This window comes from Melospiza georgiana, chromosome 3, assembly GCF_028018845.1.
Source record: "Melospiza georgiana isolate bMelGeo1 chromosome 3, bMelGeo1.pri, whole genome shotgun sequence".
NCBI lineage: Eukaryota > Metazoa > Chordata > Aves > Passeriformes > Passerellidae > Melospiza > Melospiza georgiana.
Genome location: NC_080432.1, coordinates 23,390,194 through 23,451,141, shown reverse-complemented (window position 1 = coordinate 23,451,141; position 60,948 = coordinate 23,390,194). Strand labels below are relative to the sequence as shown.

The window sequence follows — 60,948 nt, the reverse complement described above, 5'->3', positions numbered from 1 at the left end:
GTTCCAGATGAGGTGGCTGAGCCCACGATGCCCCAGGAGCCTCTTGGGGGTAGCAGTGTCACAGCCTTGTGTGACGAGGAATAAATGCACGAGGAATGCAAAGCAACTCTGGTTTTCTGCTGCATTTGCTGCAGAGCACCTCTAAGCTTCTCCCTTTCCCCATGCTTTTCACCCTGCTGTATTTTTCCCCCTCATGCTAAATCACCAGACTTTTTTGGGTAACCTGCAATAAACTGTATCTGTATTTGCTCTCTTTTTTTTTTCCACGGAAGGATGAAACACAATACATTTGAAGGCTGCATATCTGCAGCCCCACTTCAAAGCTGAACTACACCACTCTGGATCCTTAGAGTTGAAAGTTTGGATTTGATCTTAGACCTCATTTTGCCTATGCAAAATGTAGGGCAACTGCATTTTCTTTTTGAGGGTTTAAAGAGATAATTTAATTAAAGGGTGGATGTTACTCATTTAGCAGATAAAGAGAGAAAGAAAAAAGGTATATGTGTTTATTGGTAGCTGCATTCAGACTGTGGCCATGTAAACTGAAGTAGTTTCCTTTCCTCAGTGCCATTGCTACACAATGCATTTATAATGCATAACAAACCACTTACTGTGTATGTGCTAACATGAATAGCCTTTGTGTCAAAACTCAGTGGAATTGTCCATACTTTCCTTTATTCCTTTATTTTCCACAATGTAGTGCTTCTCTTTTCCTAGCATTCATGAAAGCATAATTTGAGCTCAAATATGGACATATTCACAACAACAACAACAAAAAAAAAAAAGATCAAAAATTGCATACTGGTTGTACAATGTGCAATGCACCCTTCATTATTTATTCTGTGTGAGTCAAGTAGTAATTTTTCCTAATTGAATTTATTATGTAACACAGCACTTATTGTATTATTTAAATGTAACACTGCAGACGTGTGTTGGTTTGCAAAGGCACATTAGTAATCCAATTAGAGCAGCAGCCATACCCACAGATTTGCTAGGCTAGCAATCAGCAAAGTATGATTTTGTTGAAATTAGCTCTGAACATTCACTGCAATGATTTGCCACTGAATATTTTTCAAGTTAAAGGCTAGAAAAATACTAAAATGTGAGAATGGTCTCATTGCTACAGCTAATTTCCATATAGTCATAAATTCATCCCACACTCTCAATTAGGTTTATACTGAGCCCACATGCCTGGCTATATGACCTCCAGTGCTGCTAAAGTCTTTCAGCAGCAAGGCATGACTGAAATATGGGTAAATGGTCACAGTATACTCAAATTTTCACCCACAGAAAGCTGGGGAGGAGAAAAGACTGAGGGCCAGGGCTGAAGCCGTGCTGAGACAGCAGCACTACACCAACAGGGGCATTTCTGGGTAACAGAGCATGGCACAGGGCACTCCCAGAGAGCTCAAGTGGGATTCCTCTCTTCCACCAGTAATTCTGGCTGCAATCAGAGCTGAACTGCCTAAAGAGCCTTTGGATGCATTGCTGTGCACTGCTGCTTCTGCAGGGAGGCAAAGCACAGCCCTGTCCTCAGACACTGCCCTCTGTGGCTGGGATTTCTCTGAACATCTACATGCTCTGGAGGACATCCTCTGCACTGCAAGGAAATAAAGAGCCACTTGAATTTTTTCAAAATGAGAACAGTGTTTGCAGATGGGAAGAAACCAGTGAGAACCAGATGACATCTTGGTGTGACTCCAAACTTTGTCCAAGACACACACAGGGAAGACAGACCGTGAGAGGTCAATGGAGTGACTTGCTAAATGCTACAGGTTTCACAAGAAATTATTCCTTGTGGCTGCTCTGTGCTGACCTCTGGGGTTAAGAGAAGATGTCACTTGAATTTGGTCATTGTTGCCCATCAATTGGCACCTAAGTTTTAATTTCATCTGCAAGGTGTTAGTGCAGGTGCCAGGTGAACATGGGATCTCCTTTGTCCAAGCAGCTCACACCATTGCTGCTCTCACTAGGGCCAGCCCACAGAGAAGTCCTAATTCCTGCAGCCTTCTGCTGCTCCTGAGTGCTCTTCCCTGGGCTCAGGTAGCAGAAGACCAATCTGGGGACAGGATCTGAGCTCAGGCTTGTGCTGCCTGTGGGCTCAGCAGGCAGCTGGGATGTCTTGGTCTGTGTCAGTGAAGAGTTACTACTGCAGTTCTACAGCGTGGTGCAGAGGGGGATGTACCAGGAAAGATGAACTTTTAAAATCTAATTCAACTGTATTCTTTTGAGTTTACCTATAATTAAATTTGAAGAAAAAAAACCCCAACCCATTTCAAGAATGTAATACAGCTCCCAAGTTACCTGAAAAGAAAGTGCAATCTAGTGCAGTGTGCTTTCACTTTCCCACTCTGTTTTCTTGTTTCCTTCTGATTTCTTGTGCTTCAGTCTGTGTCCGGGTATTGCTGGTATCTGCTTTGTCTGTGAAAATGAAACACCAGGAGGAATTGCACTTGGTGCAACTGGTGCAGGTTTAGGGGGTAATTCACCAATGCAGCAGGCTGCCCTGGGGAATCCACAATGAAAGAGGAGTTAGGTGCCCAAGCCTGGAAAGTTCAAAGAGGAGTTGTCATTAAAAAAAAAAAAAGGCTAAAGGAAGAGCACAATTGACTAGGAAAGACTGATCTCAAACCTCCTGTGGCCTCTTGGCTCATGTCCTCATGCACAGGGGTGATGGGTGCCCAGGTAGGGCTGGCAGGCTGAAGAGCAGAGATTTGGAGCTTGGTTTCCATGCATCCTTGGAAAATATTTCTCCTACTGAATATGAGGGAACTGTAAGGCCACCCTTCAGCAGATGCTTCCCAGTGAGACCCAGGTCAATAACTGTGCTCTGACCCTCCTATAAACTGAGCTTTGCTGAGCCAGATGGGTTTGGGGATTCTTATAGGACTTGGATACAACCTGGTGGTCCCTGTGGTTGACTTATGTCAGCATCTAGGGATTTGAGACCTGCAAGCAACAGGGCCACTGTAAATAACTGGGCATGCACTTCCTCTGAGGCTAGAGAGAAGCAGAATGGAGATTATCAAGGACCTTGGGTGTAAGTAAACATTAGATCTAAGTGAACAGAGCAGCAATCTGATGCCCAAATTCCTTGAGATGCCCAGCTCTAGGAGCTGGTCCAGCTTCCTCTGGAGTTAATAGGAACTGCAAAGGGTCCTGCAAAGGCACCCTTGTGACTGATGGCACCAGAAAGACTTGGAAACATTCGATCATGTTACAGCAGACTGTGTGTCTGCCTTTGCCTGGACTCAGAAAAAGTACAGAGGCAGTATGTACAATTTCGTATTACTTCACTGTATTTGCCAGCCTGGAAAAAGTAGTTTGAAAACAATTCACAAATTTACACTTTAAAAAGGATTTTAATCATGGATATAATATTTATCCTTTGAAACAACTCACTGAAAAAAACCCCTAATTTGCAAATTTGTTACCATAAAAATAAGAGTTCTTGAGCTTACAGAATGTTGATAGATTTGAGCATGCTTTTATGAGCAAAATAATAAACAAGTAATTCTGCTGTGGCTTGGGGCCCTATCAGTTCAAATTCCTAAATCCTTTGGGACAGAGCCTGTCTGCCCTGATTTATGTAATAGTTCTAATGAGCAATAGTGCCCATGATGAAAAATGCACCAAGATACGACCCTAAGAGAGGTTGGGCTGCAAAAAAAGAGAAGGGTCCCATTCACATTTTTAACAAACAAACACATAAATAATCACAGTAAGAGATTTACCCGTGGGGGTAATCCCAAGGGGAAATAACAAATTTTCATTCTTTTGGTTCCCTGCCTGTGCTTTTCCCTTGCATCTCTGGAAGGCATCAGCCTGAACTGGGTCTTCCAGCAGTCAGAGCTGTTTCCAGACTGTGACCTGTCCCTGTGCATCCTGCCTAAATTTATCCTTCAGTGGCCTTCAAAAGGAGCACCAAGCACTTCTTCCTGCTTCCTCAAAGAGGAGGAGTGCACAGACAGGAAGGCACTCAGACAGATGGACCTTGAGGAGTCTCTCTGCCACCAAGAAAGCTCCTGCCTCTTGAGTGCAGCCCCTACCATACCACAGAACCTTAAGTGTGAGTCTGCGCCAGCTGGAAACACATTAAAATCATCACTGCTTGTTTCTGGCCAAACACATCTTGATAAAAGCTGTGACATTTACAGTGTGATACAGACCCATGTGTGATGGTTTATCTGCAGCTCTGATTTCTTTTCATCAGGAGAAAAGATACATTCACCGCCATAATTCAGCTGGCAGGCTCAGGTGCGCATAAACCACAAATTTAAAGTTCGTTTTCCAAGGGTAAATTCCAAAACATTTTTCACTGCTAAAAATTTAAAAGAAAGCAAAAATTATGGCTACTCCAAACTCCAAACAAAAGTAAATAGAGTAAAATATCTATATAAAACTTCATGGAAATATTTTCAAACATTTCTAATACTCCTAGTTTTTGTTCATCAGCTTGTTCAATTTATTCAGTGACCAGCCTACTAGTCATGGTCTTGCCTACAATTTTCCATTAAGTTTCCAAGAGAAGGCTTCTCAGAATATAAGCTTAAGTTTTATTTCTTGCTTGGAATCAGCAGAAGCCTTTTTATTATCTTCACAGTGTAGTAGAGAGAATTTGGAGAAATGATCCAGAGCTGTGCATGCATTTTTGAAAGAGGTTTGCAGCAAATTCTCTGCACCCACTTGTCATGCTAAACTACACACTCTAGACGAGGTTTGCTTTTGGCTCTTCAGAGATTTGGGCTAGCACAGGTTTAATATGGTTTAAGATGGCAGCAGCAACAGCCAAAGGCCAATTTATGACTTGGTATCAACATTTTGGGGGAAGCCAGCTTCAGGGGGAACTCCAAAGCAATGCCCTTCTTCTGTACAACCTGCACAGTCAGATTTCTGGGAAACGAGTACAGGGTTGGGGCCCTCAGAGAACTGCAAGGAGATGATTTGCATGAATCTCTGCAACAACACTGCAGAAGATGCAAATTTAGGACAGCAATGAGCCTACATTCATTTTAGTGACTTATTTAAATGAGAAAGTAAGGAAGTAAGCATTTTTGAGGTGATGCAAATGTTTGACACCAGAGGTGCATACTGGCTTCTCTGGCATTAAACAAAGTCAGTTCTGAAGATGACAACTGCCTGTTTTCTGTTATTCAGCAGGTAGGAACAGTTCTGCACACTTTAACATGGTCCTTGATAATCCCCTGGCTTTAAAGAGTTAGGTGGCAGGTGGTCTTTCAGACAAGCCTGGCTAAACCCCATCATTTGTAGGAGGGGAGCTCAGCCCATTCCATCCTCTGCCACTGAAGTCAGTGAGATTATTGAGGTGAAGCACAGCCACCCTAAAGCTGGTGTGACAACAGCCACCTATGTGTATGTGTATGTGTATGTCATACAGAGGCCTGCTATGAGGAATTGCTGAAGAGCACTGAGTACAAGGCTCAGGACCAGATCCAGACTTCAGCAAACTCGGAGATACTGGTTAGCCAAAACTTACCAACCCCATGTTTGAATCTGGAGTGCAACTTGCCCGCTTTATGCCTTTTAACACAGAGTTTGGGTTCAGGTGCTGTTCTGAAGAAGAACATGTTGGTTTTGACACCATCCTAGCCATGCACACCATCCTTCTGTAATTGCACCAGATTCTGCATCAAAGACATCCAAGTCTCATTAAAAACCCCCTCAGGGGAAAACTGTAACATAATGGTAAAGATCTCACTGCATATTAGAGAAAACTTATAAAACCCCCAAAAGTAAAATGCTGAATGCCCAATGAATACCAAGGCTGTCTCTGAAATGTAAATCCTTCCAGTAGCTTGCAGTGGCAACTCCACCCTAACCACCATTTCATTTTCATTTAAGAAACAAACAGAATTCCAAAAGCTCTACCTAGAATCACTGGTTTCTGCCAAGCGGTTGTTCATGATGGCCAGAGCCCCCACCCCCGCCGAGAACCCGTTCTGTCTCGTGTTGATGCACACATTCCTCGGGTACCCGTTGGCCGTCTCGGACAGCTGCTTCTGCAGGATGGCCAGGGAGACCTTGCTGGAGGCCGTGAGCTCCCTCATGGAGATCATCTCCCCAGAGAGCCTCCTGCCCTCGGTGTCACTGTCGTACTGCCCGTCAGCGTCCCTGGCCACGTTGTGCCGGCGCAGGCGGGCCCCCGGCGTGATGGCGTTGCGGCGGCTGAGGCGGGTACTGGATTTATGGCACTTTGGGCAACATCTGCATTCGAATTTTTTCAACACCCAGTTCAAAATCTGTTTGATTACGATGGAGATGACATTAAAAAGGGAGTATATGCAACATACTCCCATTAATATAAACATGAAGTTCCCGAATCTGTATAATCCCTGATGCTGGTACACAGCGTTTTGGTTGCTTACCAAATCTCCAAAGCCGATGGTGCTGAAGGTGACAAAGCAGTAATACAAGGAGTCAACGTAGTTCCACCCTTCCACTGCCGTGTACATGGCCGAGGCGCAGCAGGAAAGGGCGATAGCAAAGATTCCCAGGATCAGCATGACGTGGTAAACGGACGGCTTCCAGCCCACGAGGCTGCCCACCCCGGACACGGCCGGCCCCTTTCGGAAGTTGGGAGGTAGGAGACCGCTCCTTCGCAGCTGCCTCTCGTAGCACGCCTTCATGATGAACGCCAGCAGCGAGATGATGCGCTCCAGGAAGAGGTTGAAGAAGAGGATGGTCCCGGCACAGCCAAAAAGGCCATAAACGATGAGGAACACTTTTCCAGCCACGGTTGCTGGTGTGGTCATTCCAAAACCTACAGTGTGGAGGTAAACAGGCAACATTAATAACTCATGTTTTTGTGATAAGCTCGCGATATATGTACCTTAACAAGGCTCCCATCTCACTGGACAAAAGGAGTGCCAGCTCTAAGTCAGCTTAGGCCAACACAAAACCGAGTTTGGTGAAGAAGGAAGAAGGCACCAAAAGTTCAACGAGATGACTAAAATTCAAAAGCGAGAAAAAAAATCCTTGCAAGGTGAAAGGATTATTATCTGTATTAACAGAGCAACACCACTTGAAATGCAGGTGGAAGGCTCACTGAGCCCAAACCTTTTCAAGGTGGGATGAGGTGAAGAGGCCATTTCCCTGCTCCCACATGTGTCAGCCATCACAACCTGATGGAAAATTTAAGTTCTCTGTTCACAAGCTGCAACCCAGTGTAACATTTTTGTTACAGGGGTCTGATTATACCATTCCCACTGAGAAGATGGAAGTTTTCAGGTTGTATAACAGGAAAAAAAAAAAACCAAACCACCTCCCAAATACTGAATTCTGTTTAAAAAATAACAGCACTTTTAAGTCTTTTCCAAATCCCAGCTGTGACTCTAGCCCACCTGGTATCATCACAGGGGGAAGGAAAAGCCATCACGCCACAGAGCTGCCTGGGGGCACTGGGAACTTGCAGATGGATAATTACAGCAGGGAAAAACACTGCTGCACAGTTGAACAGAAAAATCAGAGTATACAAACTCTGGGAAGATCCAGCAACAATATTAATGCAACTCCTCTTCGTATTAATTACTTATTGTAATATTACTTATTATAACATTACTCATACACAAAGTTTTATAAGTAAGCAGTAATGCCTTGTAGCTAACAGATGGTTAAATAACAGCAAAAGTGAACTTTAATTTGCATGCAAATAAATACAGTAAGTTTACTTCATGTCATTTGCTGATACCAGTTATCTTATGAAAAAAAAAAATCTACATTTCACATCCTATCTCAAGAAGTCTTCTGAAACTCAGTTCTGCAGGTATTGGCTTTTTTTCTGCCATTCTGCCCTGTAAAAACACTTGGTGACTCAGACAAAAAACATTGACAGGACTGAGGTGACTGCTTATGTCCCATGAACAAATAACCACATGTAATCTAAATTAAAGTTTTGTAAAAAATCTACATTCCCAGATTTCATTGCTGTATTGTTCAACCAAAACACCCAGCAAGTAACATATTCAAGGAGGTAAATATCAACACCAGACTATATAAACAAAAGTTTGTGAAGGAAAAGCATAGAATATAATGAAATTATTACAGAGCATAGTGAAATAATTAAATCCAGTTTATTACCAGAACACACCTTTATAAACAGCAACAGGATAATATTGCCTATATACAATGAGTTGAGATCGCTGCTTGAAATCTCTTGATCTATTTTTGCAATGGCTGAATTTTTCTGGCTAGTTTATCTGTGTTCCCTTCCTGTTGTGTTGATAGAGAATTTCCCACTGGTTGACAGAAGACTGTAAAAGCTCATGACAAGTAAACTCAGGTGTATCTTTCCAGTGACGTGAAGATGAATGAGAAAAGACGTGGTCCTACTCTCACAACAGATTTGGCAGGCTCAGAAACAGCTGTGTGCCAGCAAGTCAGCCCATACCTCACAATCTGAGTAACCTGGTCTAGTGAAAGGTGTCCCTGCCCACGTGAACAGATAACCTTTCAGGTCCCTTCCAACCCAAACCATCCTCTGACTTTATGATCAAAAGCATCACTGTCAAAAGAGTATTTTGTGTAAAAGTCAGTGAAAAACTCGCCCAGTATTACTAGAAAATGTTACCAAAGAGGTCATTACGTTTTGCTTTCTGGACCCACTGTCTTCTCTCTTCTCTCCATTTTGCAGTGTTAGCAACACCACCTTTAAACAGACCTCACAAAGCCTGCCATGGGCTCTGGAAAATTCTCAGTTCCTTCTTCTCTGTGGGATGGAGCTGTTCTCTGGATTGGGCTGGCTGCTAACAGGAGTCCTCTCATTTGATGATGCATATCCAAAAGTGCCTGGTCCTCAGAAGGAGCTGGGGAGCCTGTTGTGGTTGCCAGCTAGGGATACACAGCCAACTTGTGTTGGAGAAGGCATCTGTTTGCCTGTGCCTTGTCAGCAAAGCTCTTAAACATGTGCTTCACAGCAAGCATGTGAACATCACCATCAAAATAAATGGGTTTATTGTCACACATATGGCTAGACACATTTATTAATTAGGAAAAAAAAAAAAGAGATAGCAACAGTTTGGATCAAGCTGTAAATGTGCTGAAGCCTCTTACTATTTCCTGGTGATCGTTCAAGAGAGGTGATGAAGTTTTATATTTTTGATGCTGTTTGTTTCATCAAGATTTTCTGAAGCAAAATGCTTCCAAAATTCAGTATGTAGCTAGGCAAGGAGGTGAAAGGGCCCATCACAGCAATGAGAATGCTAAAAAATACATAAAACAGGCCAAAACCAGGCCAAAAATGAGGCTAGGCCAACAGTGAATCATTTAGGTTGGAAAAGACCTGTAAGACTATAGAGTCCAACTGCTACCCCAGCACTGCCAAGCCACCACTAAAACACATCCCTTAGGTCAGCAGCTGGCTGAGGGAAGCAGTCATGGGCTCTCTCTCCATGCAGGACCTTCCTCCGCCAGCTGTGTTTGTCCCTTGGTGTCACCCCCAGCACGAGGAGTTGGTCCTGGTATGTTCTGAACCTCATCCCTGAGCTCAGACCCTGCCCAAGGCTAAGAACTGATGCCTGGATGAAGCAAACTCATCCAGAACTGCCTATGCTTCCAACACAGTACAGGGAAAAAGCACAACAGGGCCTTGTGCTTTCCATGGCACCTCACAGGTGCCTTGGGGTTGACTTTGTGTGGCTCAATATCTGAACCTCCCCCGTGCCAATTCTGCCCCACCAGCTCAGACACAAGCTCTGAGGCAGCATTAATTTCAGCTGGTTGGTATTTCTCCTCCCCAAAGAGAATTAGCAAAGATGAGCTGATAAAAACTCTCTTCAGCAGCCTCTCATGGTTGAGTGCTGGCATTTAATGAGACCCTCATACTGACTTGCATAACAGGTTTGTGGTTACAATCCTGCTCATCTGGAGCTTTAAATTACTTAAGCTGGGGATGGATTCAAGAGGTAGAACAGATGGACAAACTTGTGACATATGCTTCCTGTTGCTCTTGCTTTCTTTTCTTTTACCCACTTTCTTATGAGTAAGAGGTGTTTGATGCCAGAAGACAGAGAGGAATAGCAGCTTTAGTACTTGTGAGCTCTTCTCTCAGTCAAATTACTTTGGCAATTACCTTGTCTTACTACATTTTGAGATTATAGGGGATGACAGTTTTGCAGTAAAAGACGTTTTTACTCAGAGATGCGATAAAGTTTTGGTCACTTCAAAAACTGAACACAAGGAAGTCACAGAAAACAGCACAAGAAAGGGCATAATGTGTCCCTGCCTCTTTCAGCCATCCCTGGTTCTTATAAGCCACAGGATTTCATCACACAGCAGGTCAGCACACTGGAGCAGTCATTTGAAATCCCAGAGTGAAAGAGCACTTAGATCATCAGAGCACATCACCTTTATACCACCCTATAACCATCATGTAGTTATATTCAAGGAAATCAAAAGAAACTAAAATTGTTGAAAGTAACTTTTTAAACTTTTTAAATGGCTCCTCAAACAACAACAGAACAACTATAACCATAATGCTGCTTCCAGAGGGAAAGAAGTTCTTACAACATAAAGGCTAAGAGATGGGAGTTACAGAACACAGAGGAACAAAGAGCTACCAATTCTCATCTTTTCCTGCTTCCTGTCTTTTTCACACTTGTGTTACTTCATAGCTCTCCAATAGTCCTGGCTGGTCTTGACAGACAAATAAACCACACTATACATGTATATAGGAACCAAACATCCTACTCTGAATCCCATGTTTGGGTTCTGGTGCTTCTCTCCACCCTTTCCCACCTGTTAGCATTTCATCATTATTTCCCCTGGGAATCACACCTGTATGTTCCACAACTGCCTCTCGTTTATTCTCTAGCTCCTTACCACCTAACATCCAGAAACAGTTGCCTTGGATACAGGGTCACAGCTCAGAGCTGACAAAACTGCTGCATCCAGAGCTTTTACCCAAGGAGTGGGAATACAACGAGTCAGTTCTTCCAACTTCTGCATTTCCTGACTACAAATTAAAGATTTACTTTCCCTTCAACACCTTTCTCAACCTGCTTTACTAAAATACCCCACTCTGGGCTCAAACAGTAAATTATTTTACAGCTTTTCTATTGCAAAGCCTTTAATATAGAAGTTGCTGCAAAATCCGACTTGATATTATTTAGATTACTATCTGCAAACACCTCCTGAACAGCAGCAGTCTGCCCAGCACTGGGTGAATTAAGATCCCTTAAGCTGGACCTGTGCTATTTCTGAATAAGTGAGATACAACTGCAGTTTTTAGGGCTGGCCTAATCTGTATCACACACAAGCTTGTAGTCCTTGGTAACCCATGTACTGGGGCAGATATTCCATGGAGAAAATACCAAGTGACCATGCAAATAAGGGCTGACTTCAATAATCATTCTCCCTATCCATTCATCCAAGAAAGAGCACCATGATGAGCCCAATGAATGTAGTTAAAAACCACCCATGTCTCTGCTGGTGCTCCTTGCTTCATTTCCACCTGTGAAACATCATCCAGGTGTTTGAGACAACTGCTGCTCAAAGGGGGTCACGCTGGCAGAACAGAGCCAGGAGATGATTAATTGAACTTTAAGGAGTTTCAAAGACCTGCAGGTGACTCTTAGAGGCTTTCTACAGTACCAATTTTATTCTATTTACACACAACGGTGATCAAGTTATTGGTTATCCAAAGTGCTGTGATGCCTTAGTGAACACCAGAATCAATCACCCTTGTCACTTCTCTGCTAGCCATGCTTTAAACCACAGGCTAGAAGGTCCTGGCCACATATTCACTCCTCTTTGTTGTATGTTAGCTTTAAAAAGAGATAACAAAATTGTAAGGAGGGTGAAGAGAGGAGCCCAAAACCTAAGGAGAGGCTGGCATGAGTGAAACAGCCAGAACAATGTATTTAGGGTGAAAGTGAGAGGTGTAAGGGTGAGGTTTCACCTCAGGAACCTCAACTGTGGCCACCTTGATGGGGTCTAAGGCACTGGGGGTGATCCCAAAGAAACCTCAGGGAAGGAGAGAGGAATAACCTCCTCAAAACCTGGCTGCTCAGGAAGGTTTAACTTCTCCTCCTGGCAGCAGGTTTCCCAAGGGTGTTTTCCTAAGCTGACACCTTCTAGCTGAGCTTTCCAAGAAAGATCTTCAGTCTCTAGTGGGTACTCAGCAGGCACATTAATCAGCTCAAGTGGCCTAACTTTTGTATGTTTGAGTGATACATGGCCCTTAAAAAGATAAACACTGGGGCTTCAGCTTCAGCACCAGCATTCCTGCTCTTTCCGCTCAGCAGAAGTAGGAAAGCTTTTTACCTCAGCTGTCCTGCAGGTTGCCCTTCCTGTGCACAGCCTGCAAAGGAAGTGCACATCAAGGGCCAGCCAAACAAGTCCACCCTTGCTCACTATAGATGCCATTGTCCTGAAGACAAAACCCAACAGATACAGAAGGAGCTGAAGCTGCTTTGGCACAGAACCAAGCCAAGGAAGAAGCAGAAGTGTCCCTAAAGCAGTTTTATGGTTCCCTGGCTGGGGCCAGCTGCTCTTTATACACCTTGTACAAGCAAATGGGGACTGACTTGTGCCAAGCCATCAGCGCTGCCAGCTGAGCAGCAGCTCTGGCCCAAGGTCTTGCTAAGCAGGCCCCCCTGAAGAGGGAATACATGGGGAGAGTCACAGGCTTGAGGCTCAAAATCTTTGGCAAGCTTATGTTCAGTTTTCTGCCTAATCCTACTGCGACAGAAGATGGGTTTGAATGAGGGGCAGGGAGCCTCTCCTAAAAGGAGATGCTGGAGAATAAAGCTCAGAGAAAGATGAAAATCAGGAGCAGGAATTCAAATTACACAGAGGAAAATAAAGTCAAGACCTACAAACCAGCACTATTCTTGCTGAATTGACTTTAGAGGGATGGATGTGTCCTGTGGTGTGACAATTTCCCTTCTCTATTAACATGCTGTTCATAAACTTTCTTTCAATACTTAAGGTTTTATTGTTCTTATAAATAATATAATCCTCTTGTCTGCTAAACTCTTGGGGCCAGTCTATGGTTTACAATCAAAAAAATCAAAACTGAAATTATTTTTTTCATTTTATGCTGCCTTTCTTGGACAAGCCTTCAGCAAGATACCACTAAATATCCTCCTGTTTGTCAGTTATCCTGCCCCCCTGGCACAGCCAAAGCACCCTAATGGCTTGTTAAAACAGAAAGAATATGGGCTGGTATTGCCTAAATTAGTCCTAAACCACCTCACAAAGGAGGACTTCCAGAACAAGGGGATGAGAGCAGGATGTTCTCTCCTTTGGTGGCAGCCTGTCTCCTTGTACATTGATCTAAACCAGCCCAGAGCTGCTTCTGTGGCTGCCTCCACACTGGTGATTGCAGGGTCCTGTCTCTGGCTTGTTTTCTTTTCCTATCCTAACAGCTGGGGAAAAACATTTTGCTATAACCTTCTCTGAAATAGTGGTGGTGCTAATAACAGAAAAATATATCCCACACGCTCCATAGTTGTTTGACAAAGTTGTATTACTGTGAGAAAACCCTCTCCTTTGCACTACAGGCTCAGGGTCTTCACAGTGTCACATTAGCAGCTGTCAGGGAGGGTATCAAACCCCTGCTCATGATCCAGGCGGTGTGAAGAAGCATCTGCCCTGGCTCACTGCACTGCCCAGAATCACCTAAAGCACAGGGGTGTCACTGTCGTGTTTTCTGGAAAAATCCCTTTGCCAGGATTTCTTCTCCTGGGAAGCTGAGAAGCCTCAGAGAAAAATGAAAACAATAATTATCCGATTTGCTTCTCCCTGTTGTGCTGCTGTGGAATGTGGTTGGACATTGTTTACCAACAGGTGGTTGTTTCATTGGGTTCATGTGAATTGTTTTTACTTAATGACCATTCACAGTCAGGCTGTGTCGGACTCTGGAAGGAGTCACGAGTTTTCATTATCATTCTTTGTAACATTCTGTCTGTATCCTCTCTCTATTCTTTAGTATAGTTTTAGTTCAATATCATATCATATCATATCATATCATATCATATCATATCATATCATATCATATCATAATAAATTAGCCTTCTAAGAACATGGAGTCAGAATCATCAATTACTCCTTTGTCCTGGGGACCCTGAGAATACCGCGCAGGGGTTTCTGCACCACCACCAGACATAGGAAACACCCCTGCATTTAGAGTAACTGCTTTAAAAACACACAGAAAACAAAAGCATGGCAACCAGGAAATAGATGAAGTGTGGCTCAGTAACCATGGATATACACAACAGTGGAGCTCAGGGACCCCAAGAATCACCAATTCCTTCTTGCTCTTCAGATGTGTCCCATCTGTGAAGCCATACTCTGCCACCTCCTCTGACCTTTCTACAGTCTTCATGCAGCTGATGATTCTAGGTGAATATTGTTCCAAAAGTAGATTTCTGTTGCAATCATAATTTCTCATCCTTTAAAGCTGCTTCCATTCTAATTTCCCTATGTGTTTTTGAGAATGTTTTTTTGTGTGGATGATTGTGTCTCTAAGCAACACCCTAAAAGAAAAAAGCCTATGCCCTGTCATTTCAAACATTAGCATTCACACTTTTGCTTTTGCTGTTTATTGAAACTTGCAGTTGCATTTCAGATGTTTATGTACCCCCAAGGTTGAGCCTTTTTTTTTTTTTTTCTGAACTCCAAGTGGAAAAGAATAATGGCATCCAGATTTTGTTATATTCTTGAGGTATTATTGGCTTCTAAAGAATACTTGCACATGTACTGTCACTCCAGTGCCAGTACATCTCACAATACTTCTCCTTTCAGGCTAAGAAGCGGCATTATCTAGATTTCACAATGATCTTGGGTCTGTGTCATATTTCCCAGCATGAGAAGTCTGACAGAAGAAGATGTCACTCGTGGGCTTCCTGAGTCTTGCAGATGGGAAAGGTTCTGTTCCATGGTTATACTGTTGGCTTATTTTTTGACTGGATTAAACAACAGACTTGTGGCGTATTTTTTCTTCTGCCACTGGTGTTTGTGTAGGTAGGTGTTCAGAGAACATCTGTTTCTTCATGGTTGTCTCAGCTATTCTGCTTTACAAAGAGTTTGGCTTTAAAGATGTACCCAGGGATAAAAAGGCCCTAAACATGAAAACATCCTTTCCACTGTTAGGTCTGGTTTTTTGCTTGTTTATTTTTTTCAAATCTCTGTACAAACTTCCACAGTTACAATTTAACGAAAAAAAAACCAAAACTCTGATAAACCTACCTGGGCCTCTTAATGATTTAAATACACCTTCATGGGTCCCTTATTTTAAAAAGCTTCAGCTAAAAGCAAAGAGTAAATTCTCAAGCATCATTTTGCTCAGGCAGCTCTTCCAATCCATTCATGAAGGCACAAAGACCTGATTCTAAGTTACTGTAACAGAAATAGAGGGTGACAGGACTGCTGACTAACCAGTTATTTCCCATTTTCTACTTCTTCATTTAACTCTTCCTTCCTTAGTATGCATTTCCCTTGACTATTTTTAAATTTAATGGTACTGAACAAATCCACTACACTACCAAGACAATTTTGAGCTCATATTTTATCTGGGATTTTCCTGGTCCTCACAGCTCTGCCAGTAGCAGCTTTTATAAACTAACAAATCATCATATCAAACACCTTGTTTCTGCCTCTCTTGTGAAAATCACAACTTGGGTTTAAGACCTTTACACTGCTGTCACTCCCTCCTATTTCCATCAAGCTTAAAGCAGACCTGACTCCATGCACATTGAGCATGAATGTGTTTTTTGTTTGACCTCAGGAGAGAAATATATTGCTTCCATAATTCTCAGGCTGAGCAACAAGATGACAGAATATATAATGATGAATAACCAAAGGCATTTTATCTGGCTTTAACTGAAATAGCTCCTCACTCGGCTCTTGCATGGGCAAATTTCTTCTAGCTGCAGATTAAATTTGCCTGTGTAAGACTTGAGAATTATTGGGAAACATTTGGCCAATAATTTCTAAAGGGGAAGAAGCTGCAGTGGAACAAGCTCAGAAAGGTTAAAATCCAGTGAGGACTTCCTGTGGGGCTACAACTCTTTTCAAGGTATTACTGCCTCTTTCATGCACTTATCATGGAATTTTAAACAGGAGCAATAGCAGTGCTCACCCACAATAAGTAATCCCGTATGTTAACATCAAACCATTCAATTTCTTATCTTATTCCACTCCAAAGCTTTAATTACTTGTAAAGGCTGCTAATGCTTTGCCTTGTCTAATGCAATTAGATTTAATTTTCATTCTACTTCTCATTTGATTCAAGAAAGATTGTACTGAAACCTTCCCATGTCTAGGTGTACCAGCCAGTGCCATCAGCAGACTCACTGAGCTCAGGGGGATGTATTTGACATGGTAATAACAAGTGCATTTGTTTTATAAACCTGGTGTGCCAATAAAGCACCTAAGGTAGGATATCCTAAAGCTCTGCAGACTGGTCTGCTATTGACTTCAGCAGAAACAGGCTATTGAGGAGGTATTTTATTTGTCTGGATTGCTATGCAATTGCCCCTTGGATTATAGTTCTGCTTGTTACTAGAGTGTTTTTATTCACAAAAGGTTTTTATTGTCACTTCAAACATTTATTGTGCTCAGGAGGACTTTTCACATTTCAAATGTTCACCAGCATGAACCCTAATTTTTGATCTTAAACATCTTTTCCCAAAATGCCCTGAGATAAGCACTTGGTGCTGACACATTACAAAAACTGTCTCTTTTGATACAGGTAAGCAAGGCTTATTCAGATCATGGCCAAAGGCTATGTTTTCAATAATACCAAGCTGCTTCAGTCAGAAAATTGCATATGAAATGTTCTGAGCTGCTTTTCTGTTGCTCTAACCCTGATGCCACTATGGCAAGAGGCCAAATTCTCTTTGACTTAACAGCTTTAAAGATAAGGTAATCCTGTGTTCATTAAAATGAAGAAATGACATTGTATTTTCCAGCACACTGCCAGCAGCAGGTAATGTTACACACAGTTAATTGTCAACAGAACTACCCTGTAATTGTTTTCCTCTTCTCTCCACGATGAAGAGCAATTAAAGCTTGTATAAAAACAAGACACTGTGCTGGCAAAGATGACCCTGTGGTACAAGTGAGAAAAAATTGCGACGTGCGTATGATCTGTGTCAAACTGAAGACAATGAGAGAAGGAGGAAACAAACCAAGAAAGAAATGAGGGTCAATAGCAGGATTAACACTAGGGAAAGGAGTGAGGGTGATGAGGAACAGGGAGAAGCTGTAAAGCTTTACTTCTTTGGTAGTCCTTAACGTGAAAGACTGTAAAGTCAGCAAACAAATATCTGAAAGTTAATCAAGCAAACACATCACCAGTAGGGAAGGGCATCCTAACTGCAGGAGGGCAGGAGAAGCTGGAGAAGCTCAGGCTGGGAAAGGCAGGTGAGCAGCAGCAGTGGATAAGCACTATGAGAAGGAAAGGGGGAATATCCCCAGGAGAACAAAGTGGGGGAAGGCTCCAGGGGTGGCAGGGCTCCATGGGAACACAGGACACAGAGCTTCAAGCAGGATTTGGCTTTATGAGCCTGCAGCAAACAGGGCAGCTGATAAGCCTGTAATTATGATCCCTCACAGGCTCACAGGGCTCACAGGGAGGTTGCTTGGTCATGGAGACGGACTGGCTGGAGCCACAGGGGATGGAGAGCTGTCAGAGGGTGCCTGGGCACACCAGGGTCTGCTCTGCAACCACATCCACAAGCTCTGGTAAATGCACAGGGAACTAAAATATAGGTGTCTGCAGGACTATCACCAAACACCAAATGGAATGTTGTGCTGAGCAGGAGGTACCTGCTCACCAAGCAGGCATTGCTCCTTCAGTGACACAAGCCAGAGGGACCCTGAAGGCTGCAGAAAGGGAGAATACAAGGTACCTGCTCACTAAGCAGACATTGCTCCTTCAATGACACAAGCCAGATGCAAAAAGGGAGAATCCATGCCTACAAACTCCAGCTGGTCTTTGTTTTGAACCTGAACCAGCACCTGGTAAGGCACTATGAAATCTCCCCAAGCTTCTGAGATGCTGGACCATATCTCATGTAACGCTGGGCAAAATTTGGTTTTTGGATGACTGCTCTACAAAGCTGTGGTGCTTGACATTTGATTTTGAGACCACACATTTCAGTGCTCCAGCTGAGCACCTCACACTCCACAACAGAAATACAATTTGTTTGTCCTTGACTTCTCCATCTGTTACTGATGTTAATGTTTTGAAACATTTAGCTAGGGGTTAATATTAAAGAAACATCTGAAATGTTTAGATTAACTAATCTGAACTGAAATGCTCTGTAGAGATCATTCAGTTTAGATGGCCAAAGCACAGTGAAAGCTTAATTTTCTGTGGCTGGCATAACCCTACAGGGGCAGGCAAACCCTAAAAAGCACTGAAATTAAAGTAATATTTTTCACAATTTTTATTTTTTAAATTTTAGGAAGGGTTTTATTTCAAGTATTTGGGTTTCTCCCTCCTGCCTTCTAGAATAAAATCCCAACAAATTTAGGATCAAAATGATTTAATCATGACCCTTCAGTGGGGACTCCTCAAGTCACCTGTGTAATTACATGGATGTATTCCAAGTAAAGATTTATGTTGCTGCTCTCAACTACAAGAAAGCAAGCTGTGATTTAGATTACTTTTCTGCTCCGAGCACCCAACCTATGCCCACACACTTGGGAAATTCCTATCAGTGGCACCCAAAGAAGTTAATACTCCCATGCAGCTATGGCAAGCAGAAAACATTGCTATGGTGACAGTACTTCATCTGAGCAAAATCAGTGTAGGATCAGAACTCTCCACAGAAATGTGCTGACCATTGACCTGCTGCCCTCTGAGCCTCTTGCTCTCTGTTCTTTATCAAGATTGCCCGAGTGAGAAAATAACTCAGAAATCCAGGGGCACATTGATCAAAGCATGAAGGAATCAGATCTGCCTCAAACACCCTCCCATTCTGCCTGCAGATTGTGTATAGGATGGCAAAGACAAATAACCTGACACTGCAGCTTAATAACACTGCTGCCTCTTCCAGCTGCTTTCTCATTCAGCTTTGTTTGATTATTTCTTAACTTTAAGAAGGTCAGATCTGGAGGTACTCCCCCCTAATCTGAAACCTCTGCAAAAGCTGCCTGTACAAGCCCCAGAGAGCTGCAGAGCCCTGAGGAGCTAGCAGTGCTGCTGACCATCTGAACCAGATCCCTGAAAGGGCAGCCAGCCCTCACCCGAAGCTGGGGGGATGTCACATTCCTCCATAATGGCTTTAATAATTGCCCTTCCATGAAATAAAATTAAAAGGAAAAGAAATTAAAAAGATAAAGCCGACTCTGGTTTAACTCATAGGTTTGAATTTGCACGCCCTGGTTGGGCTGTCACCTTTTGGTTGGGCTGACCCCACAGACAGCAGGGAGCCAGAACCTCCTGTGGCTGCAGCTCTGTGACGGTGTTCACAGGGGTTCTTGGATGAGGGAAGAGACGAGGATCTGACTTCATGTTTCAGAAGGCTTGATTTATTATTTTATGATATATATTACATTAAAACTATACTAAAAGAATAGTAGAAAGGATTTCATCAGAAGGCTAGCCAAGAATAGAATAGGAAGGAATGATAACAAGGGTTTGTGGCTCAGCTCTCTGTCCGAGCCAGCTGGGCTGTGATTGGCCATTAATTACAAACATCCAACATGGGCCAATCACAGATGCACCTGTTGCATTCCACAGCAGCAGATAATCAATGTTTGCATTTTGTTCCTGAGGCCTCCAGCTTCTCAGGAGGAAAAATCCTAAGGAAAGGATTTTCCATAAAAGATGTCTGCGACACAGCTCTAATTCACATCCTGGAATACAAGATGAAGATGGGACGAATATACTTCCCTCTTAAACCTTCAGACCATCTTGGTTACTTGTGGGATTTCTCACCAAATTATCCTCTGTAGTGTCTGCTCTCCAGGATTGCTCTCAACCCCTGGCTCCTGGCAGCGCAGTCCAACATCTCACCTGTGCTTGCTGAACTGTCCAAGTGTGCCTTGCACATCACTTCCATTAAATTATCACCTCCAGAACATCTGGATCGACAGATACTATCACAAGACTATGATACAGAGCCAGAGGGTATTTTAGGAGTGAGTTATGGTGCTTAGGCTGTGGAGCACAAGCAGAAATGCTGGGCTGGGTGTGCTGGTCCTTACACAGGAGCCAGAGAGAAGAAGGTCCAACCCAGCTGAGATCCCAAGCAAGGAGAAAACCTCTGCCAGAGCCAGTGAGATGGCAGAAAACACAGAATACTGTGTCTCTTCCTTAAGAGCAAAGGATGCCTCCATCTCTTTGGGTGGAGCTGTCAGTCCACAGGAATATTGAGTAATTTAACAGGATACCTCAGGGATTAGGCAAGTATGAATTGTCCTGCTCACTCCTACACACAGTGTCCCCAACACCTGTATCCCCTGCACAGCTGTACAGAGAGAAGGTCCCTGCTTCTTTCCTTCCCAGGGGCATTTCTCAAGCACGCATAACCCAGACTTGTTCCATCCCAAAATCATCTGCCCACAGTAAAGGTGCTATAAAAATATTTTATTGAAAAAATCCCTTTTATATATCAGAGTGCTTCACTTGACCTCATTTTTTAATGACTGGTATGGATTTCTATAAATCAATTCTATCACTTGATTTTTGAAACACGTACTTACACATAAGAAGCTTAGAATCCAATTTAAATGGGTCTATGTTTCAAAACGTTTTACTATACGGGCACCTAAGATTTATTCTAACCCTTAAGAGAGGAAAAAAATCTGGGTACAAAGTCTAGACTCATGGACTGAGTCAGAAATCCAGATCTTCAGGCATTCCAGAGTTGCTTGGTGTGCTGGCAGAATAAATCTCTGCTACCAGAATACAGGGAAAGCCTGGACTGATTACATCTGCATCTGTAACATTTTTACCAGAGAGAAATCTGGTCTGAGTTACACTTTTGCTTTTAGTCTTTAACAAAGTGCTATAGGTGGTTTGCATTTGGGGAGGGAAGGAAAAAACTCAACTGAAAACCAAAGTCTACAGTCAGTTAGACCAAAGAATCAAGAATAAATTCCACCTAGCTGCTTCTTAAAGAAATCAGAATAATAATAATTGCCTAGAAAGCAACCCAATACCTTTTGGAGTGCAAAACAATGACTGAGTAGATGGTGTAGTCCAACAGCCAGCAATCAGAAGTTAGACTGAAGGATTTTCTTACATAGCTCTGAAAATCCAGATGTGTCTAATGAAAACAGACTCAACATTTCATTATTCAAGCACAAACAATACAGTAATAAAAACTGAATGCCCAGAGTGCTATCAAGAGGGTGTTTTATGGACTGCAAGCCACACACTTTGCGGGCTATTCAGGAAAATGCTCTATAAAACGACAATTTCAACTCTCATTTCTTAAAGACCCCATTAACACGTTTCTCATCCAGACTGTTTGATTGTGTCCCTGAGGATTTAGGGAAGTGCAGAACTGCAGCCAAGGAGGCACCTAAGAGAGGGGAGCTGCTTGGCTCTGCAGAGGAGCTGCTCAAAGAGGGTGGATGGGACAGTTCTCTCCCAGCCTGGCTACTCCAAACCCTTGTGTTCACAGAAGGGTGAAGAACTGGGAAGGAAAGATGAGTCTTTCCCAGCTCAGCTCACACAAACTCCAGCAAGATTTGCAGCCCTGTGCCTGGATTTCAGTGTATTTCAATGCCTATATGAGAAAGATTTAGTAGATTTATTAAACCTATTTAGAACAGCGTGAGGGTTTGAAAAGATAGCAAGATTCCTGTGAGTTGGAATCCTCTACAGAGGACAAGCTGAGTAACCTGTGTGTGATTTACTCCTGAGAGACACTGAGTATACTTGCTGTTTGTTAAGCAGTGAGTAAGGAAGCTTTCCTCCACCTCGCTAGGATGGTGCAGTGTTTAGCTGGAGTAATAAAGTTGCTTTGACACACGTAACTGATGAAGCTGTGGAGGAAGGAAAGCTGTTTTGACTCTGCATGTCTGGTAGTTCTTGGCAAGGCTGGGTAAAAACAGCATTCTTGTCAATTAAGCACGACAGGAAAGCAAATCAAACTGCTCGGGATAACGTGGCGTGTGAGCTGACAGGGGAATCAAAGGGTGGGAAGGTACATAAATGAACTGGCTGGGAGGGAAAAATGGACCTTAAAAGAATGGCTTTGGAACTGCTCACCCAGGGGACATCTCAGTGCCCTGCCACTTGGTTTCTCTCATGCTTGGGACCATGAGCCAGAGAGCTTTGTGCACATTTGACTAACAGCACAGTGTCATGTTTCAGCGGAACAACTAGTTAGTTAATTCATGAGGTTTTCTCACTTTTGCTGGGCAGAACTGCCAAAAATAACCAAATACAACTGTGTGGTGGAAGAAACCCTGCTGCAGCTGAGCTCTTCATGGGCTCTGCCTCTGTGAGCTGCAGCAGCTTGAACAGGCACACGAAGAGAAGCAGCACTGAGGTGGGGGCAGCAGTTTCCTCTTCATCTGCAGGGGTTGTATACGTGAAATGTACAGGGTGAAAGCCATGCTGGGATGGAGCACAGCAGCCTCGGGATGCTGGGATCTGGCAGACACTGCTCCTGCCAGGCTGTGCAGCTTGCCATCCCCAGAACAGCAGCTCTGCCACAGCCTTTGCAGTGCCCACAGGCACAGCTCAGCCAGCATCTCCTCACTCAGAGCTCTCTGAACTCACACCAAGTACTCTAAGCAATCCAGGAGAAAGCACTGCCAGGTAGCATTGCAAGGGAAGGAATGACTTGGGGAGCACTTGTCAGAACCCAGCCTTTGTTGCACATCACAAAAAACCTCCAGTTTTCAGCCCCCACCTCGCATGTGAGATGTGACATTACTGCCTCTTGGTTGGTGCCACAGGAACATGAGAAACACAACTCCTGGCTCTGCCATTTACACCTCTCACCTGGCAAAACCCCTGCTGAGCTCCTCAGTCCCCCTGCCCAGGTACAAATAACTGCAGGTGGGCAATGAAGTGGAGATGGAAACAGAAACATTTTACATTTCAATGACCTCAGAGAGCAGAAGCCAGAGTTGGCAGGAAAGCAGTGTGTTTACACACCACCTGAAGATTTCTGTGTACTGAAAGAATGGGTTTGTTAAAACACTGGCTTTTTTGTTCACTCATTCTGATCAGTCAAAACAATCTCTTTTAAACATACGTTCCTGTGATGAAGAAAGCTTAGTGCTTAATTAAAACGGTGCTTTAATGACCGGGCTACCAAATGTAATTGCAAAGCAAAAGGTAACTGGATTTTTCAACGCAAAAAGTAACAATACCTGACAACACTGCTGTACTCACCATCACGACTCCATTATACAGATTAGTCATTATTGATAAAACATTTTCCATACCTAATGAGTGCAAATGCAATAATGAGCTGTGAGTTTCTTCCTCTACAATAGATGGAAAACAACATTTAAGCTCAGAAGACACCTGGCTTCTTACAGAACTTACAAACTGGCAGAGTTAAGACTGCTAAGATCTTGTACTCAGGGACAGGGTTTCTCAAGTAATAGTCCAAGAGCAGTAGACAGCCACAGAGTCTAAAAAATAATAAAAATACTCCCACCATAACTTATAATTTGCTTTACAAAGTGCTGCTCTTCCTAAACACCTATGGGATAGGAAAAACTGCAGCCAGCTGCAGCGATACACGAGAACCGTATTGTGCTACAGCTGGAGGACAGCGACTTCGCGTCTTTAAACACACACACACACATCCTAACTTTGCCAGCAGTTAAAGCCGGTACCAAGCTGAGCGGCGGAAGCCTTTCTCTCCTTCAGCATCTGCATCAGCCCGCTGCTGCCGGCCCCCGTGCGCCTCTCCCGGTACCGAGCGCATCCCGGCGCCGGCAGCGCCACTCGGGCAGGCAGCCGCCAGCCTCGTCCGCTCCCTCGGGCCGGCGGAACGAAGCAGCCCAGCCGCCGGCAGCAGGAGTTTGCTGGGCAGGGACGGAGCTCCGGCAGCCGCGACGGCGGGCGCTGCTGCGAGCCCGCGGGAGCCGGAGCGCGGCGGGGCGGGAGCAGCGCCGGTCCCGGCTCCGTGCAGCGGGATGGGGGGGTTGGAGGGGACCGCGAGCCCCGGGACGGGAGGTCAGCGGGGACAGAGCGACCCGGAGGCGCTGCGAAGCCCCGGTTGCCGCAGCAACGCGGCGGCGCCTCTCCCCAAACTTTGGTCGCTATAACGACGGGGCCGCGGCCGCGGCATCCCCCGGACGGGCGCGTCCGCTCGGCGGGGCCGTCGGGGCGGCGCTCACCTATGGTGGAGACCACGGTGCCCACGAAGTAGAAGGCGCCGGGGAAGTCCCAGCGGGGCCGCAGGGCGTCGACGCGGATGCCCGCGGCCATGGCCGCCTCGTAGCTCCGCAGGAAGGCGCGCAGCTCCGGCAGGCTGATGTTGAAGATGCGGCTGAAGTTGTGCAGGGTCCGGTTCCAGCGGAGCTGCGCCGCCGCCTCCGACGGGCTCTCGAGGGCCGAGAAGACGGTGGCGCCGGCGCTCAGGTACGCCGCGATGAGGGCGGCCAGCAGCAGGAACCGCCCGTTGTCCTCGTTGAGGGGCGCCAGGCGCCGCCGGCGGCAGGAGCCCACCGCCCCCCGCGGGGGCATCATCCGGTGCGCGGCGCGGCGGGCGCGGCGGGCGGCGGGCGGCCCCCGGCGCGGGGCGCGGGCATGGGGCGGCGCTGCGCGGAGCCCGGCGCGGCGGCGGCTTCGCTGCAGGGGCCGCGGCTCTGAGTCATCCCCCGGCGGGGCTGCCCGCCCGCCTGGCGACGGCGGCGCCCCGGGGCCGCTGGCCCGGCCCGCCCGCGCTGGGCCCCGGGGCCGCGGGCAGCAGCGGCGCGGGCTGGGCGGCGCGCACCGCCCGGCGCGCTCTGGCCATGCGGGGCGGCGGCGGCGGCGGCCCCGCCGCGGGGGAGACGCCGCGGGGAGGCGGAGGCGGAGGCTCCGCGCGGCGCCCGGTCGACGGCGGGCGGAGGGCGGGAGCGTGCGGCGCGTCCCCCGGGGAGCCGCATCCCCGGCGGGGAGGCTCCCGCAGCCCCGCTGCTGCCGGGCCGGGCCGCTGGAGCCGCCGCTGCCGCGCCCCCGGGGGCCGCCGCGCCCGGCCGGGGGAGGGATGGGGCGGGACGGGGCCGCCCTTCCCTTCCCTTCCCTTCCCTTCCCTTCCCTTCCCTTCCCTTCCCTTCCCTTCCCTTCCCTTCCCTTCCCTTCCCTTCCCTTCCCTTCCCTTCCCTTCCCTTCCCTTCCCTTCCCTTCCCTTCCCTTCCCTTCCCTTCCCTTCCCTTCCCTTCCCTTCCCTTCCCTTCCCTTCCCTTCCCTTCCCTTCCCTTCCCTTCCCTTCCCTTCCCTTCCCTTCCCTTCCCTTCCCTTCCCTTCCCTTCCCTTCCCTTCCCTTCCCTTCCCTTCCCTTCCCTTCCCTTCCCTTCCCTTCCCTTCCCTTCCCTTCCCTTCCCTTCCCTTCCCTTCCCTTCCCTTCCCTTCCCTTCCCTTCCCTTCCCTTCCCTTCCCTTCCCTTCCCTTCCCTTCCCTTCCCTTCCCTTCCCTTCCCTTCCCTTCCCTTCCCTTCCCTTCCCTTCCCTTCCCTTCCCTTCCCTTCCCTTCCCTTCCCTTCCCTTCCCTTCCCTTCCCTTCCCTTCCCTTCCCTTCCCTTCCCTTCCCTTCCCTTCCCTTCCCTTCCCTTCCCTTCCCTTCCCTTCCCTTCCCTTCCCTTCCCTTCCCTTCCCTTCCCTTCCCTTCCCTTCCCTTCCCTTCCCTTCCCTTCCCTTCCCTTCCCTTCCCTTCCCTTCCCTTCCCTTCCCTTCCCTTCCCTTCCCTTCCCTTCCCTTCCCTTCCCTTCCCTTCCCTTCCCTTCCCTTCCCTTCCCTTCCCTTCCCTTCCCTTCCCTTCCCTTCCCTTCCCTTCCCTTCCCTTCCCTTCCCTTCCCTTCCCTTCCCTTCCCTTCCCTTCCCTTCCCTTCCCTTCCCTTCCCTTCCCTTCCCTTCCCTTCCCTTCCCTTCCCTTCCCTTCCCTTCCCTTCCCTTCCCTTCCCTTCCCTTCCCTTCCCTTCCCTTCCCTTCCCTTCCCTTCCCTTCCCTTCCCTTCCCTTCCCTTCCCACTTTTCTCCGCTCCCCCCGCGGCACCGGCCGGGCTCGGGGGCACGCCGGTCCCCTCGCCATGTGCGGGATGCGCCGCGGCCGCTGCGGGGCTGGTTTGGCTTCAAAAGCTTTTCTCTACGCCCCGTGCCGAGAGGCTGTTCGTGAGGGAGTTGGTGGTGGTCGGTGGAGCGCTAATTACTTAATTTCAGCCATTTCTGGACGAAGGAATGGTTGTTTCTGATCTGACTCCACTGAGGTAGACCCAAGAAAATGATACATTTTGGGTTCGGTGCCAAATGCCCATTTAATCTTAGCTCGTGTCTGAAAAGTGATTTTTCTCCTCCTAAGATGTTGGATTCTGTCTTTGCTGTTTGCCTTGGAACAAACACTGTAGCCTTTCTTATCTGTTATGCTGCAGTGAGAACTGCAGTCCTTTCCTGGGAGACTTGAAATAAATAATTACATTAGTATTTTTAAAATAAAATGAGAATTCTCACTGATAAAGCATTGCAAAGAGGATGGGAGTGATGCCAGTCCTGCAAACATATGTGTAGGGGTTGATAACACGTGTAGGAAAGATCTGGGCTTGGAGGAGGAAATGCTCCCCACAATTTACAGTTGCCAGTGTCAGTCTCACTGGGATGGGAGCTTGTGCCCTGGTTTATGGGTTTTTTTAGCCTAGGTTCTATTTTTTCTTTTCTTTTTTTCTTTTTTTTTTTTTTTTTCATCTACAGGAAAATATTTGCTGCCTCTTGGTAGCTACATGATGTCTTTTAGCAAAGGGCTATTTGCCATCACTAGAACATCTCCATAGCTTCACACATCTATTTCTTATTTTGGATCTGAGAGATTTTGCTTTGCTGTGAGATTTCACATTATTGGCAGTTATCTCTTGGCCACCACATCCATAGCAGGAGGACTTCCTTCCTTTCTAACACGCTGTTCATACTTGTCAGGTGAAGAAAACTGCTTGGGTTTACACCTCTGCTTCCTAGGAACATGTCTAATCAAAGTATCATGTTTTGATAGCCACTAATATCTCTAAACTTTGGGGTTTTGCTATTATTGCTGTTGTGCTAAAGCATTTTGTTCAGTAGAGGTGGAAGTGTCTAGAAGTATCAAAGATTTCCAATCTCCTTTTGTGCTCAAGGCAACCAATACCACATGCAACCCTTAAGAAAAAAAAGTATCTCCTATTTCAAAGTGTCAGTTGTGTCCCATTATAAATACTAAAACTGAATAAAAATAAAAAAAAATTAAACCAATAAATCACAAACCCAATAGCTGGGGAAATCAATAGCAGATCTCAAGAACACAAGAGGAAGAAAAACATTGGGAAAGTATATCAGACCTGATCAAAAGACCATTGGCATGAGGGGAAAGTCTCCCATGGATGGTCAAGGGTCAGAAATGGACCATTTAGTGCCAATGACTATTGCTGAAAATATTTTCCACTGTGGAAATCCAGGAATGATTACAGGCAATCCACTGTGTCAGATGATGTAAAACTAAGCTCATTTACCTGAATTGTGTTGCTTCAGATGGATATCACTAGATTCCTGATGCTTTTGTGTTTGCAGGGGAAGTTTTTGGTTTTGTTTATGTTTTTGGTCATTTGTTTTGGGGTTTTGTATTTGCTTTGTTTGTTTGTTTGATTTGGTTGCTTTTTTCCACTTTCCTGTGGGGAACATTATAAAACGAGGGTTCAGTTCTCCGGAGTCCTCAGCAATTTCACCTACTGTGAGAGGCCCTGATGTTTTTAGTGAGAAGCCAGTTAGCAAAGTTTGTGTCACTCGTGCCTGTCACCATGCCATGCATTGTGCCCTCCTGGGGCATGGTTTCCCCTAGGTGGGGAGTGAGAAATTGGCCATTTCCTTGGGTGACAGGACAGTTTCCAAGCAGCAGAAGCTGGCTGCCTCTGGAGTCTGTGTTGGCCTCTCCGGAGATGTCCTGCCTGGAAAAGGATGATGCTGGTGGGATGCTGATTAGCTTGAGGAACCACCTCATGGCTATGAAAGCCTACCAGTAACTTTCCATGAGGAAAAAAGCTCAGCTGAAGCAGCAAGGGACGTGGTTGAGCTGCTTCAGCATGGACAGGGTTGTATTTCCAGCATCACCGAATCATGGTTTCTAAGAATTCGAGCTGTTGACAGATTTTTCAAAATGTTTTGACAACTCATTTCGCTAAGATTTTTTTACTTGGAGTCTTGAAAATTTGTCACCATTTTGCAGAAATACTTAAAGGGTTTTTTTTGGCTATAAAGCTAGGGGGGAAATGTTGGTTTGGTTTTTTTTCCTCATTAAAGTCCCACTGAAAATGTTTGGTCCTTTCCAAAGTAACTGTCTCCTGGAAAAACTCCATTAGCTAGATAAAAAATCTTACAGAGTTGTGGCTTAAAGGAAGGTCATGGTTTTGGTTGCTCTGATCCAGATATGAGGAAACATCCTGAAGCTGCTGCTGCACCGCTGCTTGGGTAACACTCTTAAAGGCTGTTATATGGTTAAATGAATAATGTTTTTTTTTTATTTTCTTGAATAATTGAATGAAATCTTGAGGGATTTGGTGAAAACACCACTGTCTTTAAAACTCTTTGCCTAGAATTTTTTTAAAAGCTAATGGTCAGCTGTAAATTGGGCTTTATGCTAAAATTAGGTCCTCCCTGATCTGTGGGAGTATTGTGTGCATGGAACCAGCCATTTAGTTTGTCAGGAGGTCAGTGTTTGTGAAAGCAATTATTTTAATAACCAAAATGTGGTGTTTACATTATTATCTTGGCTGTGTGAAGTGCAAAGAAACGAGATGGGCTCATTAAATGTTTAATTAAAGCATTGTCTGCAAATAGGTTGTACTGCTAAACATTACATCCCTTTATTAAAGAATAAAGTTTAAAATGGTATTTTAAACCTGAAAAAGACCAGTTACTGTTATTCCTTTCAAGGGAGTAGTTCTTTTTATTTTATTTTTTTTAATGGGTAAAATCCTCTAAATTTCCAGCCATGGTTTGACTGTGTAACTCACAAGCAAATTAGCAAGACTACTTCTTTTGACTTCAGGGATACCAAGACCTCCACATCTGTGTTCTCGGTTCCAGTACAAGCTTCACTCATACACGTCCCCACTGACTCTGTAGCAAATATTTGCCAAGAAAAAATATCAAGTACCTCATTCAGGAGCTTTTTACCACTATATTGAAGTAGTTATTTTGAAGTGTACCATACAATCTGAAGGTAAACATGCCATGCAGTCCCTGACCTGAAATATGTGGCTTCTTTGCTGTAGCTGGACATATTTTCTACCTCAACAGTGACCAAAGGCAAATGGATTTGTCACTGCTCCTGCAGCTGGAGTTAATGTGCAGATAGATGGTTTTGTGTTGCTCTCCATGCAGCCCAATATGGGCTGTATGAATTGGTTTTTGTCTGTAACATGTACCAAAGAAATTATTTTTCAGTGAGTGGCCTTATGGTGAGCCTGGGTGCTTGATGAGCTGCACAGGCAATGAGATGTTGCTCTTCTTCACCTTTACCTCCTATCATGAAACAGAATCTTGGGTATTACCTTGTAGTAAAAAAAATGGATGAGGTAATTTGTAGTCTATGCAATCAGAGCCTTGGTAGCATTGTGAGCCAGGGTTTCAGTCACAATACATAACAGAAATGAATATGCCCCATTTTTAAGTTAGAAATCTGGATACTTTGGGATAGAGGGCTCTTCCCAGTACCTGACTTAGTGTGGTGACAGACTGAGACAGTGAGAAGTATACTAAGTACAAAGTATTTGGGGATGAATGTGTGTTTCCATGGAACCTCAGAAGTTACTAGGGTCTCCTGACCCTCCCCAGGCACTTTTTAGGTTTTGAAACAGAAGACCAGTCCCATGACCCAAGTGTTCTCATGTCTTCTCTCTGTATCAGGGTGAACTTTTGGGGAGGGGAGGGAGAAAACAGCCAGGCTTATAGCTGCTCTTGAAGCCATCAGTTGCCTGTTGCAGACACTTTGGTTGAAAACTACGACACTCTATGTGTTGATTAGCAGGTGGTCCATGAGGAGTCTTGGCATGGAACTGTTTCCAGGTAGCTGGGCTCTGTAAGCCCCCATTGCTCTGCCAGTAGCACTCTGGGTTTCGTGGGAAGCAGAGCCGAAGAAGCTGATGAGATAAACTTGAGAATCCTTTGGGAACCATTTCTGGTTCTCCCAAACTCAAAATCGAGTCACGGTGAGATGTAGGAGTCAGCCAGTGCAGGGTTTGGTTTGCTGGGTTGAACTGCTAGGGGATGCTAGGCTGTAGGGAAATTTTTGTTAACCAAAGACATGGTTTTACTGGGAGAATATTTCCACAGGTTCAAGAGAAACAGGCAGCAATTGCTGTCTAAATCAGATTCCTTCATTCTTCCTGCTAATTTATGAATAAGCAATGGGCTTTTGTTTTTATTTTTCCTGAGGCTCAGTGATCTAACTACTACTCTCTCACTTTCACTGAGAATGATCTAATTAGTGCTGCCAATTACATTCAGTTTAAATCTGATGAGGAGCCAATTTCTGAGGGCCTGATTCTGTCTAGTGCTCCGAGTATCCTGAGCATGTTAACTAATTAATTAATTAATAATGTGTTCTCACTTGCCTGTGCTGCCAATGGAAGCTGCAGGCACCCTGCATCTTGTGCAGGTAGCTCTGTGTTCACATGGCTTACCTTGCTCACAATTTTTGGTATGAAATCTCACATTTTATGAGAAAAACTTCCACTCTACTGGCTTATGCTGTTCCTGCATTAGTTTTGCTAATTTATTTTCTATTATTGCTTTGTACAGGGAAATCTCACTCAGTGGCTTGGCGTGCAAGGGATTTTTAATGCATTTTAATAATGGAAAGCCACTATTCTACTACTCAGGAAGATGCAGCTCTGTAATATTTCTGAGACCCTGCAAAGGATAATTTCTGAATGCACAACCCACTGTTGAATTCATGTAGACTATTAGGCAACAAACCAGATTTTTCTCTGGATCTCACCTTGTTCAGCCTAACCAGGGCCTGGCCTTTCAGGAGAGGTCAGCATCCTCCAGCCCTCCAAGGGAACAGCTCAGTTTTTGAAAGGACTGAAAGGCCACTTAGGCAGTTCTGTCACCTGCCATTTCCCTTGACAAGAATTTGGACGAAAGAGGAAAAGCTCTTTGTAAATCTCTGTTAAGGTCAGAGATGTGGCCCCTGTATTCTGTGATTGAGCTTCTCAGTGCAGAGGGGAGGGATGGACAGACAGATGCATGGATGGATGGATGCAGAAACCTGCAGAATGGGATTGGTGCAGCTCCTGAGAAATCTGCATCCTCCAAGTCCATGCTCGCCTGTGTACCAATGAGCTGCAGGGAGCTTGCCAGGAAGGGAAGTAATTTTAGAGTGTGATTTGGAAAATGATTCAGTTTAAAAATTGCTATTTTTGAAGGGCTACTTTCAGCTGGGATCCAGTCTCCAGCCTGTTCCCAGAAGCACTTGCCTTGCTGCAGCAGAGCGTGGTGAAAAGTGGAGGAGGAATGTCTGTCTGGGAGCTGGCAGCCCTGAATCTCGTGATGCCACTGAGGAAACAATCCCTGGGCATGGGTATGGGGCCTCCTTGGTTTCCACATCCCTGCCTGCATTGACAGGGGAGTGTTTAACCCAGCTGGGCTGGTGAGCATCGCAGGGGTCGCTCTGCCCACCCTCCCTCCATGCCCAAAGGAAAGCACAGGAATGTGGGTCTGGAAATGGGGTCCCTGGGCAGGCAGAGTTTCAAGACAGGAAAGCCTACTTTATGCTGTTGATAAAAGCCAAGGACAGCATGAATCAAAGTTGTGAAGTGGCAAACACCTTTTTCATGCCATTTGAAGATGTACTGGGTGTATTTGACCGAGCCTGTGGCTGCAGCTCCTGCAAATCTCTCCAGCCAGCAGCACCAAATGAAATCAGCTCAGCTGACACTCACTCCATCAGGCTGAGGCTTTACAGGAGTTCAGGACAGGCAGCATTTGATCACAGCTATGAAGAAAATATTGGCAACCTCTTTGGCCTGTCAGATTTGCTCTCTAGGGTGAGAAGTTTCAGAGAGCAATTGTGTGCTGATTACGCCTGCCAGTTACCACCAAACAGGCTAAAATGTCCCCCTGCCCTAGATCTGTCCTGCTTGTTCCTTTCAGGTAGGTGCTGGCTGATGTTCCTCTAAGGTCATTTACCCTGGTAAGCTTTTCATAAACAGGTTCCACTTGTGACCAAGCAACTTCACACAACTTGGTTTGTTCTTGAGGATGTGTAGAATGGGAAGTGCATGGCTGAAGACTTTGCTTTGGTTCCTGTGCAGGTATCAGGCACATACAAGGAAAGCAACACAGCATCCTTAGAATAAATTTTAAGCTCCTCCTAGGAAGCAGAAGGTGAAGAGAATGTCATGGTCAGGAGGGCTTCCTTTTAGAGCTGTCCATTCTTGTTTCAACTGCAGTAAGCAATGGGGAAATGTATCAAGCTTTAAAAAAAAAGTAGAATTCCAGTTTGCTGTGTTGAGGGTTTAATAGGGCCTTTTCAGATTAAGATTTCCTGTTATTTATGGCCGCATAAACATATTTAAAGTGTTTCATATGTAATACCAAAACATTCTTTGTGCATCTTATGAAAGAAAGACAATTGCTGTGCCGCTGAGCATGCAGAAATGTGCCAGGGAAAACACTCAGGACCAGAGTAATTTTCATCTCTGGTCTTAGCCTGAAACTGAACCTCAGCCTCCTATTTTCCTATTTTTAGAGATAGCCACTGCCCATATTCACCTGGGCACTGGGGGAAAATGAAATGAAGCTGTTTGGCAGGGTTTTGCAGTCATTTCACAAAGGAGCAGTTAAAGTGATGCAAAGTGATTAAACTTGTTACAGTGGCTTTAATGCATTGGAGGTGTAGTGTGGCCAGTGCTCTCACTTTGGTTTTAGAGCACTGGGGTATTGATTTAGCATTTAACCAGCACTTATCTCGTGAAAATGCATCAGTGGAAACTTCAAAAATAAAAATGCACAGTGAAGAACATATGATATTGAAACCAAACTGCACAGTGTGCTTCAGGGCAGAAATTGCTTAGGTAAGGAATGAGGTGGAAACAAAGGGACAGTGAGATGGCAGGTGCCTGAGAGTGGGCACTTCAGAAGTGGAGTAAATTGTGCTGGGAGATCACCTCTGCAGCTCTGCATCTGGGAGAAGTGCAGGGCTGGAGAACAGAAAGGAGCACAGAGTTCAGAAGCTCTGAGTCCTCTCAGATTATTTCCTTCCAGCTGTGCAGTCCCCTTGCTGGCCCTTCAGGTGTGCTGACGTGGAGTTAAGCATGGTCTAGGGCAGAAATTTTTCAAGCAGCACTTGCCAAAGTGTGTTTGAATTTTCTTAACCAGAAGTTCAGTGGGCTGACAGAGGTTTGGGAGATAAGGGCTTTGTCCCACATGGAAATGAGCTGCCTCAGGGTGGCTGAGTGTTGTGTCCCAGCCAGGGCACGCAGGGGCTGCTGCCTTCCCTGGGACTCTTGGCTGTGTCTCAGCATGGAGCCATTCCCATTTTACAGACTGACTCTGTGTCAGTCCAGCCCATGTGCCACCCACAGCTCCTGACTCCTGGTCTGACAGCCAGGGCACCTGAGTCAGGCTTGGAAAACATGGATTTCTCACCAGTTAAGAGCTGACACATTGCATCACCTTGGTCCAATAATTTCTCTTCCAGTTGCCTTACTCACCCCTCAGACCCTGGTCCTGTTTCTCTCCCTAGGTTCAGACATATTCCAGAATAGAACAGCTTTTATTTTGATGCATTATCACAGCTCCATTGGCAATGCAAAGAAATCATGGCCAGCTTCCCACCATCCCTGAAGGAAATAAAAGAGAATCCTGCTGGTGTGAGAACCATGGTCCTGGGGAGACCTTGTCATGCTGGTAATGATATAAGGGGAAAATGCTGTGAAAAAACCGTGTTCTAGCAAGCAGGCTTCATTTCTGTCCAAATGCCAGTGTGGCTTACTATTTTCTAATGAAGTGAAATATATTCAGGCTTTCTGAAGCTGACTGTGTTGATTTAATTTGTGTTTTATGATCAAGATTCTAGATTTCATATCGTTTATGTTTTATAAGTAGTGAGCAGGGATTTAGCTGCATAAGACACATTAATATCCATACAATATAAGTCCCCAGGCACTTCTTCAAAGATTATTTTATACATAACAACATGGAATTTCACATCTATATTTCTCTCATTCTCTGCAGGAAAAACCAGTGATAGCTAATCTGAAGACAAGCACACATTTTGTTATTGCTCTCAGAGCAGTAAGCATTTTTAATACTCTGAATTTTTCCTGCTGACAAACAACAGGCAGTGTATAACACAGAAATGAAATAGCTGCTTTTTTGTGGGCTGGGCTGGGGAAAGCAGCAGAGCAATCTCAGGCAAGAAATCACAGGTTGTTATTTATTTCAATTTTATGTGATTTCAGTGCACTGCTTGCAGAGTTTTTTTGCTTTAGAGAACTGGTATGGACTAAGTGAGTGAGATCCTTCTCCAGAATGAAATGTTATTAGAAAAGGAATGTTCACTTTTCTAGAGGAAATTTCCTGGGTCTGCTTCATTCCTCATGAGTAAAAATGATCCAAATACTGTTGGGAATTTAAATAGGGAGGAAAAATGACATGTTTCCCAAGCAAAATATGTTAATTTTATTTTTACTTTGTCCTTACAAACCATGTTTCTGACTTTGATCCCAATCACTAAATTTATCTCTCTGTACTAAAAGACAATTGTCACATCTTGGACACTTGTCCATCCAGGAGAATGGAACAATCTAGAGAGGATCCTAGATTTTTTGGAGTATTTTCCAGGAGAAGGAAAGACCTCTCAGCATCACCTGAGGACTTTTGCTGGGTCTTGGAGATTGTGAGATGTTCTGATTGAGCTGGTGAGAGCTCCTGCCAGAGCAGGGTCTGTGCAGTGGGATGAAGCAGCTGGCTGGACTTTGCAGGGTGTACCTGAGGGACCACACCTGTATCGCGCTTACCCTCAGTAAGGAAACATTACATTTGCCAGAGTTTAGTCTTCCTAACATTTGGCTTTCCTGATTTAGCTCATGATTCCTTCTGGTTATTCTGATGACACTTTAGAAGGGTGGGACTCACGGTGACCCAGTCACAATTTGCTCTGGTTTGGGATTGCAGAACATTCCTTTTGCTCTGGTCTGGGCGATTTGGCAAGTATGGAGTGTCTCTGGAGCTGTGCAATCCTGGTCCTGAAGAGGATTGTGCACTACACTACTCAGTGGTACTGTTGTGTATTGATCCCATGGAGCAAATTCTCCCACCTCTGATCAAGTGCTGAAGTTTAAAGGGGCTGTTGCAATACAAGAGAATATAATTCATTGCCTTAACTGCAGCCTGTGGTAACCTGTGCCATGGGATTCAGCCTAACAACAAAATAAATCCATAAATCAGCTGGAAATGATCGAGGAGATGAGTGCCTGGATTTTATCAGTTGGGTGCTGAATAATTATGAGCTCACAGTGTGTATGCCCAGGTCTCTCTCACACACACAGGAGGTGTACAGCTGATAGAGATGTAGTCCAGAAGTTCTTTATTTGGCAGCTGTAGGAGTTATGAATCCCAGGGGCTGCCTGACCTTAGGATCCTTCTTCTAGGCCACAACATATTTAAATAATGCTGGATTTCATAGGACTGAGGAATACATGAATCAGAGGGATGAAGGTCAGGGAAAGAAATGTTTAAGCTAAAGAATAACATCATCTCAAAAGCAAATGAGTATGTATTGCCTATGAATGCACTGAGAGAATATTCCTAGCTTTTTAAAATAATCAAATTTCTAAACAGTCTTCCAATGGGCAGAACTGAGAGCAAAAAGCTGCACTGCCTGTAAGGTGGAGTCTGAAGTATGTTATATAAAGTGACGTCTGCAATAGCACTGAACTGAATTGAATGGCTAAAGTGCTCCAAAACATCAGCAGGTATTTTAAGCTGGGTAACATACAGACCTCAGTCACACACAGTATTTCTTTCCAATCACCACTAAAAGGGGTGTTACATTTCCATGCTCTTTTTATAGCAATATTGACTTTTGGAACTCAAGTAACTTTTGTAAGCTGGCTGAGGAATGCATTTAGGAAGAAAGGCTAGGGATGATTTTGCTAGAACATCCTTATCAGTGGGAAAAAAACCCAAACAAACAAACAAAAAAAAAAAACACCAGGAAAAAGTTATGTCTGTTATAATTTACCAACATGAAAGCTCCTCAAGGTCTCCACTGTTCAGAACCCAGCAGGAATTTTCCAAGTGAGGAGGAGAAAGAGAAATGTTTACTAAAAGACAGATTGCAAACATCAAGCTGCCTGTTCTGCAATTGATCTTTTACACTGAGCCTATCCAGAAGATCTATACTTATGGTTAGGCTCTTATTTGAAAAGGCAGTAAAAGACATTCTGCTGAGAACTGCTTCATATTAAGCCTGCAACTTGGGGAGCTTTTAAAATACAGCAATTGCCTTGGATGTTCATTTCAAGGCAGCCCTTACTCTGTAAATTTAAAATAATGATTTGTCTTTTGGATCCGCTGGAAGTGTGTTGTTTTGGGTTTTCTTCCTCGCTTGATTAAGAAGAATAAAAATATCAGAGGAGGAAAAAAAGGCTGTTGGAAGGTTTTTGTTAAATTCCACACTCTGGACCCTTCATGAACAAAAAGAGGCAAAAAATTTTTTTGAAAAATAGACACCTCTGTGCTTACAAGTCTGGAAGGTAGGTGCAAACATTCTTGAGCAAGGAAGCTGTCAAATTCAATCCATGGGGCTGTGCTAGCTCAGTGAAACACCATGGGAGAGCCCAGAAATGGGGGAATGATGTTGGCTGAACAATCATATTGTCATTTTTAGGAGAGGCACATCCACACTTTGTCATCTTGACCTTTAGTTTCTTATCATTGCAGATTGATGTCCTCTTTTGTGCTCTTTCCCCACCCTCTTTAATCAGTATTTTCTCGATAAGAAGACAATTCTGAATAATTAGAAGATTAATTTCTACTAGGAAGAAACTTGAGTCTTTATCAACTGCCCTTTCAATTGCTGCTGCCAGGAGATTGAGACATGGAAAAGAGATTTATTGCTTACTGCCATGCTTCTTGCCTGGTAACATGAAACTACATCCACATCCCCATGGCTCCTCTCTGGTACTTGTGCACAAACTTGTCTTCTATGCAGCAGCAAAGCTTTGATAGAAGCTGCATTTGCCTCTTCCACTGCCTCTGTAAGTCTGAAATCCTCTCCAATAAAACTCCTTTCAGTATCATTTCCCAGCAGAGGTGTGATAGCTATAAGCTGGCTCCTTGACTCTGATATTAAATTCCCTGGTATTAATGAATTATGGCCTTCAGCATTGTCAATATTATTGAGAACAATATTGTGACACTGGAAACTCAGTGAAACCTCTCCTTTTACATTAATTCTTACACAGTTTTTACCTTAGCACTCTGAAAGCAGGCAATTATCCTGGATCCATGAAAACATCTCAAGTGTAAAAGACAGCAAGTAATGACTGCTGTCCCTCCACCCTCAAAGAAAGCAAATAACTGCAAAATATAAATAAAGACACTGCTGAAAGAAAAAGAGATATAAATGGGGCCATAGGTCATAAGAAATTCTGCCTGCTTGCATCACCAGTGCACCAGCAGTTCAGCAATTTCTCAAAGGTATGTGGGTTGCTTTCACAGCATTTTTTGATGCATCTTTTGGGAGACCTGGGGCTAAAAAGATTGCCCAGGTGTGATTTGTAATTCTACTTCCTGCCTGTTCCCACACATGCAGGGAAAAGTCCTGTACCCTCTTCTTCTTGAGCATGGCTGGCTAAAGGCACGGATCCCCAGGGAAATCTACAGAAAAACTGTGTTTCTGCTTTATGATGACAGTTATGTTTGAAGTTAAAAACTAATAAAGAAAATTCTAACTGAGCCCAAAATGGTACTGGCTTTTTGAACTAAAATTTCAGGGTTGAATAACTGGAATTTCAATATCATCCCATATGTGTTTGTGAAGCAGCATTGTCCCAAATGGCTTGTGCTGCAGTGCTTTCTCAGTCCTGCTTAATAAATCTATTTTAAGTCAATTCCCAGTAAAAAGAGTTTGAAAACCTCTTCTTGCTGTTGGCATTGTTTATTTGCAGCAGTAAAAATCTGCCCAATTTCAGGCTTCATCCTGAAAACACCAGGAGCTCAGTCCCTTTTCCAGCAAAGCCTTTCATCACAGGCTTAATTCTGAAATATATGAATGGTTCCCAGTGACATCTGCAGAATAAGTCTGTGATGGTGTTCACAGGGGTCTTATGTTGAAGGAAGAGATGAGGATCTGACTCCATATTTCAGAAGGCTTGATTTATTATTTTATGATATATATTACATTAAAACTATACTAAAAGAATAGAAGAAAAGGTTTCATCTCAGAAGGCTGGCTAAGAATAGAATAGAAAGGAATGAAAACAAAGGCTTGTGGCTTGGACAGAGAGCCAAGCCAGCTGGGCTGTGATTGGCCATTAATTACAAACAAACCAGCATGGGCCAATCACAGATGCACCTGTTGCATTCCACAGCAGCAGATAATCATTGTTTACATTTTGTTCCTGAGGCCTCTCAGATTCTCAGAAGGAAAAATCCTAAGGAAAGGATTTTCATGTAAAGATGTCTGCGACATAACATCAACAGCTTAGGCTGAGCACCCCCATCCCCTGGATCTGAGGGTTTTGTGTGTTCAGAGCACAGCACTGCAGGAAGAGGTTCACCAGCAGAAGGTGGTGAGTGGTGTTCCACAGAGCTGAGTGGGGCAGGAGAGTGGGGACCAGCTGGGCATTAGGGAAGGACAGAGCCATGTCTTCATGCCTTAAAATTTATTTTCCACTTCATGCCAAAGACTGGAAGTTTATCTTGGTCTGGGAGTGTGCTCTGGCCAAACACAATGTCAGGCCAAACACAATGTCAGGTTTCTGCAGTCTTTGGAGATTTCTGTTTGGCTTCAGGGGCTGTTTCAGGGGTTTCATTTTCCTGCACCTCTGCCCAGAGAGGGAAATGCTGCAGAGGATGGAAGGCACAGCATTGCTCAGCCCTCAGAGATGTAAATGGGTGCTGCTGAAGGAGGACCTTCTGTCACAGACATCTTTTTATGAAAAATCCTTTCTTTAGAATTTTTTCCTCCTGAGAAGCTGAGAGGCCTCAAACAGGAACAAAATGTAAACGTTGATTATCTGCTGCTGTGGAATGCAACAGGTGCATCTGTGACTGGCCCATGTTGGATGTTTGTAATTAATGGCCAATCACAGCCCAGCTGGCTCGGACAGAGCCAAGCCACAAACATTTGTTATCACTCCTTTCTATTCTACTCTTAGCCAGCCTTCTGATGAAACCTTTTCTTCTATTCTTTAGTGTAGTTTCAATGTAATATATATCATAAAATAATAAATCAAGCCTTCTGAAACATGGAGTCAAATCCTCTTCCCTCATCCTCAGACCCTTGTGAACACCATCACAATCTTCTGCTGCAGCTAAAACCTGACACAGACATCCCTTCACTGCACTGACTGATTTTAACCTGTAGGAGCCCTCTTTATTAAAATCTCATCACTTTTGACTGACATCAAGGGTAAAAATCTTGAATAGAAATGTTTCTGTCTGTAATTATAATTGGATTTTACAAATCTCCCCTCTTCACTACATTGACCATGCAATGATTTCTTTCAGTTCTGTGCTTGTTGGGAAGAAAGCCTGTTATATCATCAGCATGAATTGCTCTGCAGAGAGTTTACAAGTGCAGGTGCACAGGAGAGAAATGGATAACGTGGCCTTGTGTTGACAGGAACTGTTACTGGCATGGAAAAAGTGTAATTTCAACCTCACTATAAAACATGAAGCCAATAACTCTGTGGGTAGTGAAACTCACACCAGGCACGCTCATCCAAGCCATGCAAGCAGGAAGGGGGCTCTGACTCAGCTGGGTTGAAGGCAGGTCAAGGTGAAAGCACAGGAAATGAAGAAGTGACTGATGGTGCTGGGGAGGTGGATAGCTTTATTTCAGTCCAGTGAACGTGGTGATGTGCACAAGGTGTCCCCTGGCTGGAGGATGACAACAAAGGGCTGTGGGGTGGAAATGGCCTTGTGCAGCAGCAGCCTGAATGCTCAGGAGCTCAGAGTGTGCCTCACCAGGAATGTTCTGTGATAATCTAAAATATGGTGGGGCCTTTGCTGTGTTTTGTTTTGTGAGAGCTGGCTGCTGCTTTTAGTGGCCTCCCCGAGATGAGCTCTCAGCTAATGTGGAGTGCATTTACAGCCCTGGCTGCACTGAGTGCACTCTGATGGAACTGTCTGGCTGCACTTCCAGTGTCTGCATTTGTCTGCCTTTGAACAAATGGCAAAGAAATAGTTAATCATTAAACTTAGCAGATAATACTGTTTACAGCTGCTGAACACATTAAAAATGGTTTTCTGTCCTCGGCAGCTTTGTGCCTTTGAGGGTTCTGCTTTTGTACAGGAAAAAAGTGATTTTGCTCTGCTTCAGGCAGAGCACGGGAGTCCTGTGTTTGTCCAAATTCTTGCTCTGAAATCCTGCTTCTGTTCTTTCTCAGCATTGCTTGTCCCATCCCAGGGTCATTCAGACTGAAAAGATATCCTTAGCCTGAGTGCATGGAAAGCATGAAAGGCACAGCTCAAGGTCTTTTAGTTAAATAAACTGGTGTAATAAACTGAATTATGCCAGGGGAGAAGCAGGCATAGAACCTTACATGGAATTTTGCGCTGCTTTTGCCATTCAGGCAGTTGGCCACCTCAGCCCTTGATATGTGAAATACCAGCTCTAGCTCCAGTGTTTTTAATTGATGATTTTTGTTCCTGCATGCTGTGGGCTGCTCATGAACTGTCAGAACAACAAAAAGCTGTGAAATGCTCCTTCAGACTAAGCAAAGTGATTGCTTTGAGAGACACATTGCAAAAGGGTTGTTCTTCTAAGACATCAGGTACCCTCCTAGAAAGTGTTGGGCATCCCTGTGCTCATTATCATTGGAAGGACAGGAGGAGCTTGATGGGATGCAGGACCAGGCATGGGGCTGGTTGTGGAGTTTGCAATTCCCTTCCCTTTCAGACTTTTCACATGAACCTGCAAAGTGAGCCTTTGTTTTAAAAATGACTGGGGTGACCATCTGAATCATCATCATCATCATGGACACTGAGATAGATTATTTTTTCTCCTGAACCTTGCCTTGACAACCTCTTTGCAAACCTATGGAAAATACTATTTTTATTATTGCTTCTTTCTTTCTTTCTTTTCTTTCTTTCTTTCTTTCTTTCTTTCTTTCTTTCTTTCTTTCTTTCTTTCTTTCTTTCTTTCTTTCTTTCTTTCTTTCTTTCTTTCTTTCTTTCTTTCTTTCTTTCTTTCTTTCTTTCTTTCTTTCTTTCTTTCTTTCTTTCTTTCTTTCTCTTTCTTTCTTTCTTTCTTCCTTCCGCCACTTCCGCCACTTCCTTCCTTCCGCCACTTCCTTCCTTCCGCCACTTCCTTCCTTCCGCCACTTCCTTCCGCCACTTCCGCCACTTCCTTTCGTTTTTTCCCAACACAGAAGGATTGGAACATCATACATCATGTCACTGAATTTTATTGTTCTTTGCCAGTACATGGCAATTTCAGCTCTTGAATCTTTAGTTTGTAATGAAATGCAAGCTAGAGTCTCATGGTCAAAGAATTTTGCCCCTTAATATGTCTTTAAATTGAGGTTTTAATGCATATAAATTACAACCATTTTAATCAGCACAGTATATATTTTTATTACTGTGAATGAGCTCTAGAGACGTTATTTATGAGGAATCAAGTGAGATTTTATGGTGGGAACATAAAAGAGGCTCCTTTCACTTAATTAATTAAAAGCAGCTCCACCAAAATCAGCAAAATGGTGTGAAAGACAGTAGGAGGGATCAGAGATTTCTCCTCCTTCTTTACTGAGCACTTCTGAATTCCTTCACAAGCTGGTAATTTGCAGAAGACTAATGACTGCTGAGTGTCTGCCTCCTGCATCAAGCCTTGAGACATGGTCAGGTTTTTGAGGTTTTTAAGCTCAGTGGAAAACCCAAGGTATCTCAGTACCTGAGAGCGCAACATGGAGTCTTACATTCCTTTTTTTCTTTTTTTCCAGAAATAATAACAGAGCTTCTTATCCACTGGGAGATACCTGGTCATCTAAGAATCCTCCTTTCTTTGGGGAATATTTTAAGGGCAAAAGACTCGTGTTGACCTCTCAAAAACAGAATAAACATGTCCCTAAAAATAATGACTTCTTTAGGGAAAAGATTTTCTTGCTAAACATTGAAAGTGGAACTAAGCAACCAGATTTGCTTCAGATGAGTTGTAAACTGCCCTGCTTGTACAGAACATGGGAAATAAAACTGGAATTTTATTTGATGTAGTTGTAGAAGGGACCAAGAAAATAGCCATTACTGACTGAAAACTGCCTCCTGGGCACTGTAGAGAGAAGTAAGTCCCAGTGTAACAGGGCCAATAAAATGTCATGAAATATAAAGAAATGTCTGTGTCAGTGATTTTACAAAATTGTTTTGAGCAGCTCCACAGTTTTGCTGGAGATTGCTTGCAGAATGGACTGGAAACACTTTTCCTAATGACCAATGTGCAATATAAAAGTCACATGGTTTTCCTTGATGCCGAAGGGCTGGAAGTTCAGAATCTTAATCAAAACTTTTTTTCCTCTGAATTAGAGCAGTATTCATAGCCCTAAGGACAGCTACACAATTTGGGCAGCTTTGTCAAAGAAGATAAACTGCCTGCCATAGGAACCCAGAGCTCAAAAAAGTCAACATGCAGCTGGCAGAAAAGACAAGCAAACACCCCAATGGTTTAATATAACTATGAAATGTTGAGGTTGTCTTGATGAAAGCTCTGTTCTATCTGACTCAACTAATGCAGACATTGTCACTTAGGACCAGAGGGGATGTTCTGATCATCAGGTGAAAGTAGAATTTAATCCAATTATTTTTCCGGGGAGCCCAAGACATTGAGTCTAACTCAAGCCCATCTTTTGGAAAGACTTCAGTAACTCACAGTGATTAATCACACTTGAAGTTTAAAAATGTGTATCTAGTTTCTAATTCATATTTGTCTGGCTCTAGTTTCCAGACATTAGTTCTTGTTTCATATTTACCGTTTGAATTCTTGTTCAGTTCAGCTGAACTATTGTTAAATTCAGCTTACTATTTGTTCTTTGTGAAAACGTTTATAATCCAGACACTTTTTCATCTTATTTTTGAACATGACAGAATATTTGGAGCTTTCTAGATCTAAATCTCATGCTGGACTCCTCCATATTGTAACTGTACTTTTGTAAATGGAGCTCTTCCCAATTTCAGTCTAGACCTGTGTCTAAGAAATAGAGAAAGCAAGGCAAAATAAAGAGAGGAAACAGGCTGCACAGGGAGAGATCTCACAGGGAGAGACTCTCAGAGTCAGAAACACAAAATCCTTGGTTCTGGCTGATGCCATGTCCAAACCCTTGCCAGGGTGTCCATGGGTCACAGACATGGCTTCACACCACAAACTAGAACAGAGTTTTTGGGAAGAAGCAGAAGGGCCACCAGGAATTACAAGGGAGGCATGGAAAATCTTTAGAAAATCCCCTGGGCATCCCTGTTTTGCAAAATTATTCCTGTGTTTTTCTCCCTGCTTCCTCTTCAAGACAGGGACTAAAGGATGAATTACCTGGGGGAATGGCATGAACCTGTGTCAGGGAAGGCTTTAGTTGGATATCAGGAAGAGGTTTTTCACCCACGGGGTGCTTGGGCCCTGCAACAGGCTCCCCAGGGCAGTGCTCACAGCACCAAGCCTGGCAGAGCTCAAGAAGCATTTGGACAACAATCTCAGGCACACGCTGTGACCCTTGGGTTGTTCTGTGAAGTTCCAGGAGTTGAAATTTCATGGTCCCTGTGGATCCCTTCCAACTCAGAATATTCTATGATTCTATGAAATTCAGTATTGCAACATCTGTTTGCCAGTAATTTGCATCTTGTTTAAAAAATATTGGAAGTTAAAACATATAAAAATCACATTACAACCATGGAAAAGGCCATTGCATAAATAAGGAAACAGTGGAGATAAAAGGAAGCTGTTAGATCCTTTGCTGACGAATACATAAATTGCTACATATAGGATACTTAAACTGCAAGAAGGAATAAAAGACACTGAAAAATGAGGGAGAGAGCCAAGAGACAACCTGAGGACCCAGACTGGCAAACTGGTCTCAGCTTACAAGGGTGACTGCAGCCATTCAGAAATGGAAAATAAAATTGTTGTTGAAGATGCAGCACCTGTTGGGAGGTGGCAGCAGTTTCCTGGAGGGGATTGTGAGTGACTTTCTTCCAATTGTCCCTGTGACCATGGTCACAGGCCAGCAGAAACTCTGTGCCCTTGGGGACTTTCCCTGTCAAGGTCAGCTGTAGCTCTGCTTGAGCAGAGTGCCTGATTGCAGCTCCAAGGTGGTTGCACGAACCTTGGAGGGAGCTCCAGATGACATTCATGTTGGCTGTAGTGTTTTAGGTACTAATAACCCATCTAAAGCTGTCTGGTTTCCCCAAAGATCACAGCAGGATCCTTTTCTCACCAGTGCCACCCTGTGCCCTGCTTCCATTATTTCTCTTGTGCAGCACTGGAGCAGGAGAAAGGAGAACTGTTCACATGAAAACCTCTGAAATTTAAAAGCAGAAACAAAGTGGTTTTCCCAGTCTTTTCTTGTTAGAAGTACTGGAGTGATGTGACATGGAGGGGTGTAAGGCTGGTTTCTTTAGGTGCTGGAGCCTCATGCCCAGCTCTGTGCCTGCAGCGCCAGCCCAAGGTGATGGTGGTGAGCTCGGGGTGGCAGCCCAGGAGCAGCTCTGGGGTGTCCCTGTCCCAGCTGGACAGGCTCCCACTGTGTGCCATTTTTGGGTCAGGGTGGCTCCAAGCCGTCAGGGCTCCCCCTGTGCCCCTTTGCAGGGCTGCACTGTGCAGGGATGCAGCAGGGTGGGTGATGGCTTTGGGGACACCTCTGCAGTGCAGTCCCTGGTGTACTGGGGCATGTCCCTTGGCCACAACGCCAAACTACTCTGGGGAGGAGCTGCTTTGGCCCCTCTGTCAGGCATATTGTGTCCACAGGTGTCACAGACATCTTTTATGAAAAATTCTTTCTTTAGGATTTTTTCTCCTGAGAAGCTGTGAGGCCTCAGGAACAAAATGCAAACATTGATTATCTGCTGCTGTGGAATGCAACAGGTGCATCTGTGATTGGCCCATGCTGGTTTGTTTGTAATTAATGGCCAACCACAGTCAGCTGGCTCGGATTCTGTCCAAGACACAAACCTTTGTTATCATTCTTTCTTTTTCTATTCTTAGCTAGCCTTTTGATGAAATCCTTTCTTCTATTCTTTTAGTATAGTTTTAATGTAATATATATCATGAAATAATAAATCCAGCCTTCTGAAACGTGGAGTCAGATCCTAATCTCTTCCCTCATCCTCAGACCCCTGTGAACTGCCACACACAGGGCTTTTAATGATTCAGGGGAATGTCCCAAGTAGGTGAACAGAACAGAAATTCACTGATAGCACATTCTCAATCCTTTTTTGTCAAGGTTAGCAAAAATTCTTTTGAAATTAAACCTGAAATCTATTTCGCTCTCTCCTCCTCCTCTCTTCCTCTTCTTCCTTCTGTTCCATCTTCCCTGCAGAAAAAGAATCACCACTCAGCTCAAGGGGGACTGTCCTCCAGAAGGAGCTGGGAATTAATCTTGTTGCTGAAATGAAGAATAGAAAAGTTCTTCTAAACTTTGTCATTTATTTATAAAATACAAGACTTATGATTTATTTTTCCTCCCTTCCTCATTAATCATTGTCATCTGCAGGCATTCAGGAAATGTATGTCAGCCCACCCAGATTCATTAAAAGGAATAAAAAGGTTTCCTTTTTCTGCCTTCTTCTGCTGAGCATTGTAGGACTGGACTTCACAGATGTTTTTGGAAAATATAATTTAAAAAAAAATGAAATATACCTTGAAAATTAAATACAGCCTTAAGAGGTATATCAGCTTCTAGTACATTAGTGATAAAACTGTGTGATTTGGATTCTCGGTATAGGGTAAGAAAAAGGAAGCATAAATATCTTTGTTTAATGGATGTGCCCTCCAGGGCTAAGGAGCCTTTGGTAACTCTTGCTCTGAAGCTGCTGCCAGAAGAATTCCTGTCCTGCCAACACAACAAACACCTGCACCTGATGGGCATGGCAGGGCATGGGGCTTTGCAGTGGCACTGTGTAACCCCAGCATTTGCTGAAGTGCCCTTGACACCCCAAGTTACTGATTGCAGGCCTCTCCCAAATCACCCAGTGAAGGACAGAAAGAGGGAAAGGTGACACAGGAGGAAAAAGTGGCTTCCCTGCCATTAATTGATGGTGGAAACCTATTTACATCATTTCCTCCAGCACAAATAAAGGTGAAAAACCTTGTTTTTGCTCAACAAAGCTAAGATATGGCAGAACTTTGATTAAAATGTGCTGGGAGAGTCAGGTGTGTGTTTTGGAGCCCAAAACACGGAATTGTTTCTCAGAAATTTTCCTCAAGAGGGGAAAAGCTTCCCAGGCTCCCAGTGGCACACCAGGATTGTAGAGAGCAAAGTATAAATTTCTTTTTCTCTTTGAGCATCTGCTCTAAAAACACAATTTCTAGAGCTTTATTAAATGGCCCCAAGCATGAAAGTGGGTGCTACATATGTGTATATTACAAATAATATTAATGTAGATGTGTTACAGTAAATTTCCAATACATTTTCCTTTCTTTCTCCTCTTTCCCCTCATCTCCATTCTAACATATTTTTGAGGTGGAGCTGCTGAGTCACGTTTAGAGGGGATGAGGGACTGTTTGGTCTCTCAGGTGTGTCTTCCCTCAAGGCAGCACTGTCTCTGGCAGCTGTGGAGGTGAAAATGGCCCTGAGCTCTTGCCAAGGACCTGTGGAGAGCTGAACTTGTGCTGTCTCAGGAGCTTGAGAAAAGACCTGGTGCTGTCAGGGGTCTGGATGAAAGCTGTTGTTTGAATTTTTTGTAGTGAGAGACTGTCTCTCCACCTGGAAAGGAAATCAACATTCAAAAGTTAATTTAAGGCAGTGAAAATGTAGCATTTAGTGCGACTAAAGGTTGCACAGAGAAGAGGGGTCAGCTGTGAGCCCCTGTCTGGAGCCCCAGAGATGCTGGATCCCTCTGCAGCTCTGCTCCCAGTGGATGCATTGCTCCACCTGCAAATGTGCTGGATGCTAGGGCTTGAAATTGCTCTATATCTGCTCATTTCAATGTATATGAGCCTGACTGAAGCCTCAGACCTGGCTTCTTCAGTATCAAGGAATCTTCTCAATAGTCAAAAATTTCCTTCCTCAATTTCTCTTTGGTTTTTACCTTCTTTCCCTTCTCACCCAAAGTCACCCCAGGTAATAGTTCATTTTAAAAATTGACATCTAAGACTGTTTAGAACTATTTGAGTAGTTACCATGTACACTCTTACACTGCATTAACTTGCCCAGCTGATGTGTGTGTGATCTGAAAGGACAGACAATTTGTGGGCAGGGTTGCTTCTCCCCTGTACTCTAAGCAGGTTTTGGTACAGCTTTCTGTAATTTACATCTCTCTGTTTCAATGAATTTAGGATACCCCTGTCTCACCAGTATATTTCTATGTATTTTACTAACACAGTAAATCTAGTATATTTTACTAATTTTTGGAATTGTCCTGCCAAACTTTATGTTGTTGGTGGAGATAATGGGAAGAGGGATAGAGGACCTTTTAAATCCCACTGTTCCAAATCTGTGTGCTGCAGGTAACTAAGACCATCTATATATCAGCCTCAAGGTGAAGGTAATAAATCTTGCTCATCCCTGGGACACTTTGCCAAGTGACTGATTAAAAGCAATCTTCACAGGAATTGCTCTCTCTGCAACTGGCCCATAAAAATCCCAAACTAATCCTTCTTTTCTTAGTTACTCCAGTACCTGTAGCAGAAGAAAGCCGTTGGTTCTCTGAGAAGACTTGAATATTCTTCTTTTAAACTTCTTGCACCTCTCTGCTGCTGTAGATTTTCCATTCTGCTGAACATCAGGGCTACACAAGAATTAACTTTTTTTTCCCCTCAATGCCTTTGTCTGCAGGTGTCAGTCTGCAGACAGAGTTTCTGGAGAAGACATGTTGTGCCCCAGGAGAAAAAGCTGAAGCAAGCAGCAAAAGTGCTTTTTGGAGGTAGACAAGTGGCTGATTGGCAGTGCTGGGGAGGCAGGGGAGTATTTGGGTGGGGAAAGAAGGTATTGTAACAGAGAAGAGGTTTTAACTGTAAATGTATGGTGAGCATAAGGGAGACAAAACACTGCTTAAGAAATTGTGTGATTTAAAAAATACATTGTTTGGCTGTCAAGTGAATTATAGAGGAGAAAGGGAGATTATTCATTAGATGCATCATAGAGACAGGACATAAAGGATTAGACATGCTGTGTGAGCCATAAAGCTTTCAACCAAGCAGGGAAAGAGTAATGATCTTGGTTTTATTGTGCTGTTTTCAGGCTGACAAAGTTCTAATTTTGTTCCAAAAATAAAGTTATGAACCAAATAGAAAGGGCTCCTGAATTGTGTATGTTCACTTCTGTGGTGGCGTTGACTGTGCAGAGACAGTTTGATCACTATCTGTCAGAGCTGCAGAGAAACCTCTGCTTCATGGGAGCCCAAATAACTCCCAAAACAAATGCAGATAAAATTTCTTGTTATTGATTGGCTTCCTGGCTGCTCTTATTCGCCTCTGCAGCCCCCTCTGTTAGTGCAGGGTGAATTGCTGGTGACTTGCAGGGGCTGGCAGGCTGACCTCAGCTTCTCAGGGGAGCAGGGCTGTGTTTGATGTACCCAGAGCCAGGAAATGCTGCTCCAAAAGTGCCTCTCCGGCCTCTCACCCCCACTGTCCTGAGTCAGATCATCATCTGATAATTATCTACCCACTGTCCTGGTAGATAATTGTCAGCACCCAGGACATCCCTCTGGCTGTCCTGAGCAGCCAAGACTCCTGCCAGGGGGCTCAGAGACCCTGGCACAGAGCCCAGAATGCCCCTGTGATTTTGATTATGACCTGTGGAGAAAGTTACCAACCATGTATGAAGATCAACAAGCCACAACAGTTTAGGGAGGATAATAATGAAGTTATCACGGGGTGAAAAAGTAGATTTTGGGGCTTCTGGAATGGGGATTCAGGGAGCAAGATGGAGGGAACTGGGCATGTCCAGCCATTCTCCTCCTTCTTCTTGGCTTCCACCTTCTGCTGTGATGGTGGCACTTACAGATTGGTTTAGAGTAGAAGCTCCCTGTCTAACATAGGTGATAGGTGTCGCAGGTATCTTTTATGAAAAATCCCTTTCTTAGGATTTTTCCTACTGAGAAGCTGAGAGGCCTCAGGGACAAAATGTAAACATTGATTATCTGCTGCTGTGGAATGCAACAGGTGCCTCTGTGATTGGCCCATGTTGGATGTTTGTAATTAATGGCCAATCACAGCCCAGCTTTGTTAACACAAACCTTTGTTATCATTCTTTGCTATTCTATTCTTAGCTAGCCTTCTGATGAAACGTTTTCTTCTATTCTTTTAGTATAGTTTTAATGTAATATATATAATAAAATAATAACTCAAGCCTTCTGAAACATGGAGTCAGATCCTCATCTCTTCCCTCATCCAAGAACCCCTGTGAACACCATCACAGATAGGTATTGGGATGTAATTGTAAACATTGTATACGTAGTTTTCAGTATAAAGACTTAACACTGCCCTGGGGGCAGGCAGAGTGCCTGGAACTGTCCTGCTGGATGGACCTCAGCAGGACAGGAGAAAGAATTTTATAGATAAGATACCATGAACAACCTTGAGACTGAGAAATGAAGAGCCCTGACTCCCTCTTTGAGTGCTGGACTGGGAAAAGAGACTTTGGAACTCTTCTCGGGGTCACTCTGACCAGCGAGAGGCCCCGACAGATAATCATCCCTCAGCCATGGGGAAATGCTGCTGCCACCTCCTGTGGCTGTGCCCCTGCAGCACCACTGAGCCCAGGCAGGCAGGAGCATCCAGCCTGCCTTTCACACTAACACCAAACCCAGTAAAAACAGGTGAGGGACCCGTGTCAAGCTGGAGAATTGACCTAACAAAGGAATAGCAGTGGCCTGGCTTCAGCTGGGACAGAGTTAATTGTTCCTAGCAGCTGGTACACTGCTGTTTTGGATTTAGGATGAGAATAATGTTGATAACACACTGATGTTTTAATTGTTGCTCAACTGCTGCTCAGGGACAAGCTGGGCACTGTTCAGCAGGTGGTGAGCAATTTTATTGTGCATCACTTGCTTTACTTGGGACTTATTCCTCTCTTTCTTTTTGTTATCTCCCTTTACATCATCATTCTTAATGTTGTTATAAGAATTTACTTTATTTCAATTATTAAACTGTTTTAATCCCAACCCGCAGGTTTTACCTTTTTCTGATTGCCCTCTCCACCACACCAGGCTGGGGATGGAGTGAGCAGGCACTGCCTGGCACTTAGTTGCCGTCTGGGGTTAAACCATGACAGCCAGGCACTTCAATTCTATTGCTTCACATTTATTGTGACTTGGATAGTCCCTTGATTGGCTGTGGGGGAAAACTTAAAATTAAATTCTAGAGCATTTTGTTGACTAGAGCAGCATGTTCTGCTCTTTTACAGCACTCAGAACAAGATAGTTGGTGAGGAATGTAAAAAATACACTTAAATCCCTTCTGTAAGCAAAATTAGAAACTCAGAGGAGCAATTTAACCTCCAGAGCTCACAAGAGGACAATATAACAGTGTGGTCACCTGCAATTTTTGAGTCATTCACTCCTTTGAATCACTCTTATGTGATTCATGCAGGCTGAGTGAAAATGCAGACCTGCCCTGCTAGCTGCTGTCTTTACTTTTTCCTTCAAGCTTTTCCTATGTTTCTTAATTCTCTCCCTTCATTTACTTCACAGTAAATTTATCTGAATTTCTGAACTGCAGTTAACAAAGAGGAGGATGTATTAACTACACAGTCAACATGTAAGGGCTGTGACACATCAATGAAGCACCAGAAAGATAATGAGATATTAAAAAGAAGTTATTCTGATTTATAAGCACTGGAGAGTTGTATTTTCACACTCTCTAAGCAATTTGAAGGTTAGAAATGTACTTGAAAGAAACTTCACAAAGATTTCTTATATTTGCTCATTGGTGCTTTCATAACATTCACGTCTTTCCCTTTCTCATGAGTTCCCACTGATGATAACCTTAATTAAATCAGAAAATTTTGTTAGCAGTTCTTAAGTGTATTCTTCCTCTTTGGGTTGCATTGTACAATTAAACTAATTTCTTAGGCTGTATTTCTTAAATGATCTGTTTCTTCCTGTAGCATATTCCCATTCTTGTCAGCAAGTCCTGTCAGCAGCTGAAGCAAGATCTTTCTCACCAGCTTTTTTTATTTTTCCCTTCTTCTTTTTGGAGAGACAGTATTGCATAATAACCAAATAGGAAATAAATATTTCAAAGCTTGAGCTTAGAAAAAACTTCAACTGATCCTTTCTTCATTCCAAAACGTTCTCTTTACCTGAATGTTTTATCATTTACTCTTTAATTGGACCCCTCTCTCATGCTGAGCCTCTTCTTCTCTGCCTTAACTAATATTTCTTCATGAACCTCTCCATCAAACACAAAAAAATGAGGTGTTGTGCATCATGGTTTGGGGAAAAAAAACCCTCATCAATGTCTTCTCTGGAAAAGAGATCATATTTATCTTTAGTCATTTTATTCTATACTTCATCCCTCTTTCTTTTGTGTCTGGGTTTGCACTTTTGCATTCCAGCTTTGTTCTCAATCCTCCAGAAAGTCCTATTAATTAAATGCCTTTCTCAGTCACTTCTTCCCACTATCTTAAATATGGATAAGCCTGGGAAAGGTCAGCAGCTTCAACTGCTCTTTTAATACAGAGTGGAGCCAGCTATAAAACAAAGCCCAGATAAAATCAAATCAAACCTGGAAGGACTGAGCTGAAAAGCAATAATTGCTTGGCTGTCCTCAACAGAACTACAAAAGTGCTTAATTTAAACCTGAAAACAAAACTGAGAGGATTATTGGCAAGAACTTGATGAAAGAAAACCCAGTTGATAATATTGATTGTAGTTGGCAATTTTTTCCTCCAGAAAGTGCTTTACAAACACTAATTAACCATGGTATTACACAACTGTGGATCTCTTCTAGCAGGGTTTTTAAGCTTTGGTTCTCCTGTGATATCTGGCCAAAGATTAAGCAAAGTACAGCAAAGCTTTTTCTAGTGGAGAAATGGACCCATTTTAATCTAGTGAGCAGTTTTGGTGTGTGCTCATGAACTCTGCTTTATCAAGCAGCAGTCAGCACTTCTTGATGGAGGTGCATTTTTATTGCATTTGCAGGGAATGCCCCAACAAAGGCAGGAATGATGAAGCTGACTCCATGTTTTCAGAAGGTTAATTTATTACTTTATTTTACTATATTATATTAAAAAATACTATACTATACTGAAGAATACAGAAAGGATACTTACTGAATGCTAAAAAGATAATAATGAAAACTCGTGACTCTTTCCAGAGTCCCAACACAGCTTGGCTGTAATTGGCCAATGAGTCAAAACAACTCACATTGGAGTCCAATGAAACAATCACCTGTGGGTAAACAATCTCCAAACACATTCCACATAAGCAAAACACAGGAGAAGCAAATGAAATAAAAAATAGTTTTCCTTTTCTCTGAGGCTTCTCAGCTTCCCAGCAGAAAAATCCTGGGCAAAGAGATTTTTTTCAGAGAATGTGAAAGCCACACATTTGATCTTATCTAATTAGGCATTAAATAGGGGTAAAACAACATGTTCACTCCCTGTCCTTGGGTGGAAGGGTTGGGAAGGTGCTGGTGAGGTGCTGCCAGCGGGCCATGGCAGTTCATGCTGCTGGCTCTGCTTGGGTTTGGTTGTTTTGGTTTTGTATTTAAAAATGGGCTCTGTCCATTTCTGCACATCCACAGAGGAGTCTGGAGGACCCATCTAAGGTCTGACCACTGCTGAAAAGCACAGGAGTGCTGCTGTCTCTGCAGTCTTCACTCTTCCATCAAGTGAGTCCCTACGGTGGTGACCATGAGATTGGCCTGTAGAAAAGTTAAACACAGTTCCAGTTACCAAGGGTGAATAAAAATAATTAAATAACTATTTCCTTTGCCGGCTGTCAAGTCTGTCATGCATCACTGATATGGAGCCCCTCAAGATCTGAGCCCCTCAAGATCTGAACCAAACTTGACAACTTTTTTTAAAGTTATTAATCAGCAGCAATAGCTGGGCAGTTATGATTAAGCAATTGCATTGTGAGCCCTGTAGTCTTGGCTAATCTTTTGTTTTAAGGGAAAGGGAAGACAATCCCAAGAGAAATGGGCTGTCTGGACCAGAGCCACCAGGACTGAAGTCAGCAGAACTGAGCAGGAACTGGGGGAAAGGTAATTCTGGCAGTGGGAAACCACAACCTCGAACCCACTGCCCACCTGCTCAAAAGGGACCCCAGGCTCAAATGGAGGGAAGAACTGTGCATGCAGACTAATAATTAGCATGAGAAAGGAGAGATAGGAACTAGCAAATAGAGGGCTGAGTACTGATTAATATAAAATTATGTAATCAGTAAGGATGCTGATGCCTTTGTTAAAATGTTTAATTAAAGTTTGGATGGTCAGGTAGCCAGCCTTTTATGGGTTACAACACAGCTCCTGACTTTGAACAAACTAGAAAAAACTGTTAGAAATGCCTCACCTTAGTGTGTGTGAATTGATGTTGAGCACCAGGTAATGAGCTGGCATTTGGGACAGTGGAGCTAAAAGCAGAGGAAGTCTCAGTTTTGGTTTCTGTCTCCATCTCTCATTCTCACTGTGCAGCACAACAGCAGCTGCTTAACCCAAAAAACCCAGTGGCCAGTTCTTCTTTATGATGGGTAAATCACCAAGCCTCATAGGTTTCAAAACACTTGGTAGCACACAGACTGCCCTTATCATCCTCTCATGCATTAAGTACAACTCTTTATTTTCACTTTTACCACCAGCGTCTACCTTCCATCTCCAACTTTGTTATTCCCAGAGATCTGAAATGAAAAGAGGGGTGTATTTTGAAATGACAGCATCAATTTTCTTTGCACTGATAAGTAAAACTGACCTGTCATTTTAGGTAGAAAAAACCTGCTCTGCAGCCACACCCCAGCATGGTCTTGCCCGGCTGTTGTGCAGGAGCAGCCTCAGCTGTGGCACTGCCTTGGAGCCATAGCAGGAATAAAAACCTCGTTGTTCTTCTGAACACCTCAAAACCCTCTAAAGTCTTGTGATTTTGGTGAGGACTTTGAGAAGAAGAGAGAGACCAAGAGTTTTATCTGGTACCAGTCTTCTCCATAGGTATTGCAACTGACTCCTGTTTATTGCATCACAGCTCTTGCCTCCTTGCTGCAAAAAGAGAAAAAGCAGAAGTAAGGTGTGGACCTCCAGCCAGCTTGGTTGTAGCTTAGACTGTGCTGGGGGAACAGTGTCACTGAGGGAAGGAAGGGGGAAGAAAGCAATCCCATTTTGGGTGGAAGCCTGCCCAAGTGCTAGCTGCAGTCCCAGGTGGTGTGTTTGTGTTTGTTTTCCAGGCTCTAATCAAACCCATCTGTATGCAATCACGGCTGGACTAAATGGAGGGAGATTTGGTGAGCACATGTGTGTTCACACCAGGATTTTGAGTGGAGAGAGAGCCTGCAGGAGCTGTAGCTCATAGCTCTGCCTCTGCCAGTGTGAAGGCAATGTGGGAAGCCAAGCACAAAACCTCAGACCCAGCTGACACTGACACCGTGCCTCCATTGTCACAACCCATTCATTTTCAAGCATTTTTTAATTTAACACAGCTTATTAGAAGGAGAAGGTGCTTAACTCCAGATGGTGTTACCTGGTTTTAAATGTCATTTCAAGGGGAAGGGCTGCTTCCCAAGGGCTCTGTGGTTTTTCAAGTTCCACTGCAAGTAAAGTTAAAATGAAAAGGTTTGGAGAAGGGTTGCCTAATGAATGGCATCCCAGCCAGGAGTAATTAAACAAGCCATGGCTTCTCAGCATCAGTAGAGTCAGTAAGATGGGTAAGGTTCATTTACTAATCCTCGTAGATCAGTGTCATGAGACACCCCACAAAGCTGCTGGGTGGCAGGTTTAAAATTAAAATAATGAAGCATGACTTCATGTGGTTCATAATTCAGCTGCAGAACTCATTGCCACCAGCCACTGGGGGCACATCTCTCAAATGGCTTCCAGGGGAAATTAGCCTGTTCAGGGAAGGGAGGTCTGCCAGGACCTGCTAACAGCAGAGATTCTCACCCACAGCTGTGGTCAGGAGCCACAGAGCCAGTGCTTCCATGGAAGTATTGCTGCACAAGCTCCTCTTCTTCCATCCCCTAAACCATCCCAGCAGCTACCAGCAGGGGAACCAGGGTCTGATAGTGCTGCTATTACAGGGCAAGGATTCCTCAGCCCCAGTCAGGAAGGGGATGTTAAACAATTCAAGTCCCTGTGCAAATAACCACTCTACATCACTTGTGCAGAGCAGAGCAGGGTGTTGCAAGGAGGTGGGGACACAGTGAGATAAATACAGAAATGTATTTGAGCCTGCCCAAAACCGTGTATCAGCATAAATGGGGACCAAGGGCTTCCCTGATCTCAGGCTTGTGGGATGCTGTCCTTCGGTGTTGGTGCAAAGGAGCTGTATGATGCTAGAACAGGAAAATGAATTTTATAATAATTACCAATTACCACACAGGAAAAAAAAAAACCCAGCTATCTTCTTATGCAGGATAATAGAAATACATTCAGTGCTTATAATGATCCCTCTAATCTGAACAGAATCTGAGTTTTATATTTTGGATGAGAGGGAGTGCTCAGACATAATTCCAGCGCAGCTGCAGACAATGCTCTTGTGTGGCTGATTACCCATCCATAATTCAGGATGGTGAATTCAGCCTTTTCTGTTTTGCACAGCCCATTTGCTTCCAGACCATTTAGGTTTTCCCCAGTGTTTTAAGTGGTGGAAATCATGCCAGAAGCTGCAGTCTTACCCAGGTGTGTGTTAGCTACCATCAGTGTCTGCCCCTACAGTAGTGCTGAGAGATCCTGCCTGGGAGCTGGGAAATTGGGATACAGCTGGCTCCTCAGCTGGTGTGAAGGTGCACTTCATTCCTGTTGGTGATACTCTCTTGTGTGCAGGAAAAGCAATCCCCAATTATTATGCTGTAGGGAAAATACCAGCTGGAGAATCTGTGTAGCCTCATGGTTTTGAGGTGTGTGTTTGGGTTGCCTTGAGAATAATGCAGTCTTTGGGTTAAAAAAAAAAAAAAAAAAATTGGTGGCCCCACTGCATTTTTTTGAGGTGGCAGACCCCTGGCTATGTGATTTATATGTGATTTGCAAATCCTGGGATGCTGAACTGCTGTGTTTCTTTTCCATGTTCTGGATGTAGGTGGCAACTAGACCAGCACTAGACAGAGTCAGGATGACCTGCAGCTGCTCTTACTTTACCTCTGCAGAAAAAGTTTTCTAATGATGCCCAAGTCCTGCTGACTCAGCACCTGATTTTTATATGTTTTTTTTTCAGGAAAAATAGCAGAATTTTTCAACCAGTTGGCCTCGTCCTCCCTCCTGGCTTTGAAAAAAATCAATGAATCTGAAACACAAAAGATGAAGAAGGATTTCTGCTTGTGTCAAGAAAACCCTTTTATTTCTCAATGCTAGTATTTCTAATTTACATTTACTGCTTGGGGGTTTAGAGATTATTTGGAACAGCAACTATGAACCCTCCTTGCACATATGTTGGGACAAGCAGCTATTTATAGCTTTTGATTTGCAGTTGGAGGGAGAATCATAAATATTCCCTACTTCAGCAGGAAAATAGTTCCAGCAATATTAAAAAAGAGCCTCAGTACATAGGAATGGCATAGGATTTGGGCTGCATTGATTTTGCTGTTTCAGCTAAGATTAATCTCTTTGAAGTTTCTGAGACTGGTACAGTCTTGTGTCCATTTAAAGACAGCAGAGCCCTATGTTAAGCTTTGCATCATTAACAGAATGGTGGGCAAAAAAGTGCTCTGTGAAAACAGCAAAACCCCTTGGCTTTATGCTCCTGAATATTCTAGGAGGAGACCTAAAAATCACTGATGTGAAAATTCTTATTATGCCTTTGGGGACATGGTAATAATCTGTGATACTTCACCTTTTAACTAGTCATCTGTGATGGGGAGATAGGGAAAAGGGCTGTAATTGTTCTGCATGTGTGTCAAAGGATTATTTCACTATGTATTTGATAAAATACAATCCCTCATGATCATCTATAATTTTACAGTGTTAAACGTAAATATCACAATCGCTTTTTACAGTATTTTTTTTATTTTAACATAGCTGGGTAGGTGTTTCATATGCAGTTTATTGAAGTTGTATTTTTGATTTCTCCAAGGGGGATGTAGAATTGCTCTTCCCTGGTTCAGAATTTCTCAATACATTTACTCACATACTGCACCTATTCTCCTATTTCTGTTGCATGCAGTTCCAGTGGAAATGAATGTTCTTAATCCCAGCCAACTGAGATGCAAACATTTAAAATTGAATATAGTTACTCATTTTAAAAGGTCACTCTTGTCTTTTTATTAGTGCTATTTATTTCCTCCAACCTGTTTCACATTCAGATCACTGATATGAAGAACAATGTAACCAAGAACAGCCAGAGCTGGGGCTGAGAGTGGAAGGGAGAATTCTGCCACATGTGGCTCCTTGGTCTCAGGTGTTGCCCCTTATCCCTTGGGCTGTGCACAGTCTGCAGAGACAGGCCCAGTCCTCTGTGGATCTTCTCTCAAAATATTTTCTGCACTCCTGAATGGTTTGTTTTCTGCTCTGTTGTGGATTTCTGCTCTGAGCTACGTGGACTGCAAAATGCCTTGATATTCCAAACCAAATGGAGATTCACACTGTCTGATTCTCCTGAGCCCTGTACCCCTGGGTGTAGCTAACTCCTGGGAAATGCCAGCAGATCCAAATAAGAGTGGGAAGCCTCTGAAGGCTGAAATAAGGCTCAAGGCAGCAGGATGATTTTTCTTTTTTAATAGTCATAGCAATTAAGATATTAAAATCAATTTAATGGGCTGTCACTTGGGCTACATTAGCTCTGCTCTGCCACGAACTTGCCCTTTTTCACCACCCAAACCTTCTGAAACTGCAAGAGAACAAACATTTCTCACGGAGCCTAAGCACCCTCTGCTCTTAATCTGAATATGTTTGGATTTCTCACTGAATCTGCCAGCATCCATTAGAGTCACCATTAACAGGCCATGGTGGGATTTGAACTAATCAGTACAATTTACAAAATTGTTTGGAGCACCAAAACTTTTAGGAGCAGCTGAGTGGTGAAGCCATACTCAGGGGACAGGAGTTTTCCTAACAAATGCAGCTTGGAAGAGGAGCAATCAGTCTGGCTCCCACCCAGATTAATGAAAACCAACATCTGAGCCTGTGATAAACAAAGGAGCAGCCCGAGGTCTTCTCAACCATCTCAACAGGCAAGAGAGGCAGAGGAAGGCGTCAGGGAAGACAGTCAGTCATCAGTCTATCACTAGGAATTGTTATAATTACTAAGGGGACAGAAGAACAGGGAAAATTGATCTCTGGTGCAAAGTCAGAGCATGTCAGATTTACCATTATTTCCATTTCCCTCTCCAAGTGCTGCCTCACACTGAGTGATGCTTTTGAACCCCCACATGCCCACTGATGATTTAGAATCCATATTTGCATGAAGGGATTATAATTAAGCTCCTCTGTGGCTTCACACACAAATTTACCACTCCCTTACACACAGTACCCATCAGCTTTGTGTCTTCTGGCTGCTGTGGCATCATTATACCCAGATCAGCTGGGTAGTGTGCAATTTTAATTTGATGCTTTAGTAGGAGCCAGGAGCCCTGTTTCAGCTGTCCCTGTGCCTCACATTATTGTGTTCACACTCTGTAAGCTGGGACAGCCAACCTGAGCCAGGAGGCTACAGCAGAGCCGCTCAGCCAGCCCAGAGGAGAGCAGAGGGGCTTCTGGAGATGGTGCAATCCAGGCAGATCTCCTGCCAAACCCTAAAACCAGGTGTCAAGAACTCACCAGTTACCCATCTCTCAATTTTCCATTCATTTGGTTTTGAATCACAAACCAATATCTAAATGCAGCCAAGTCTGATTTCTACTTTTTAAAATTCCATTTCCAGATAAGTGCAGGACTGAGTTGTGGGTTAAGCCAGTCTGATCTCAGACTGGGAGCAAGCTGCAGTGCCACTTGGGAGCTGCTGCAGAGGTGTCATGGTGCCACTAACAATGGGCTTTCCCAGGAGATGGGCTGGGCCACAGTGTCACTGTCACATTTTCTGAAAATTCCCTTCACTGGGATTTCTTCTCCTGGGAAGATGAGAAGCCTCAGCTTCTCCTGTGTTTGCTGCTCTGGAATGTTGTCTGGAGATGTTTATCCAAACATGTGAATTGGTTTTACTTAATGACCAATCACTATCAGCTGTGTCAGACTCAGGAGCCAATAATGAGTTTTTCATTCTCATTCTTGTTAAGCCTTCTGTCTGTATCCTTATTTTCTTTAGTATAGTTTTAGTATAGCATTAAGATATGATATGATATAACATATAATATTATATAATATATAATATATATGATATATAAAATATAATATTATATATATTATATATGCTATATATAACATAATAAAATATAACATAACATAATTAATATAATATAATATAATATAATATAATATAATATAATATAATATAATATAATATAATATAATATAATATAATATAATATAATATAATATAATATAATATAAATCAGCCTTCTGAGAACATGGAGTCAGATTCTCATCTCTCCCATCATCCTGGGGACGTCACAAACACCACACCACGTGCTTGTGCATCACTCTGGCTGTGAAAGCAGAAGAAAAAAAATTCTTTGTCTAAGCTCCATTCAGCTGAAGCTGTTCCTTGTTTGAAGCATGTCAGCCTGAAGTGCAGGGGCCACAAAGGGAGTGAGGAGAGAAGGGCACAAGGCAGGTGGTCCCTTGGTTAAAAAGAGAGAGAGAGCAGGATTTGTGCCACAGGTGGGGCTGGTTCATGGTGGCAGAGAGGGCTCACAGGGGTGGTGCTGTGGCACAGAGCTGCTCTTGCTGTGCAGAGAGAGACAGAGAAACTTCTGCTGGTAATTCACTGTCCCCATGGGGCTGCGGTCATACCTGGTAATTCTGGCCCTCAGGTGAACTGTCAGTCTCCTGTGCTGCTTTGGTGCAGGACATGCAGACCTGCAGGCTTTGTCTGCATCCATAATCCTCTGTCAGGGAGAGCTGGGCTTGGAGAATGGCCCCAGCTGCAGCCAGAGCCCCTCAGGGCTCTCCTTGAGCAGGGACACAGCTCCTGGGGGCACAGAACCAAAGGTTCTCTTTGCCTCTCTGCTTCCAATCACACAAGGATAAACATATTGGTTTCCTGAGCCCGAGCCTCAGCAGTGTTGTCTATTTAAAGAGTAAGGGTGGAAGTGTGTTATTTTTTCACATATTTTGAGGCTCTTCCTGTGATGTGTTAAAAAATAAGAGAAACAGTCATGGAAAGGTAAACAACAAGTGGTTATTTATAAAAGAAAGTAGTTAAATGTAAGGCACAGAAAAATTCTT

General features: G+C 43.9%; 1 protein-coding gene across 2 annotated transcripts; it reads right to left on the bottom strand.

Annotated features, from left to right (window-relative positions):
- Positions 1-248: 248 nt before the first annotated feature.
- On the bottom strand, positions 249-24,640 carry KCNK12 (potassium two pore domain channel subfamily K member 12). Of its 2 annotated transcripts, XM_058020022.1 has the most exons (3): positions 24,289-24,640; positions 5,890-6,781; positions 249-2,546 (listed from the first exon to the last, which is right to left on the bottom strand). In XM_058020022.1, the coding sequence occupies exons 1-3, from the start codon at positions 24,638-24,640 to the stop codon at positions 2,486-2,488; spliced, it is 1,305 nt and encodes a 434-aa protein (XP_057876005.1). In that variant the 3' UTR covers positions 249-2,485. The 2 variants fall into 2 exon arrangements, with proteins under 2 accessions (XP_057876005.1, XP_057876006.1); XM_058020023.1 differs by having other exon boundaries at positions 249-6,781.
- Between the last annotated feature and the right edge of the window lie 36,308 nt (positions 24,641-60,948).

Bases quoted from the DNA above. Each gene is read 5' to 3' on its own strand.
- KCNK12 (XM_058020022.1), bottom strand. From the start codon at position 24,640: ATGATGCCCCCGCGGGGGGCGGTGGGCTCCTGCCGCCGGCGGCGCCTG. The intron at 6,782-24,288 runs GTGAGCGCCGCC...TCCACACTGTAG, and splicing joins CACCGTGGTCTCCACCATAG to GTTTTGGAATGACCACACCA. The intron at 2,547-5,889 runs GTAGAGCTTTTG...TGAACTTTCCAG, and splicing joins GCAGAAACCAGTGATTCTAG to GCTTGGGCACCTAACTCCTC.